This window comes from Vicia villosa, linkage group LG6 (assembly GCF_029867415.1).
Source record: "Vicia villosa cultivar HV-30 ecotype Madison, WI linkage group LG6, Vvil1.0, whole genome shotgun sequence".
Taxonomy (NCBI): Eukaryota; Viridiplantae; Streptophyta; class Magnoliopsida; order Fabales; family Fabaceae; genus Vicia; species Vicia villosa.
Genome location: NC_081185.1, coordinates 79,253,087 through 79,325,175, shown reverse-complemented (window position 1 = coordinate 79,325,175; position 72,089 = coordinate 79,253,087). Strand labels below are relative to the sequence as shown.

General features: G+C 34.5%; 3 protein-coding genes and 1 long non-coding RNA gene across 4 annotated transcripts in view; all 4 read left to right on the top strand.

The window, feature by feature from the left end:
- Positions 1–1,423, top strand: part of LOC131611714 (uncharacterized) — a 2,301-nt gene extending 878 nt beyond the window's left edge. Inside the window, exons 2-3 of the long non-coding RNA XR_009287102.1 lie at positions 1,057–1,155; positions 1,286–1,423. This is a non-coding gene — a long non-coding RNA (uncharacterized LOC131611714). The remainder of the gene's footprint in view (positions 1–1,056; positions 1,156–1,285) is intronic.
- Positions 1,424–36,812: 35,389 nt separating this feature from the next.
- LOC131613963 (uncharacterized) lies at positions 36,813–46,038 on the top strand. Its single transcript, XM_058885601.1, has 6 exons — positions 36,813–38,057; positions 40,311–40,460; positions 42,694–42,762; positions 44,908–45,154; positions 45,565–45,616; positions 45,873–46,038. Exons 1-6 carry the CDS (start codon positions 36,813–36,815, stop codon positions 46,036–46,038), a joined length of 1,929 nt encoding a protein of 642 aa, XP_058741584.1.
- Positions 46,039–50,717: 4,679 nt separating this feature from the next.
- On the top strand, positions 50,718–55,090 carry LOC131609268 (F-box/kelch-repeat protein At3g23880-like). Its single transcript, XM_058880949.1, has 2 exons — positions 50,718–52,017; positions 52,872–55,090. The coding sequence occupies exon 1, from the start codon at positions 50,801–50,803 to the stop codon at positions 52,013–52,015; it is 1,215 nt and encodes a 404-aa protein (XP_058736932.1). The 5' UTR covers positions 50,718–50,800; the 3' UTR covers positions 52,016–52,017; positions 52,872–55,090.
- Positions 55,091–60,137: 5,047 nt separating this feature from the next.
- On the top strand, positions 60,138–62,770 carry LOC131609266 (F-box/kelch-repeat protein At3g23880-like). The gene is made up of 2 exons (XM_058880948.1): positions 60,138–61,444; positions 62,254–62,770. Exon 1 carries the CDS (start codon positions 60,147–60,149, stop codon positions 61,440–61,442), a length of 1,296 nt encoding a protein of 431 aa, XP_058736931.1. The 5' UTR covers positions 60,138–60,146; the 3' UTR covers positions 61,443–61,444; positions 62,254–62,770.
- Positions 62,771–72,089: the final 9,319 nt, after the last annotated feature.

Sequence of the window (72,089 nt, the reverse complement as noted above, 5' to 3'; positions counted from 1 at the left end):
AAGCTGTTAGGATGTTAACTGTAATGAGGGGTTTATGTGATTGATTAAGAAAATATCAGGGCTGACTCTGTTAAGTATTGGAGAAGGTTGGTAAGAGGTATTTACAAACTGTTATAAGTTAGTTTTAGATTGGTTAGGACAGTTGAAAGATATTGGTTAGAAAACTGTTAGAAAGGTTGGAAAGAGGTTAGTTATGTGTTATGTGCTGAGCTGGAAATTAGGGTGATTGAAGGTTAGAAGTGTGGTTAGTAACAGAAAGTTAGTTACAAACTGGTTTTTTAGAAGTTGTTAGTTAGTAACTGAAAGTTAGTTATAGACTGTTTTGTATGGAGAACAGGTTAGGGGTTGGTTGATAACTGTCAGTAGTTTTGAAATTAAAAAGTGAGGGGGAAAGTTAGTTATGAGGTTAGAGGGTAGTTATAACTGTCATAGGAGTTAGTTGTATGGGTATGGATTTAGTTAGTTATAGGGGAATTAGTGATAGGTTTAGGATTGTTAGGGATAGTTTGAAATTGGAAGGTGGGGGAAAGTTAATGATTGGCTACTGTTAGCGGGACTTGACTGAATTTGGGATTTGGAGTGTGGTTGTATATATACCCGAACTGTCCTCATCTGAGTTGAACTGGTAATGAGGTTTAGTCGGTACGAAACTGTGATCGAGCCATTAAATCATGTAGAATTCAGCCGACTGTTTTTTGTAGTGAACTGGTTTGAAATGTATGATTATGTGTGATGTTTGTATGGTTCTTTGTGCAACTGTTTGGTTATGAATGAAAATGCATATGGCTGAAGCATGGTTTGGCTTTTGAATGTTTGGACATTGGGGGCAGTGCTGGTTGTATGTGCAGCAGGGAATACGAACTGGATATGCTTGAGCTGTCCTCATCAAAGTTGAATTAACCATTTGCATCATGTTGGCATATCACTCTGATTGTGGAATTTTAGTTTTTTTTGGTGCAGATTAGTGGCATGATATTAATCTGTTTCTTTTTCTATTGAAGCTTCGATCATGGCTTGAATAACCCCTTAATCTTTCTGTTTTCGCATACATCGCAGGTCTAATGTCAGCTGAGTGTTTGGCATAACGTGAAACTGTAGTGTTGAATCAAAGCGGATTTTCGTGTAATGAAAGCTGTGACAGATCGGGAGTGATCAGTGAGTGAAGATTTCTTTTTGCATATAATTCAATGTGCTGAATTTCTTTTGTAACCTCCTTTGCTTTGAAATTCTGAAAAGCTTTGCCGTTCATGATCGTATGTATGTTTTTTCTTTCGGAATTATGCAGGTGATGGTGTGGGTGAAGTCACTTGGTTCATGAAGATGACTTGGTGAAGTTTTAAACAGAGCTGGACTTGAAGAATACATGAAGAAGCACTTAGGATTTTAGGAAACTCATGACTTTGTATAGACCTTTTTTTGTATGAATTTTTGTACTTCCATTTCCTTTTGCTACTCTCTTGTAATTGACTTCCCTTTTAGTTGGAATGGAACTTTAGTTTGACTTTTGATGATTCACCACGAACATAAATGGGCTTTTGAGCTTTTGTAATGAACATTTTTTGTATCAAATAGAGACATGGGCTTTTGAATGGAATTGTGAATTTAGAGAAGTTGTTATGTAATTTGAATTTGGATTTTTGTAGTTGCAAATGAAACGGACATTTGAAGCTTGAACTTGAATTGGTGAATATATGAAAGATGACATTTGATGATTTGAAAAATGGTGGGAAATTGCTTGAGAATTTGAATGGGTTTGAAGCTTTTGAATGCATTTTTATTCTTGTATAAACTCTTGGATAATTTCAAGTTCAAGCTAATCATGGCCAAAGAAATTGGTTCTTAAACACCTTGATCATGTCCATTTTTCAGACTATCTCATTCGTATTTTCTATCTGTATTCCAACATGCTTCCAACACGCATCCCTTGACGATTTCTGTTTCTTGATGATAAAAGCCTAAATCCCTTATACTATAGCACTTGTATTTCAGACCACCTCAACGATAATGTATTGAAGGAATTAGGGAAATAAACCCTAACTGTTTGATCTTGGTGAAGATAGTCTTGTGGATAGCCTTGTAGCTTAATGACAGAAGAGTCCACAATAACCATGGATCCAAACCCCGCTTTCACAGTCCAACGCTCTAAGGAGAACTAGATGAATCAGAGTTATTTGATATGTACACCTCAAACCTTTATGAAACCCTAGCATTTCGAAATCATTGATCCCATGCCAGATTTATTGATTAATGATGCATGAGTTATGTTAATGCCCTAGTGAAAAGATAATGCATATGAAATGAGAAGCCTAAGCCAGTTAGAAGTAAAGGGGTAGGACACATTTGGGGTATGACAATTAGGAAGTCCCTTAAATCATAGAAGAATTTTGAATTTCTTTGTAAGCCTCAAAACCCTGGTTTGCTCAATTTCTTCTTGATTAGTCTCTTGTCTTGGGACACAAGCAACAAACAATAGTTTTTTTGTATTTTGGGTTAGCAAATGATAAATGCATGATGATTATAATGACAATGATGATCCTAATATTTAAAATATGGTGGGATATCAGTGGTAAAAAATTGGGGTGCAACACAAACCAACTGCTAAGTTCACTTGTACTACTCCTAAGGTATGTCCAATCTTTCCTTCGTAGTTGGAGAGGACAATATTGTGGGGTTTTACATCTATGTCGAACATTCCAATTCTTTTCAGCATGAATTGTGGAATCAGGTTCATAGCTTCCCCTCCATCCACTAGGACTTTGTTTATGCATACATGCTTTACTCTTGCTCTGATGTATAATGGTCTCAAGTCTCCTTTCATTCCTTGACCAGGCCTCTCGAGGAAAGCACTTTGCTCTTCGACCACTCCGTTATTTAGTACATAGTCACATACTGGCTTATGCTTAGCCATCTCTACTTCGTATGCCTCCTTATGATCCTCTACTTCACTCTCCTGGTTGTACTCATGGGGAAGGATTGACACTACATTACAGTTTATGTTTAATGACGAACCTCTGTCTGACTCAAAATCATTCTTTCATATCTTCTTCATTCACTTAATTGTCCTGGACTTTCTCGCCAACAACTTTCTTTTTTGGGGAAATCAACTTTTGCCTCACTGGAAGTTTCTCTGAATTCACAGTACTTAAAGGGAACTGGTTTCTACTGGATTCACCCGCCTCCTTCCATGCCAGTTCTCTTTCAGTCTTCTTTACTCTCTGATGCCTTCTTCATTGTGATCTAGACATTGGTTTCTTTTCCTTATAGTTTTCTAACCTATATGCTTCCCTTTTCGACGCCTGAAGCTGATTCATGTAAGCCATCGAAGTCCTGTCCCCCAGGTCAAAACTTCTCCATTTTCCCTTTCCTTTTATTGCACCTACCCGAGTCCATTTGTCAGGGGGTGTGTCAGTAGGGAGTTTGAAATTAACTCTCCTTCCTTTGGGGTGAGGTCTGTCTTACCTCCTTGGAACTCCCCTCTTGTCGAAGGTGAAGGTGGTGGGATTACCACTTCGCTGGCTCCATCCATGGGCAAATGGGATCCTTTGGAACATCTCATATATTTTTCAATCATATACAACGTTACATCTTGGGCACATCAAGCATTCTGATTTCGTCTTGTAGCAACGCACTAGGAAACTCAACAAACTTTCTCCTGGGTTTTGGTAAACCTCCAGCAATTAATTTTCCAGCCTCCAATTGCCCCCATTTCGAATGCGCTGGAATTTATCATAAGCATCATCAATTTTTCTATCACAAGTGATACTACACCCAGGACACAACAACATTCTTGCATTCTTTATATGACACCTAAAGAGATAATCAAGCAAGCTTGCGTCAGCCTTTAGATAGCCACCTCTTGCTCTTTCATTTTCCATCTCCAAACACTTTTCAACCTCTTCCATCTATGGACAAGGTTGGTTTAGGTCCACCATATTTACTCCAAGGCCTTCAGCCAAAGGTCCTCAGTAGCCTCAGTTATCTCAATAATTGGGCTTTCAGGGGTATCTTCGACATCCACGCCAAAAATAATTGGGTCCTCAGTTTCCTTCAAATCCTTGGTACCTGCAAGCATAGTTTCGACATGGTTAGTGAGGCCCTTAGTAGCCTCTTTGGTTTCGCCCATCACAACAAAATCTTTTTCCTTCCTAATAGCATCTTCCTCGTCGAAGCTGGAAATTTCCACCATGTTGATTTCGACAGGTTCGGCATAGTTTTCCTCCATCACCGGGAGAGGATCTATGTCTATCTTCATCTGATTCTTGTCCTTCTTGCCAAACTTCATCTGTCCTTCTTTTATAGCATTCTGAATAACATCCCTGAAAAGAAAACATTGTGAAGTTTTATGGCCTAGAAAATTATGATATTTACAGAAACCTCTTTTCTTCTGTTGTTCTAACGGAGGAATTTTAGTATTTGGAGGCACTATCATTTGACCATATTTGACAAGCAAATAAAAAATCTCATCACATTTGGTCACATCAAATGTGTAAGCTTTCTTAGGGAATTTGTCATTCTTTTCAGTTTCGACAGGATTTCTGTCATTTGATGGTGTAAGCATTTTGCAAGAATATGGATGGAGCTTGCTTTAGTTCAGCTAAATCTACTTCAAATTCCTCGAAACCATATGGATCATTAAAGATCTCTGGTTCCTCCTCTTTGGCTTCGACATAGGTTACCCTTTCTTTCTTTTAATTCTTACTTGCTCTTGTTTTTTCAACTTTTAGTCGTTCGACCGGTCAAACTCTATCTGCTAGTAGGACTATATCTCTTAGATATTGGGTATCAAATTTATTTCGAATAGAATAATCTAGCCCCCCCTCCAACGACTATTTCGACCAGTTCGTGTTCAGGTACTACTGTAAAGAATCTAGATTTCAATAGACGTAACCTGTTAAAATAGTCATCTATTGGTTCATTGAATTTTCTCTTGATGCTGGCTAACTCTTTAAGACTTATTTTGGTTTGTCCCATGTAGAATTGATCATGGAACAACCTCTCCAATTGAGGCCATGCATCTATAGAATTTAGTGGCAATGTATTAAACAATGTAAATGCATTCTATGTCCGGTGGGTGGAAGAGGACATCTGTATTTCTGTTCTTATCATTCTATGCTTGAGTTCTAGAACTATGCTAGATGAAGGCTGGAATGATGTAGAAGAGTGAGACACAATAACCTAAGTTCCTTGCTAGTTATGGTTCATATGACCCTAAGAGAGGCCATAGAACTAAGCTTGACATTGGGCGTTCAGGTGAATAAAAACTAGCATCTATTTGGAGCATCATCGGGATGAAGGAAATTGTTTGAGTTGTATAGAACCATAGTATTCCTATTCGAATTGGGTTATCCTTGGAATCTCTTATGCATGCGCTGCACGAGTGAGTATGCGCATGGCATAACAATCCGAGTTGGAATCTTAACTCTTCGTGTTTGGCTTGTTGCCTTCCGAGTAAGTAAACCTTGAATGTGTATCACTCTTAGGTTTTAACATCTATAGGAGTGTGATTGGAGGGATTTGACGAATAATGACCCTAATGTAGACCTGTTCAGACACCTGTCGGTTGTGACTATAGGATATGCGTGGGGATCGTTATGCGCCGCTGAGGTAGGTTACTTGGATACATGGCCTCGGAGTTGGACCACCGTGTAAGTACTACCGAGCAGGTATAACGCCATAATATCTCTATTGTACACAAGATGTGTGAGTCATCCTTTTCTGACACGTGTGGGACAGAGGTGATCTGAAGCTCTAGGTAGGATTCTGACGTGGTACTCGTGAGACGCGGATCCAAACTCTCATAAGGTAGATGTGATAAGGATCCATATGTTGTGCTCGATAGTAGAGGGCTAACTAGACAGGCGATGGTTAAATGGATCAAGTCCCGATACTATGCTTATGGAGAATCTGAATGATTGTGAATCGCATGAGTTATTGTCAGATTATACCTTGTGGACGTTCTTGTTTCTTGAATTGTTAAGTTTGAAATTGGGCACGTGTGTCTAAAGTGGGAAGTATGTGTGATCATGAGATCCCGGTCAGCATATTGAGTGGATATCCTTTAACATTGGTGAACAGTGATATAATAGGTGAAGTGTATCTTGGATTAGCTCGATGTGTGACGTATTTAGAAAAGTGTTTGTCGATACTCTGAGTGAAGGAATGTCAATCTTGGTAAAGCAGAGACACTTTGGTTTTGAGAAGTGTTGAGAAGTCTGTAAGAGAGGAACATTCAAGGTGCTAAGTGCGAATTCTCGCATTATAGCTACATTTTAACCGTAAAAAATCGTGCATTGGGGAATGCAGCCGAGGAAGTCAGTTTAGTGTCAGATTCAGAAGCGAAAGGGCATTAGATGACTGTGTGAATAGAGTGTGACTGTGGGAGGATTGTTATATCAGTTAAGTCACATGAATTATTAGAGGTGTTGTCGCATTAAGAGGGTGAAGTTGTATGGTTGGGGAGAAGATACGTAAAATTAATAGAGTTACCATAAGCTTCAGTGCGATTGTGAAGGGTTCGTTATACCAATCGGGCAACATGAGTTATTGGAAAATCTGACATAGTAGTCATATGCTGTGGAAGTCGGTAAGCAAAGACGAACTTCTAAGTCAGTAAGTATTCGACTTTTGACGTCATGGAACCAATGCGTGTGACTAAGTTGTGTTAGATGGATCTAACCCCAAATGAAAAGAATAATTAGTGGCTTGATTCTAGGAAGTTCTCAACCTCTAGGAGTATCAATCTCATGACTTCTTAGTGCACTGATGAGTTCTTCAAGGGATACTTCATCAAGAATCTTTTCAACTTTGAATGTTGTAACCATTGGCCCCCATCTTCTTGGTAGACTTCTGATAATTTTCTTTACATGATCACCTTTGGTGTATCCTTTGTTTAGAACTCTTAGACCAGTTGTTAAGGTTTGAAATCTTGAGAACATGGCTTCAATAGTCTCGTCCTCTTCCATCTTGAAGGCTTCATACTTCTGGATCAAGGCTAGAGCTTTTGTTTTTTGACTTGAGCATTGCCTTCATGAGTCATCTTGAGTGACTTAAATATATCATGTGTTGTATCCCTGTTTGTGATTTTTTTCATATTCTGCCTGAGATATAGCACTTAGCAAGATAGTTCTGGCTTTATGATGATTCTTGAATTCCTTCTTCTGTTTATCATCCATGTTCTTCCTTACTATCTTTTCTCCTGTTGTATCTTCCGGATGATTGTAACCATCTACGACAGTATCCCATAGATCAGGATCTTGTCCTAGAAAGAAACTTTCTATCCTATCTTTCCAATATTCAAAATTTTCTCCGTCGAACACAGGAGGTTTTGTGTAGCTGTTATTGTTGTTTGAATCATTTTCCATAGTGTTTTCCTTCTAGATATTTTTCTGACACGGTTAAGTGCTTGCACCCAAAACCAGGCGCTGTGATGCCAATTGAAGGTTGAGAAAAAACTTAGAAGGGGGGTGAATAAGTGGGTTTTAAAAATTGTATGACAAAAAGATAATCAACACACAATTATTTTTATCCTGGTTTACGATCTCAATAAGGCTACCTCCAGTCCACCCTCAACAAGGTGATTTGCCTCTCTCAACCGAGGTCGTAATCCACTATAATCAGAAACTGATTACACTTGCACGACCACTGCCGTGACTCACAATACAATGCACAAGCCAAATTGATGGTGACTAACAATCCTGCACGAGCCAACCGCTTGTGACTAACCAATCTTCTAAGACTCAACTAGCCTTAGACTTCTTGAGACTTCTGACCCACTGGTCTCTCAAGGACTAAGTTACCACGTAACTTCTGTTGATAGTGTATAGTTTTGCTTCTAGAAAGCTGTAATCACCACTGTAATATTTCACTAAGATTGAGTACAGAACAATAAACTCATAATATGAATAAGAGAATTTAGCTTCCGATATTTTTTCTTCACACTTGATGATTTATCAGAGTTGCATCGTTCTTGTGTGATCTTTCTTGTTTCTTTCTATTTTTCTCGCTATCTTGTTTTTCTTCAAACGATTATGAAAATTTATAGCTTTAGAATTTTTTGACCGTTATCTCCAAAGCATGCATTCAACATTAAATGGTTTGCGTGTTTGTCTTTGCTTTTGCTTTCTCCAAGAATTTGCGTGTGGATAGCATTTGCTTTTGCTTTTGCTTTTGCTTTTGACCGTTATCTACAACTTTTGTTCTTGAACTTCTATTTTTAGTATGTCTTCAGCGTGCAGTATCAGAAGTTGCTTTTCAGCTATGTTAAATTATATCATTCCTTCGAATATTCTGATCAGCCTTGTTCTTCAACTTCTATCGTAGATATGTTTGCATTGTGCGATATCAGACGTTTCTCTAGCTTTTCGTTCCGATTCTTCAAGTTCTGATTGATGGTACTAGTACATTTTTTGAAATTAGAAATATATGATTAGAGTACCATGTTTGCTTTATACAAAATTTGTTTACTTTTTATCATCAAAACACTAAGATATAATTAGAACCAAATTGTGTTCTAACAGATGGCACAAAATTTCGAGAAGGAACTGTTGTTATCAAAGGACTGAGTAAAGCTTAGTAAAGTAGTGGAACTAAGTGGATTATTGTTGTAGCATGACTCAGAGGATTTCAAGAAGTATGTGATTGATCGAGATCAGAGTAGCGCAAAGGATAAAGGAAGAACTAGATAAGTCTGGGGTAGGAATGGATGGACTACTTTGGGGATTTTGTGTTAGGATGGAAGTGTCTGTTAGGAGTGAATTAATGGTAATTTCATGTGTTAAAGTAACTACCTTTGGAGCCAAAAATGAATAGATCTTGTGAATTTTACGGATTTTATAGTTAGAATTGAACTTTCGAGTTTCGATGCTAATCTTAGAACAACTTGCATCACTTTGGGTGTTATTTGTGCAGATATTGAAGCTAAGAGGCAAAGACTAAGAAACACGCAGGCGTGGAGCTCTAGAGAGGAAGAATCACAAAGAAGAAAGAAGAATTAAAGGGCGAGCCGCGGCAATAAATGGGCGAGACGCGCCAAACTCTCTGCCTTGAGTTCGCGCCGCGCCATTGCGTGCCGAGGCGCGGTGGCTGCGTTACAAAGTTAAATTATTATAAATAGAAGCCCTAGTCCTCATAAGAAGGGATCCTTGGTGAACGAAATTAAGAGAGCAATCCTAATCCAGAACAGCAAACAACATCCGACGGAGAATTCAACATCAATTGAAGACATTCCCTTGATGAAGATGAATCTATCCATGAAAACTTGCTTGTTCTTCATGTCTATGGAGAGCTAAACCATTCTTGTTGAGTCTAAGGTAGTAGTTAACCTATGAATATACATTACCATTGATTAATTCCTGTGAACAATTGTTTGAATTTATTATCAATAAGAAACCTTGCTTTTAATTTACATCATTGTTGAATCTTCGATCGAAAGAGAGGATTTTTACTTTTGCCCTAGGTTACTATATTGATTCAATTATAATTTGCAGAGATGGAATTGTGATTGGGTTTTCATAATTATCGTTCTTAATTACTATTATTGATATTGATATTTGGAGAGATCGAATCTCATATCGGTAAAAGTTTATCTAATTTGATTTACAGACATGGAATCTTATTTGAGGATAAGTGAAGATAATGATTCAAAGGATTGTTCTATTGTGAATTAATTGATAATTGTATAGGATTAGGTTGATGAACCCTAAAGGCTCAACATATTTCTTTATTTGTTAACACAAAGTCCTTTACTTGCTTTTATTTTATTATTTGCTTTTGATATTATTAGAAGTATAAAACAAACCAAACCAAATTTCCTAACTCAAAATAAACAACTATAGAACGGCAGTGATATTAACCAATCCCTGTGGATACGATATATTACAGAAAATATTTACCCACAAATACTTTCAACAAATTGGCGCCGTTGCCGGGGATTGGTGTCAATATTGCACGCATTGCAATAGTCGTATTATTTTGAGTTATTTAGTTAATTTTAGATTTTTTTGTTTATTTACTTAATTTTAGATTTTTTTGTTTATTTACTTAATTTTAGATTTTTTTTTATTTACTTAATTTTAGATTTTTTGGTTTAGTTACTTAATTTTAGATTTTTAGTTTAGTTCCTTTATTTTAGAATTTTAGTTTAATTCCTTTATTTTAGATTTTTAGTTTAGTTCCTTTATTTTAGAATTTTAGTTAGTTACTTTATTTTAGATTTTGTTATTGCAATAGTCTTTTAAATTTGATTTTTTTTTATTATTATTTTTTTTATTTTTTTTTTGTTATTTCACTTGTTTGCTAGTTTTGTAGATTTTTGTTTGTCGGAATGTTTGACCCAAACATAAATGCCGGGATTCATGCTCATAACGAGATCCTATTCCAACAAATGGAGTACCTCCTTCAAAGTGTGTCACAGTTCACACCTCAAGTTAATGAGTTTTATGATAGCGGATGGGGCACACCGGAAGATGCGATGGAGTATCATATGGCTAACCATGAGTATCAACAACAAGCCTTTCAACCTTACACTCAACCGTCGCCACAACAACAAGGAGGACAATCTAAGTTGGAAGAGACCATGAATCAGTTCATACAAATGTCAATGAAAAATAAACAAGGGCTTTCACATTATAATCAAGGTTATCAAAGAGGACCCACTGAGTTAGAGGAAACCATGAATCAATTCATGCAATTATCTTTAACCATTCAACAAAACCGGGAAACGCGAGATGCTCAACTTACCCAATTCTTAACCGAGCAAAACGTAAGTCAAATCCCAACTTTTCAAAACCCTACGACTTATGTAGAAACTTGCAATACTACTTCTATAAGGAGTGTAAAAGTGATTGGTGAGGATGTTGGAAAGAAGAGAGTGGAGGAGGAAGTTGATGACAAGGAAGATGTTGTTGAAAAGGATAATATAGAGCATATAAACATCAAGAAAAATATAGAAGTTGAGTATGAGCCCTCAATGAAGCTACCTTATCCAAGACCTCCTAAAAAAAGTAGATGATGTGTTAGTCGAAGGAACAAAAAAGGAGGATATAATTAAAGAAGTCGGGAATGAGTTAGAAACTTCAAAAGTTGAAACTTTTTCAAAAGAGAATATGATGAACTTAGAGTTGAAGAAGAGTAGTAATGCAAAGGAGCATAAACTCTCATTGGAATTACTTCCTCTACGAGTTTCTAATAAAGAAGGGAATGAGAATCATTACTTTCGGCCAATGGAAATGTTTATCCGTTTGCAAATCACCATCCCATTTTTAGAAGGTTTAGAGTTAAAGCCAAAATGTGTCAAATTCATCAAGGAGAGGTTCTCAAAGAAGAAGAAATTAACGGATAAGGAGGTTATATATCTTGAGGAGAGGACAAAACAAATGAAGGAAGAGAGATCGCGAGTTGAAGTGGTAAGAATTAAGGATGAAGAAACCAAACAAGCAAACATGAAATACTTTTGGGGCTTCACATTGGTAAGAAAAGTGCCAAGAAAACGAGACAATGGTTGATGATTCAACCATGAACCGTCGAGCCATGCGACGTTAAACGAAGCGCTTCGTGGGAGGCAAACCACGCTTCTAATGTTTTATTTTGTTTTGTTTATTTTTATTTCAGGAAATAATAAGGGAACCTTTCTGGTGAAAGCTAGGAAGAGGCAATTGATATTGCAATACCCTCTGTGAGTCAACCCTCTCGGGCTTGTTACGAAACATTGAGGTCAATGTTCAGTTCAAGTTTGGGGGTGGATTTACTCTTTTGCATTTTTCAATTTTATGTTTATTATTTGTTTATTTTGTTCCCAATTTAGAGTGAGTAGTCCTGAAAACGCAAAGAAAATCTCAAGCAAAGTACCAACAATGGAGCAACATGTATGAAAGTGGTAGTGAGTGAATGTTCAAAAATTTCAGTTTTCACTTTATTTTTCAATAAGTAACAAGTCAGGTATGAATTTTCAAACTCAAACTTCTACTGTGTGCATGAAACGTAAGTTATTAGTAAATACTTTGCAAAAGTTCTTTATGGTACACTATTCTGTTGGATCGGCTTAGCCTTAACCATTGTGAGGAAAGCTTTCCATTGTTTACTATATGCAGGAGACCATCAATTATTTTGACTTGTTTGTATCATGCTAAACCGTTTGTCGCATCGCTTGTGGAAATCTGTGAAAGTGATTTAGGCATTTGTTTGAATCTGAGAGTTTTTCTGAGCCGATTCCATCTTAAAAAAAAATTATTTTCTTCTGTGAGAGTGTGATCCTTTGCTAACCATTCTTTGAGCCTGAGATCAAGGTAAATTTCATCATATGCACCAAGGAAAAACCTGGTGAATTTTGATCTCAATAAAAAGTTTTGTTTTGGACCATCAACCATAAAATTTGGTGATGTGTTTTCTCTTTGACCTTCATAGAAGTAGGGGAGCATTCATATAATCTAAATACAGGTTGATCTCCAAGTTGGGGAGAGTCATAATCAAAAGAAAAGTAAGTCTATAGGTGGTAATTTGCAAAGAACGAAAAAAATTCGTAGCTCGAAAAAAAAAAGAGAAAATAATTGTTGAAAATAAAAAGAGAAATATCGAGCTACGAATAAAAAAGAAGAAGGGGTGAAAAAGTTGAAGGTATGAAGGAAAAGGAAAGGAGTTATGACTCGGATGCTTCCCTAAAATAGGAACAACCCTCGTTTGTCTTCTTTTCTTTGAATCTTAAACCACATTACAACCCTGGAAAGACCTTCTGATTCTCAGATTCCACAGGACTTGATGCAAACAACATGGTGAACGTATGATATGGATTTTTGTTGATTTAATTGTTTGGATGAGTGTTTAACCCCTCTATTATTCATCATACTTTTTGATGTGAGTGATTAGTGCTGATTCAATTGCAATTGTGTAGTGTTTTGAACTTCTGGAGGTAATTTTCTTTCAAAATTTGTTTCATGTATATGTTCTAAGTTTGCAGGGAGACGAGGAGTATCCGATTTGGTTGCTGAATTGAACCACTTGAAAAACCTTTTTGAAAAACTTGTGCATGATTGTTGGTATGTTTTGTTGAGGTAAGTAATTTTGTTTAGGGACAAACAAAACTCTAAGTTGGGGAGAGTTTGTTAGGAGTGAATTAATGGTAATTTCATGTGTTAAAGTAACTACCTTTGGAGCCAAAAATGAATAGATCTTGTGAATTTTACGGATTTTATAGTTAGAATTGAACTTTCGAGTTTCGATGCTAATCTTAGAACAACTTGCATCACTTTGGGTGTTATTTGTGCAGATATTGAAGCTAAGAGGCAAAGACTAAGAAACACGCAGGCGTGGAGCTCTAGAGAGGAAGATGAAGGATAGAAAAACACTTAGAAGGGGGGGGTTTGAATAAGTGTAGCTTTAAAAAAACTTGACAGATAAAAATAAATTGCACAGTTATTTTTATCCTGGTTCGTTGTTAACTAAACTACTCCAGTCCACCCCCGCAGAGATGATTTACCTCAACTGAGGATTTAATCCACTAATCGCACGGATTACAATGGTTCTCCACTTAGTCAGTAACTAAGTCTTCCAGAGTCTTCTGATCACACATTGATCACTCCAGGAACAACTGCTTAGATACCCTCTAAGACTTTCTAGAGTATTCTGATCCACACGATCACTCTAGTTACAACCTGCTTAGATAACTTCTAAGACTTCCTAGAGTATTCTGATCCACACGATCACTCTAGTTCCTTACAACTTAATGTAATCAATTCTAAGAGTATTACAATTGCTTCTTAAAAGCTATAATCACAAACTGTGATATTTCTCTTAACGTTTAAGCTTAATCTCACTAATATATTACAACAGCAATGTAGTGAGCTTTGATGAAGATGAAGATTCTGAGCTTTGAATAGAACAGAGTTTCAGCAAGTTAATATGAGTTGTTTTGTGCAGAATCGTTAATCTTGCTTCTCATCAGAACTTCATATTTATAGGCGTTGGAGAAGATGACCGTTGAGTGCATTTAATGCTTTGCGTGTTCCGTACAGCATCGCATTTAATGTTATACGCTTTTGTCAACTACCTCGAGCCTTGTTCACGCTGTGTCTACTGACGTTGCCTTTAGTAGCTTTTAACGTTCCTTTTGTCAGTCAGCGTAGCTTGCCACGTGTACTTCCTTCTGATCTGATGTTTGTGAATACAACATTTGAATATCATCAGAGTCAAACAGCTTGGTGCAAAGCATCTTCTGATCTTCTGACCTTGAAGTGCTTCTGAGCGTGATACCATCAGAACTTCAGTGCTTCTGATCTCATGTTCTTCTGATGCTTCCATAGACCCATGTTCTGATTCTGCTTCGACCATCTTCTGATGTCTTTCCAGACCATGTTCTGATGTTGCATGCTGAACCCTTTGAGACAAAGCTTCTGAGCGCTGAATTATGCATACTCTTTATATATTTCCTGAAAAGGAAAATTCATTGGATTAGAGTACCATATTATTTTAAGCAAAATTCATATTATTGTTATCATCAAAACTAAGATAATTGATCAGAACAAATCTTGTTCTAACAATCTCCCCCTTTTTGATGATGACAAAAACATATATAAATGATATGAATTTGCGATCAGAAAGAGCAGACGGCAAAAGTCAAATTACACAGCTATAGCATAAGCATGTGAATATGTCTCCCCCTGAGATTAACAATCTCCCCCTGAGATAAATAATCTCCCCCTGAAATAAATACTCGAAGAACTTTAATAAAAGACTACCCTGATTATTTCGGTAGAGACGATCACATAAGCTTCTGTCTTTAGAGAATTCATAGCTTCTGACTTCTGCTTCCATTGGACAGCTTCAGAACTAGAATTTCTTTAGATCCCTAGAACACTCACAGCTTCTGATTCCTGCTTCCATCTAGGACAGCTTCAGAACTAGAATTTCTTTGATCTTCAGAACATTCACAGCTTCTGATTTCTGCTTCCATCGGATAGCTTCAGAGCTTGAATTTCTACCAACCTCACTTCATGCTAGATTTGTATCAGAACATTGTTGAATGTACCAGAGCATCATCAGAGCATCTCTACATCCTGAAATGTTACAGAACAAAAACTAAACGACAAAAGTCAGCATGAACGAGTCAGAACATAAAATGTATATTAGAACACATGATATGTATCAGAGCCATATAGGCTAAAATAATGTTATCAGAGCAAATAGAATTTTGTCAGAGCAAATAGACAAATATGGATCAAATTCTATTATCAGTGCTTCTGATTCATTCTTCTTTCTTGCTTCTGATTTCTGAAGCTTGACAGCACTCAGCTTGCTTCAGTTTCCATGAGCTTATTCTTTTTACAGAATAACACTTCTTATGGTTTTGCTTCTTGTGTTTGCTTTGAAGATTCTCTTCACTTCTTTATACCTGCAAAACACTTAAACCATATAGAACTTGCAGTTCTTGTTAGTAAATGCAACTGATTAAATCAAATCATTTATCACTTATCTTCTCCCCCTTTTTGTCATATCATCAAAAACAGAAAAGATTCAGAGACAAACAGAACGAAGCACACGGAGGAAGAAGATGATTTCATTGAAGTACAGACAGCAGGTACAGAAGTACATGAAGATAAGTAAGATCAGATGCACAAAACAAAACAGATGCAACGAAAAGAAAGAAACAACACAGACTCAATCTAAGATGGCCCTAGCCTTGACAAGATCTTGGCCAGCATCTCTTGAACCTCATTGTTGTGTCCATCTTGCCTCACCATGAAAGCTCTATACTCAGCATTGAGTGAACTTTGCTCATCCTGTCTCTTCTGAATTTCTTCCAGAGTCCTTGCAAGACGAGAAGATTCATCAGAAGAAGCTTCACCGCTTTCAACCACAGGAATAGCAACTTGATCTGTAGCTTCCATGGATAGATCATTTGCAGGGATTTCCTCAACAGGATCTGATTCAGCAACATGATCTTCAGCATCTGCTTCTTGCATAGAAGCATCTCCATATTCTGCAGCAGGAATTTCCGAGTCTCCATTCTCAAGTGCCTGAAGAATGGCAGCTAGATTCCTGGGAGCAGAAGGACCTTCAACTTCTAGTGGGTCAACAACTTCTGGAATGACCAAGCTTGGGTCTTTCTCAGAAGGGTTTTCACTCAGATAGTCAAAGAGAGTCTTGAAGTCTCCGAGCAGAACAGGATAATAAGGAATAAAGATAACGATATCCCTGCATGGATTTGCTTCCATTTCAGCAGCCAGTCTTAATTGTTCCATCTCATCCAAGAAGGGCTTCTCTTCCAGCAGATGTCTTCCTTTGAGACTAGCAAACCAGAGGTCTTCATAATTCCTCAGAATTCCACGAGGCCGTGGGGCAGCAGCTACACAGGCTTCCTGAAGTTCTAAAAACAGAGCATCTGATTCTCTGCGAAGGATCCTCCAGAGGTTCCGCATAGCAACATCATTCAATCCAGAACTTTCAGCAATTCTGAGAGTATCAAAGATACTTCTGAGATTCCTCTTTATGTTTTCAAAAACTACACCAATAGGGTATACAGGGCGGAATTTTATTTGGGTTTTTGAAAAGGCAGGGTTGGAAGTGAAGTACGGATGAGGTTCTCTATCCAACCTATAAGAAGATTCTGCTTCAGTATCAGAATCTAACACTACTACTTCAGCTTCAGGACGAGGCTTGGGAGTGTAGTTGCAATCACGGAGCAGCTGCTCATGTGATGCAGAGGATGGAAGAGGAGAATCACAAAGATTGTTTTGGGAGGTGGAGGGAGTATGTTCAAAGGTGGCATTGGGAGAAGGTTGAGATGGAAAGAGAGTTTGAAGGGGTGGTATATCCAGAACAGGATTTATGGTAGGTGGAGAGGAAGGAATGGTTATAGGAGAAGATGGAGGTGTAAGAACATGTACAAAGACAGGTGATTCTGATGTGGCTTTTATTGGTTCAAGTGTAGGGACAACCTCTATTGGTGCAACTTCTGAACGAACAGCAGGAACAGAATCAGGTTCAGAAATGCATATACCTTTGGAACCTCTCAGAAAAGCTTTGGCCACATCCTCAGTCTTCTTCTGCTTCTTACTCTTCGGCTCTTCAATAATCTTTGCTTTGCCCCTAGAGATTTCTTTCCTTCTGACATATGCCAGAACTTCTGGTTGATTCTCAGCCTCTTGAGAGACATTTTCTTCATCAGAGCTTTGAATAATCATCTTCCTTTTTCTGGTTATCTTCTTCTTAACAACTTCATCAATCTCATCATTGTTATTCGACTTCTTCTTCTTTTTCTTCTTCTCAGCTTCCTTCTTATTCTTCTCAAAATCAGCAGATACGGCCTTAACAACTTTTGCAATTACTTCTTCTGGGACTACCTCATTCTTAGTGGTAGCAGCAACTTTCTTAACAACCTTCACCTGATTGAAGGAGGGATGATCAAACTTTCTTTTGGTTCTTTCTTCCTTCTTGCGATTCACTTTAATAGGAGCACCTTTGTCTTGATCTTTAAGACTCTTATCCTCTTTTTGTGACTTCAGATACTTAGTTCTGACTTCAGGTACCTCACTATTGAAGAAGGTTTCAAAGTCAGCTAGAACTGGTTTTCTTCTGATTCTTGTTCCAGCTAGAGGTTGAGGAACTTTGAGGATAGTGTCAATTATTTTCATCTTCTTTAAAGAAAAAACATTCAGACAGGCTCCAGAGGTGACAGCAAGGTCTTTGATAATACCTTCAGACTCCAGACTCTCAACAATCTTGGAATGCACCAGAAGGTTTGTAATAATTCTACCAAAAGGAATGATTGTTCCACCATTTTCTTTTCTGAAAGCGTTTCTGGAATCCTTTACTGCTTTCCACAAATGATTGAAGATGATGTAGATCGCATCAACCTTCTTCTTAGTGGCAATGCAATAAAGAATATACCTTTGCTCATTATTGATGAAATCCGCGGCATATGTTCCTTTCCTATGGTAGAAGCACCCAAGAAGAATCTTTGTCCAGATTTTGTAGACATCTCTCAAATCCTTGACGCTTTTTGTTTTCTTGACATTTGGATAGAGAGTGGATAGAACATCTCCCAAATCTGCCCTTTGATCAAACTCAAAAACCCCTTCAGGGTTTTTCAGATCAAACATCACTCTTAGGATGTTTTCAGTAATAACAACAAACTTTCCATGGACGAAAGAAAGTATAGATTTTGGAGCAACCACAGCATGTGCCCAGAACTCCTTGACAAGATCCGGATAAACTGGGCCAACGAACTCAGCAAACAACGAGGTCCATCCTTGAAAGATGATGTCTTCTTTAAGATGAAATTCATTTTCTTCAAGGTTGTCAAAATCAACCATGAGTTCACAAAGAACTTCCAATTCATTCTTAGGGATGGAGCATGCAACGACTGGAGTGAGTTCCTGGTTTGCTTCATTATGCATATGGAGAGGAGTAGATGAACCAACATTTTGAGATGAAGAAGCAGCCATTGAAACAGAATGATCAAAAGAGAAGAACAAATTCTGGGTTTTCGGTTAGGGTTTTAGAAACGACTAAGAAGCTTTCAAAAAGAAGGTATGCAAGAAGAAAGAGAGACAAGGGAGCGAAAAAGATATATGATATGATTTGAAATGAATATAAAGAGAATAAATAAACAAAATGAAAAGTTTCAGAATCAAAAGAAATCATTTTCATTAAATGACGAGTGACGTGAGGAGAGAGATCGTGGTAAAAGAAATGATTTAGAGCAGTTACCTAGGTCGACGTCTTTTCAACTGCACGCTTCGTACTGACCGTAGAGACACGTGTTCATCATCAGATAATGGATGACAGGTGTGAAATATTCAATAGGCTTTACGCCTTCTGATTCCGATCACTGCTTCTGAATTGATCAAGTTTCTCTTCTGGAGACACTCCTTCTGAAGTGTGCTGATATAAATCTGAATGATCTTCTGATCCATTACTTCTGATATACACAGCTTCTGGAGATTCACTTCTTTGCTCTGCAGCTACTGATAAGACAAAATTGTATCTGCAGAAATTCTTAAGCTGCTTTGTTTCATCAGAAACAAGTTTATCATCAAACCAGATATTTATTGATTCGTTCACAATCAATGTTTCAATATTGTATATTCTGTAGCATTTAGAGCATTCAGAATAATCAAGAACGAAACATCAATGCTTTAGAAACAAACAAAACAGATGGTTCCAAGACTAATAAACTTTCTTTTCTGATCTCCTACGAATATAGATTCTTCCACAGATTTAAGTACCAGAACTTGGAAGACAGTCCTTCTTCCCTTCAAGTGTTGAGACCAACTTGAGTCCAGGTGACATGTCATGTTGACTTTTATCTTCTTTGTCGCCAAGAGAATCTGCAAAAGAAATAGTCTTTTTCTTTGGTACCCACATCTTCTTGGGTCCTTTCTTGTTAGATTTTCTCAAGTTCTGATTTAACTTGGGTTTAACATTGTAAGCAATAGGAGGAACAGCATGATAATTTTTAATGTGAGTTTCATGATATTTCCTAGGTTGTGTCACATGCTTTTTGGTGTGTGTTATGTGAAAACTTTGAGCATGTGAAGTGTGCCTAATATCATGGGAGTGGCCATACTTGAACTGATCATACAATGGCTTGTATGTGAATTTCATTTCATTAACAGGTTCAAGTTTGTATGGGGTTTCACCCTCAAAACCAATGCCAACTCTTTTGTTTCCAGACACAGCATATATCATAGAAGCTAGCTGACTTCTGCCAATACTTCTAGATAAGAACTTCCTGAAACTTAAATCATATTCTTTCAGAATATGGTTTAGACTAGGAGTGGATTTTTCTGAATCAGAAGGAGATCCAACGTTATTGGATAATTTTAAAAGTTTTTCTTTTAATTCAGAATTCTCCAACTCAAGCTTCTTTGTTTCAAATTCAAATAGCTTTTTCAGCTTTTTGTATTTGAGACTAATCTGAGACTTGAATTCCAGAAGTTCAGTTAGTCCGGAAACTAACTCATCTCTAGTAAGTTCAGAAAATACCTCTTCAGAATCTGATTCTGATGTAGATTCTGATCCGTCATCTTCTGTCGCCATCAGCGCACAGTTAGCCTGCTCATCTTCAGAGTCTGAATCATCTTCTGACTCATCCCAGGTTGCCATAAGACCTTTCTTCTTATGAAACTTCTTCTTGGGAATTTCCTTCTGAAGTTTTGGACATTCATTCTTGAAGTGTCCAGGCTCATTGCATTCATAGCACATGACCTTCTTCTTGTCAAATCTTCTGTCATCAGAAGATTCTCCACGTTCAAATTTCTTTGAACTTCTGACGCCTCTGAACTTCCTTTGCTTGTTCTTCCAGAGTTGATTTAGCCTTCTGGAGATCAAGGACAGTTCATCTTCTTCTTCAGATTCTGATTCTTCAGGATCTTCTTCTCTAGCCTGAAAAGCGTTAGTGCATTTCTTGATATTGGATTTTAATGCAATGGACTTACCTTTCTTTTGAGGCTCATTTGCGTCCAGCTCTATTTCATGGCTTCTCAAGGCACTGATAAGCTCTTCCAGAGAAACTTCATTCAGATTCTTTGCAATCTTGAATGCAGTCACCATAGGACCCCATCTTCTGGGTAAGCTTCTGATGATCTTCTTTACATGATCAGCCTTGGTGTATCCCTTGTCAAGAACTCTCAATCCAGCAGTAAGAGTTTGAAATCTTGAAAACATCTTTTCAATGTCTTCATCATCCTCCATCTTGAAGGCTTCATACTTCTGGATTAAAGCGAGAGCTTTAGTCTCCTTGACTTGAGCATTTCCTTCATGAGTCATTTTCAAGGACTCATATATGTCATAGGTCGTTTCCCTGTTAGATATCTTCTCATACTCAGCATGAGAGATAGCATTCAGCAAAACAGTTCTGCATTTATGATGATTCCTGAAAAGCTTCTTCTGATCATCACTCATTTCTTGCCTTGTCAGCTTTACGCCACTGGCCTTTACTGGATGTTTGTAACCATCCATCAGAAGATCCCATAGATCACCATCTAGACCAAGAAAGTAACTTTCCAGTTTATCTTTCCAGTATTCAAAGTTTTCACCATCAAATACCGGCGGTCTAGTATAACCATTGTTACCGTTGTGTTGCTCAGCAGAGCCAAATGTAGATGCAGGTGTAGACTTTGCAGTTTCATCAGCCATCTTTTACTGAAGCGTTTTTCTCTTCCTGAATCTTTTCTAAACACGGTTAAGTGCTTGCACCTTAGAACCGGCGCTCTGATGCCAATTGAAGGATAGAAAAACACTTAGAAAGGGGGGGTTTGAATAAGTGTAGCTTTAAAAAAACTTGACAGATAAAAATAAATTGCACAGTTATTTTTATCCTGGTTCGTTGTTAACTAAACTACTCCAGTCCACCCCCGCAGAGATGATTTACCTCAACTGAGGATTTAATCCACTAATCGCACGGATTACAATGGTTCTCCACTTAGTCAGCAACTAAGTCTTCCAGAGTCTTCTGATCACACACTGATCACTCCAGGAACAACTGCTTAGATACCCTCTAAGACTTTCTAGAGTATTCTGATCCACACGATCACTCTAGTTACAACCTGCTTAGATAACTTCTAAGACTTCCTAGAGTATTCTGATCCACACGATCACTCTAGTTCCTTACAACTTAATGTAATCAATTCTAAGAGTATTACAATTGCTTCTTAAAAGCTATAATCACAAACTGTGATATTTCTCTTAACGTTTAAGCTTAATCTCACTAATATATTACAACAGCAATGTAGTGAGCTTTGATGAAGATGAAGATTCTGAGCTTTGAATAGAACAGAGTTTCAGCAAGTTAATATGAGTTGTTTTGTGCAGAATCGTTAATCTTGCTTCTCATCAGAACTTCATATTTATAGGCGTTGGAGAAGATGACCGTTGAGTGCATTTAATGCTTTGCGTGTTCCGTACAGCATCGCATTTAATGTTATACGCTTTTGTCAACTACCTCGAGCCTTGTTCACGCTGTGTCTACTGACGTTGCCTTTAGTAGCTTTTAACGTTCCTTTTGTCAGTCAGCGTAGCTTGCCACGTGTACTTCCTTCTGATCTGATGTTTGTGAATACAACATTTGAATATCATCAGAGTCAAACAGCTTGGTGCAAAGCATCTTCTGATCTTCTGACCTTGAAGTGCTTCTGAGCGTGATACCATCAGAACTTCAGTGCTTCTGATCTCATGTTCTTCTGATGCTTCCATAGACCCATGTTCTGATTCTGCTTCGACCATCTTCTGATGTCTTGCCAGACCATGTTCTGATGTTGCATGCTGAACCCTTTGAGACAAAGCTTCTGAGCGCTGAATTATGCATACTCTTTATATATTTCCTGAAAAGGAAATTTCATTGGATTAGAGTACCATATTATTTTAAGCAAAATTCATATTATTGTTATCATCAAAACTAAGATAATTGATCAGAACAAATCTTGTTCTAACAGAAGAATCACAAAGAAGAAAGAAGAATTAAAGGGCGAGCCGCGGCAATAAATGGGCGAGACGCGCCAAACTCTCTGCCTTGAGTTCGCGCCGCGCCATTGCGTGCCGAGGCGCGGTGGCTGCGTTACAAAGTTAAATTATTATAAATAGAAGCCCTAGTCCTCATAAGAAGGGATCCTTGGTGAACGAAATTAAGAGAGCAATCCTAATCCAGAACAGCAAACAACATCCGACGGAGAATTCAACATCAATTGAAGACATTCCCTTGATGAAGATGAATCTATCCATGAAAACTTGCTTGTTTTTCATGTCTATGGAGAGCTAAACCATTCTTGTTGAGTCTAAGGTAGTAGTTAACCTATGAATATACATTACCATTGATTAATTCCTGTGAACAATTGTTTGAATTTATTATCAATAAGAAACCTTGCTTTTAATTTACATCATTGTTGAATCTTCGATCGAAAGAGAGGATTTTTACTTTTGCCCTAGGTTACTATATTGATTCAATTATAATTTGCAGAGATGGAATTGTGATTGGGTTTTCATAATTATCGTTCTTAATTACTATTATTGATATTGATATTTGGAGAGATCGAATCTCATATCGGTAAAAGTTTATCTAATTTAATTTACAGACATGGAATCTTATTTGAGGATAAGTGAAGATAATGATTCAAAGGATTGTTCTATTGTGAATTAATTGATAATTGTATAGGATTAGGTTGATGAACCCTAAAGGCTCAACATATTTCTTTATTTGTTAACACAAAGTCCTTTACTTGCTTTTATTTTATTATTTGCTTTTGATATTATTAGAAGTATAAAACAAACCAAACCAAATTTCCTAACTCAAAATAAACAACTATAGAACGGCAATGATATTAACCAATCCCTGTGGATACGATATATTACAGAAAATATTTACCTACAAATACTTTCAACAGTGTCCTTCTAAGAGAAACTCGTGGAAGCAATGTTTTGTTCGTCTCAGACTCTCTAAGATCCATCATATTTCAGAGAGGCGTTGAGGATGGAACGACTTAAGGGAAACTTTGTGGTTGACGTGTGATCAGATATTCTTAGACCATTAGTTGGACTTGTAAGTATCAAGGGTTAGACAGAGTATCGTGATAGCTAGAATGCTAAAGACAAGTGAAGGATTTCAATTGGCGCAGGTTCTTCGTGGTCATGTCTTGTGCACTTATGAGCGTGCATGAAGATTGGATCATGGTTGTAGGTTAACCGTTAGAGTTCACCCTTTGTAGGAGGAACCTTGTACGAAGTTGTTGAATATCGAGGCTATAGTTGTAGAACTTTACACCTTTGTGGCTTGCGGTGACAATTATTATGTCTAAAACTCGAGTGAGAATTGAAGTAAGAAGACTCAATTACATAAGTAAAGGTAAACTTGGAAAAAGCCGTCGTAAATATCAGGGAGTTAGAAGTTAAGACCAATGAATTTGGAGATCATCTAAACGACATTCTATGGACTCGTGTTAAGAGTAATCTGAAGTTTCATCGTAGGGAGAAATGTTGTAGCGGAAATTCTTGAATGGGAAGTAATTCAAGAAGTTGAGGAGATCAGTAATGTATGTAGAGCAAGGATAGACTCAACGAAGGATATTTTTTCGAGAAGAGAGGATTGCTAGGGTTTCTGAAGTTATGGAGATCCAATGCAGAGTAATGGAGGTCAAGGATCTTGGAAGGATCTTTTCCCAAGTATGTCAAGACGAAGTATCTGAATCGATGTGTTGCCTGAGGACAAAGGTTTCCGACCAGTAACAGTGGAACACAAGTGTTTGGTGGATTATGTTTCCTCAGATGGAACGATACTCAGGCAGTGTCATAAGGTTATCTAAGGGAGGAATGTAAGGGCATTTCATCCCCTCGTTGAAGGAAGGCACCATAAGTTATGTTCAGGGTAATGGTAGGGAATTTGAGGACGAATTCTATTTAAGGGGGGAGAATGTAATACCCGATATTATTCCTATCCAAAAGTTGTTACTAATTTCAATTAGTATAAGTATTGGATAATTATGATACGCATTACACTAATAGGCTTGTTATGGAATATAAGCTAATTAGTGGTAATGAGGGGCATTGTAGACTTTTTACCACTTAAATAGTATTAGGCCTCATTTGATGTACCTCATTCTCTACTTTTCCTTGACTAAAAACCAGAACAAGAAGAAAGAAAGAGGAAGTGGAAGAAGCGTGGAAAGGAGAAGGGAAAGGAAGGGAATCCATTCCAACTTTCAACATTGCATGCACCCGAGATCAACTCTAAGCATATAATATCGTCCCTCTAGCTTCTGTTCTAATTTCTTCATCTCAATCCAAGGTGAGTCCTTAGATAGAAACTTGGGGTTTTGTATGTTGGGCACCGTTGGGGTTTAGGGATTTTGTGAGATAATCCATGATTCTTGATGCTAATATGTATATGTTGCTAATTAATGGCTGTTGGGGATATATACTATGTGTATATGCTTTAAATTGATGCATGTAGGTGGATAGAAAGGGGATATATGTTTGGGACTGATATAACGCAGGAAAAATAGGTATATTTCAGTCTGAGTTGCAGGAAACCAGTTACCCCTGTTATGGAAATCGGTTTCGAGCAAGAAAATTGGGTTTCTTGGTATTCTGCGTGCAGGAAACCGGTTTCCTATATTAAGGAAACCGATTTCCTAAGACTGTATTGAAAATAGCGTAACTTGAGTTCCGCAACTCGGAATTAGGTGCCATCGGAACCGTTGGAAAGGTCTTGTAATAATCTTTATTAATATGCTTATAGATCATGATTTTAGTTCAGTCAAGATAAATGGAAATTGGATGTTTGATTGCATAAGGTTGAATATGCATAAATGGCTTGGAGAAATGTTCCTAAAAATGTTGCTTTGTGTAAATTCCAGGTTATGTAGTTAAACTTTGGTTATATATGTTGTTAAATGATTATGAACATATTGTACCTTGTGTTTAATTTTATGCCATAGATGATTGTTGGCTTGATTTTTCCGTTTGTTCGGGTTGAACATTCGGAGATGCTTTGCCTGTGTGGCTTGTTTGTGTGTGAGAGGTACTAATAGGGAAAACCTGGTATGACACCCAATATAGGCGAATCTTGTGTACTAGTGAGAATACTAACAGGGAAAACCTGGCATGGTCACCAGTTTAGGCGAATCGTGTGTACTTCATTGTATGCTTGAATTGGGGTAGGCCTAGGCTATTAGGGGTAAACTGCATAGAACACTTGATACCGTTGCGATGTGCTTGTGAGGGCCTACGGGGTGTATCGCACTTGACATTAACACATTGGCATTCTCGGTATGTTTTACACACCCGAGCTACCATTGCGATATGCTTGTGAGGGCCTGCAGGGCAAATCCCACTCGAAGTTAACATATCGGTGTGCTTAGTATGGTGGAGAAGTAATGCTATGTAGGCAATATTACTTTCGATTCTTCTCTAGTGATGCCACGTAGGCAAGATTACTAGGCTTTCGCCCGATGGGCTCTTATTGTCAAGATGGTTTGTTTACACTTGTCGTTAACACATCGACATATAAACAAGTGAAGTGATGGGGTCGGACTCCACTTAGGCAATGTCACGACTGTAACTCATCTCGGATGGAATCCATTTAGGAAAAGAGTTTGATTGCTCTTGCGATGTGCTTGTGCAAGTCTCTTGATGCAATGTACGGGTGTAACTCACCGAGGGTGTGGATTGCGTAGCCTAATTGGCGGGCTATAACTTACTCCTAGATTCCTCGTACACGGGTACGGTTCTACATACTTGTGTGTTGTTTGTGAATTTGTTGCTATCTCATTGGCTAGTTATGGGACTACCAATGGTGATATTGCCCTTGTTGTGTACTTGTACCTGACTGTGAGGTAACCCAGATTCTCGGTGAATCTGTTTGATTGCATGTTCCCTGTAGAACCTGTCGCGGGGAAAAATCGTTGTCTTTTTTTCTGGATGAAACACCTGATGCCTTCTTTGGGCTCGAGTGCTCAAAAAATGATTTTTCTTTTGTTTCGACCAAACTTTTTATTATTTCCAAAGGAGGAAAAGGAAAAAAGCTGCAATAACCTAAAAGTGGGGGAGAGATTCCGGGTAAGAGGGTTGGTTATACGAAGGGAAGGTATTAGCACCCAACGTATCTATAGTACTCTATAGGTTTCTTTGTTTTGTTTATTCCATTCTTGTTGTGGTGGCGGTTTTTGTGAGAAAGAGGTGGGACCTAAGGTGTTTGTTTGATTATGCTCGCAAAGATCATCGCGATCCTCTGCATACATATCCCTTAGAGGGAATCAGAGCATCTGTAGCTCGGGGTCTACGGGTGCTAAGGTTTGAATGGTTTGAGAGAGAAGTTTTGTTTTGCTCGCCAAGGATCGACCTTGTGCCTACGTATTCTCAAAGGGATGTTGAGAAAGTCAGAGCAATCGTAGTTCCCACTTATGCTAGTGGAAGCAAAGGAAAATAGACAAATGTCGTCTAAATGCTAGATGTATCTAATCTATATCATCACATACATCTGTTTGATTTTGAAAATCTTTTCATTATAAGCCCGAGGCCATGCCACTTAGGGTGCTTAGAATGATAAAGATGTTTTTGTTGTTTAACCAGCCTTGTGGCAAAAGTTTCAATGAAGTCAGCCTTGTGACAAAAACTTTGATTAATCAGCCAGCCTTGTGGCAAAAGTTTCAATGAAGTCAGCCTTGTGACAAAAACTTTGATTAATCATCCAGTACGGTGGTAAAACAGTTTGATTGATTAGCCAGCCTTGTGGCAAAAAAGTTTGATTTTGATTGATTGATTGTTTGTGATGATATAGAAGAGATACTCCTAGCATAGAGATGAAAAATGTCTAATCTCCTAGGGTATTTGTTTTGGATATTGGGGATGCTTATAAGAAGCCCGTGGGTCCTTGTACGAAGCCCAAGAGGAGGCTATCCGAGGGTCCTTGCATTGTAAGCCCAAGAGGAGGCTATGGGAGGGACAATCCAGGGTCCTTGCATTGTAAGCCCAAGAGGAGGCTATGGGAGGGTCACTCGTTTGTACAAAGCCCAAGGGGAGGCATGGTATAGTTGGTTTGAGCTCTTAGAGCGATTTCACCGGGAAACCATACTCTATGTCCTAACCTAAACTAGGGAGATTCTTTGCACGAAGCCCAATAGGAGGCTATGGGGAACCTAGTGTTGTACTAAGTTGAATAAGCATATAACACAATCACAAGTATGAACAAGTACGAACAAACATGAACAAGTACATGAACAAATATGAACAGTTATACATATATGACAAAGTGTGTGTATATAATGGAGTTTATGAAGGAAATATACCTGTAAGCATGATCCATTTGTATACACAGGGCTCGGGACTCACACTCGGGGAGAGGCCCACTTGAGTTTATTCAAAGCTATGTAAACAGGTATTTACAAGGGCTCGGGACTTATACCTATGTGGAGGCCCATGGTATTTTTGGGAAGATTTAAAGAAAAACCTTCATTTTTGGTTTGTTATTCAAAGTAAAAAAACGCATTGATTGAGATATGTACAAAAGGCGTACAATGAAATACCTAATTTCATGTACTGGAATGGGTATGTACAAAAGGGCTTGGGACTTATACCTACGTGGAGGCCCCTGGTATATTTTCAAAAATATGGTTGATTGCTTATTTACAGACGCGTCGTTTGAAAAACTGTTTGAAACTTATTGTTTTTGAAAGAGTTTTCTGTACAAAAGAAAAACTGTAAAAAGAAAGAGGAAAGGGACTTATACTCTCTAATATTCGAGAGGCCCCACTTCGTTTTGAAAAACAATGGATGATTTGAAAGTGAATTGATTACTGTTGTGAAAACAGTTGATTGAGTTTTAGGCTTACCTCGAAGAATGAGAAAATTGGATTTCTGAGTTTGAGGTGTTACCGTGATCCTCAAGTGATATGCTTGGAGTAAATTAGGATCTCAACAGATATTAAGCATCCACACCAGTAGAATAGAACGTCAGAATAAGCTTACCGCTTATAGTATTCCAAGATCATCCAGTAATTGTTTATGGAGTTCTACAGCAAATAGAAGACCAAACAAACAGACAAAATAGAGAACAACAGAGAAATAATCTCGAAGTCTCGGATGAAGTTAGAAAATTCAAGTAATGAGTGCAAGATAACCAAAGATAAATTAGATGATTAATTACACGAAAATTCTATGAGAATGTCAAAAGAAAATTAATTCTAAAAGAAGATATTTTTTGTGGTTTTTTTCATGAAAAGATAAAATAATTAGAAACACAAACTTAAATATGCATCTAATATATTTTTGTTGTTTTTAATAAGAATTAAAAAACACACTTATAAACATATGAAAATATTAAAAGAAAACTTTTAATCTTAAAAAACATATTTTTTGTCATTTTTAATAAGAATTGGAAAATAAAACTAAATAAAATACTAAGTCTTTTATGAAAAAAACTCTTTTAAAGAAAATTAAAGAGATGGTTAAAAAAAACTAGTAATGGGCCAAGGAGGTGCTGAAATCAGATTGGGGGTGCATGGTCCATTAAAGCTTAACTGAAAATAAAAATTAAAGCTGGGTCGGACCGGGTCGGGTCAGTGTGACCCGGATCCGCCCAACTCTTGTAAACAAGGGAGCTGGGTTTTGAAAACCCTAAAACATCAAAAGAGAGGCAGCGCCTCACTCGTTTTTACGAGTTTTTTCTTTCTCCTGCAAAACACAAAAAAAACTGCAAGATGAAACTTCCTCTTCTCGGAGTCTCTCGCTCTCACTCTCACGGCGGCTCACGATTCTCTCTCTCGCGGGTTCTCTCCTCCTCTCGGTGAGTTCTCTTGATTTCGTTCATCAACAAGACCGAAGACGACAACCTCAGCGTTGCCATTGATTCTCTCTCGGCCTCTCCTCACTCGCGGTAACAACAACAGTAGTAACTTCTCGGCGATTCGACCGAGTTTGACCAGGATTAAGGTATGATTCTGAGCAATTTCTATTTCTATTTATATTTCTGGGTTTGCAGCTTAAATAACCACCAACTTTTGATTTTATTTTCAATAATTTCAAATTAAAATGATAATCAAAAAATGAAATTTATGCAAATCATGGTAGGAATTCGACTCTGTGCATCAAGCTAGCATCAAAATTTATAGAAGAAAGTGAAGAAACATACCTGGCCGGAGCAAATCCGGCGAACTAATTCCGGCGTCAACTCTTCGATAGGTACGAATTTGACCCTGGCTCTGTGCTTTTTTGATTTCGCTACTTCTGGAAATTTGTTGCTGAGTTGTGTTGTTCTGAAACTTTGAATCGTTGTTGCAACTGTTATGATTGCTTCGAACAGTGTTGTTGCTATGCTGAATTTTTGTTGAAATTTGTTGCATAAAGTTTGTTGATGTGAATTTGATTTAATGATGAACAAACTTTGAATTATTGTTTACTAACAACCTCTCTTTTTTTTGAAATTGTTGTAGGCTCTTTGATGAAGGTGATGCCTCAACACCTCTTTGGATTCGTGGGAACTTTGGATATTAAGGAGACTTGAAGATGATCTTCAAGTGGAAACCTTCCACCAAGGTATGAACTATTTCTTCACCCTTTTTCAAACTATGGAACTTTGAAAATTATGAAAAGAGAGAAGTGAGAAAGCTAGTAGTATAGTAGCTTTGGTGTGATTTGCAATGAAGTGAGGCCTTCTATTTATAGGAAAAGTTAAGGAAGTGTTTGGCATTTGGTAATAAACTTGATATCCAAATTGTAATCATTGCAAAAATCTCATAAGAATAAGAATATTCTTTATGACATTATTTCTTATGCAAGTGGGAAAAAATATCTTTGATTCCTTTTTGTCTTGAATTATTTCTTTGCTAAATACACCCCTTTTTGTCTTGATTTGGGCTTTTGAATATTTTGTTGAGCTTTTTGCTAATCTCACCCTTCTTGTTTCTTTTTCCATGTGACATGAGCATTCTTGATGAAAGCATGAAGAAATTCAATTTTGAAGAATGAAGACTTTGAAGATTGAAGAATTCAAGAAAGTCTTTGAAGCTTTACTTTTCTTTTTCTTGTAATTCCAATTTATTCCAACTTTAAATTGTATGAACTTTGCATTCTTGAAAATGAATGGAATTTTGTAATTCTTGAACTTTAGATAAAGTTCCTTTGTAATTCATTTGTTCCATGTAAATGCTTGAACTTCTTTTAGAACTTGAATGAAATTATTATTCAATCATGAAATTCCAATATTCTTGAGTGAAATTGTTATTCAAGCATGAAGCTTTGAATATTCTTGAATGGTCTTTGAATTTAAAAATTCAATTCCCTTTGATATAGAAAATGATGGGAAATCCTTGGAGTAGCATGAAACTTTAAGTCTTGAAACACATTCTTGCCATCATGAATTGTTTCAAATTTGTACCAACTTTCAAATAATCAATTCTTCACCATGATGAATCCATAAGCCAAGAGTCGCGGAATAAATTCCAAACAAATCTCTTGAATCACACAAACGGCAATGGCGTATAAAAAGTGGAAAAACGCCATGAACACGAAATTATCTTGCAAAGAATGAGTGAATGAATGAAGAATCCTAATTTGGTCGATTCAAAGCTTTTGAGCTTGTTGAAGTGAATCTTTGAGGACCAAATGGTGACTGTGGATCTTGAATTGAGATACAATTTCCATTGGATGTTGTCATAGGGATTATTTGAGGATGATTGAAACCTTTGATTGACTTCCTGGGGATTTTTAGGGTTTCCCAAATGTGATCCCTGATTTTCAGTCCCTGATAGTTCAAAACCCTAATCTGATGATTTGAAAGCCTTTGATCCTGTTGAAATGAATTTCTGAGGACCAAATGTTGATTGTTGATGAAGATGATTCATTTGAAATGAAGGGAGAACAAAACCCTAATTGATTGTTACTTGTACTGATGAGTAATTTCCTGATTAAATCCTGCTGAGTCACAAGTAGCAAACACAAGCTATGCAATTTGTTAGAGATGCAAATGATGTATATGCAATGATATGAGGTGGTATCTTAGGTCAAAAATTGGGGTATGACAGAACCGAGTGAGCTCGTAAGATAGAAGGACTCACTGAGATTTAGTAATCTCACTCCAATCATCTTATCTTTTTCAGGTGCAATTTAGTAGCGTTTGATTGGTAGCTGGTTTAAATTGAAGACTTAGAAGTGGTGATGACTCAGAGACCTCGTCAGATCTTATGTTCCACTGTGTAGATCTATGAAGACACATGTTTTATAATTCTTAATAGAATTTCATGTTGTATTATTGATATGAATCTTCTTGTATTTTTGGCTTGTATGTACTCAATATCAATTTTAATGTTTCATGCATAATATACTAGTCAGTTATGTATGGAGTGTTACATAATTAAATATTAAATTATTCTTTTTAAATTAATTCAAAATATCATATCAATAATAAATTTTAAATTTTGAGTTTTTAATTGAGCTTAAGACACTATTTTTATAGATAAATTCTTAAGTACTCATCTGAGTTAGATAAAGGTATTTTCAGGTAAAATGCATTGAAATTTTTGATTTTAAAATAAATAAGTTATTATCTTTTCGTCTTATTTATATAAAAAAATATTTTTTTAATTTATTGAATAAATATTCTTAAAATAATATATTAAAATAAGTGATGACTGCTGCTACACAACCATCCATAGCAGGGCTACTACTACGACAGCTGGTTTTATTTTCACAGCCAAGAGACTGAACTGTAAAGCCTTATTTACAGGTGTTACATGTACCTTTTGAAATTTCCTTTTCCTTGTAAGTCGTGTACAGTGCTGTTACTTTTCTGCTGCAGCTTTTTATTTTTTATAATGCTCATCTAATACTTTTTAAATTGACATTCACAAGCTTTTGTAAAGTACAACAACTAGATCACCTCAACAAGTAATGATTATGAATGTAAGTAACATATATCTTGCTATAGATATTTTCAATTTCATGTAAGTAACATATATCTTGCTATAGATATTTTCAATTTCATGTCCTGACACTCAACAATAACTTTATACCAATTTGGTTGTTCCATCTCAATATGTTTTATGTTTGTTCAATTCGTTTGTAATTGGAGTCCCAACTATATACAACATTATATATGACATAATTTTAATATACTATTATTATAAAATCATATTTCTAAACCACATATTTAAAGTAATTCCTTTGACTTTTTACCATTTTCCTATAAAAAAAGTCAATGAACCTCTATCAAAACCAGGAGGAATGAACAACCATCTTGCCTGCCAATAGAAGCAATCTTATATTTTTACTTCAACCAATATTCAATTGTAAGACTTTATTTCTGATTCTATATGCAACAAATACTTACACAATATGCTAGCTGCTTTATTTTATTCATCTCAATTTACTGTGGAATTGTTTTTGCAAATTAGGGAAACACAAAAACATATTAGTATTTTGTTACATTACATTATTGTGTATGTATAGTCTGTGCCTAATATAGTTCTCATGTTGTTGGCCCACATATTTCGGGTTCTTTTCATAAATTTTGAGAAATGGATGACAATACTTCCCGTAACAATCTTTTCAGGTTAAACTTTTATACTATCAACTACATCAAAAATCATTGTTTCATGCCAAAATATTCACCTTGGTAGAGGATATTTTGGTGTCATCTGAAACAGTTTGGTATTATTTAAATTGGTTTTGCAGTCAACAAATTTTTTCTTCTCTTTAAATTCCTGCAAAATGTTTCATTTATATGCATGTACTAATGCCTCTTGAAGATTATGAGTCCACTTATACTTGTGTTTCTTCTTGCTTCAGGCAATAAAGGTGGTTAAACAAGTATATTGTATTCTCTTTGACAATGACTAAATAATACCTAGGGTTGTTCATGATACATAATAAAACTGAACCGAACCATTATATAAGGTCACCCGAAATGAATCGAATAGGTTTAATTTTTTTAAAACCGAACTGAACCAAAAGTTTTGATTTGGTATAACGGTTCTGAATTCTGAACCATACCTAACCATTATAAGACAAATTTTTTCAAACTAAACCATTTCTTAAAGAACCAAACCGTTATATTTGGTTTTGAATTGTTTTTAATAAAAAAATTAATAAATTTGTTTCTCATAAATTTTTTATTTTTTGATATTTTTTATTTTTGAAAAATATTAATATATTTTTTTTAAAATTGACTTTTTTTTATATTTGCCAAAATTTGATAATTTTTCGGAAAAATCGATTTTTTTTATTTTTGAAAAAAATTGACTTAGATTATTTTTGAAAAAAATAGACATTTCACATTTTTGAAATAAATTGAATTTTTTTTTTTGAAAAAACCGAATTTTCTTATTTTAGGGAAAATCGACTTTTTTATTTTTGAAAAAAAATTAACTTTTCTAATTGACGGAAAAATCTATTTTTTTATTTTCCAAAAAAATCAATTTCCCAAATTTACGGGAAAAATCGACTTTCTTATTTTCGAAAAAATTGAATTTTCAAATTACGAAAAAATAATCGACTTTTTTATATTTTGAAAAAAATTGAATTTTTTTATTTTATAAAAAAAACGACTTTCTTATTTTGGGGGGAAATGGATTTTTTTATTTTCGACAAAAATCATCTTTTCTAATTTATGGAAAAATTCTATTTTTATTTTCAAAAAAAATCGAGTTTTCTAATTTACGAAAAAAATCGACTTTTCTAATTTACGGGAAAAATTACATCTTATCCACTACTTAGGTAGAATAACTTACTTAGTTGTATGAGTTTATATTTCGTACTACCAAAAATACAACCAAATAAAACACAGAGGGATACAATATAAAAAATTAAGACACCAACCAAATAAAATCTTTTTTTTGTTATTTTAAAAAAATTGGTAAAGAGGAAGATTTATATTGGGAAAAAATTCATGAGGTTAAAGAATGTTCAACTGCGTAGCAATCAAAGTGGGTCATTTACTGATAGTTCGTGATATAATTTTGTAATGCATTTCAATTATAGTTGGTAAAGAGAACAATCAATCAAATGAGTGATATTAGTTTTCTGCTTAGAGGCATCTGATGTAAAAAGATTGCAAACTGAGTGTTCATGTAATGATTGAAATAGCTCGAAATTAACTTCACTAAGTTACTAAATATCTTATAATGTAATTAGATATAGTCCGCCTTGTTGGCATAGGAAGAAGCTAATGATGAGTTACAAAAGTTATGAAACAAAAAACATAAGATGCCAAGTGACTTGGATAAGTTTTAAGCAAGGGGGAAAAGTATCAGAAACTGAAATCAAATGAACAACTTTAATGATATCGCTCAACACTAAACTACTATTAAACTGCAATCTAAAACGGACTTCCGAAAGATAACATAACTAGAACCTATACGAATAACTCATATATGCTTCGAACACACCCGATACTTCAGCAGACAAGAGGACCCCAAATGATATCGCTCAACACTGATAAGAGCAGCTTGTTGAACCTGCTAAGCCACTCCAGAAAGGCTACTGCTACAATATCCACCAACACAAAGAATTCAAAAGAGAAGTATCTCCATATTAATTGGTCAAAGAAACTTTAGCAGAGCAATCGCTAAACGAAATTAATGGTGCGCATGTAACTCTGGAAACGCCTCCCAGATTGATACCCTCCAATGGAAACCAGCAAGCACTAAACCAATAACTTGATTGGGTCGAAACCCGACTGCAGACAGGATTACCAAATCGGCCCTGCAAGAAACAACTACAACAAAGACGAAGGCAATCCTGTACCAAGCATAATTAGTAAAAATATAACAATTAAAATCATTTAAATCTCATCATTCTAATATAGATGCCATTAATTATTTTCCTCCATTAAAGTACATTAAGTTCAATTACTAACAAAGTTTTGAAGAAAATGAATTACTAACATTCAAAATATATATGGTTACCAAATGGAAGGAAATGAAGAGACAACATGTAATGAATTTGTATTTGCTAAACATGAGGTAAATTTATACACACTGTTTTCTCCAAAATTGACCCATTTTCTTGACTTGTGAATAAGACATGAGTTGAATTAGTAAATATAGATCACAGTAAGATCACTAGAAAAACATGGTTAATTCACCTGTGCTTCGGGGCAAATATGACCCACCACAAACCTATGTGAACCTGCTGAAAATCCTCTGTCAGCTAATAAAGCAACATCTTGTAGTATTGAAAAACAATATCCTTAAGTTTCACTTCATTGGGGTTCTCAAAGCTTGAAAAAAATGCATTCCTGTTACTATTGAAATAACTAATGATTGGTGAACACCTTTGAACACATGTGGATAAAAAAAATATAGAACGAAAGGTTCATGTTTATCAAATCGAAACAATGGGACGCTTGAACCTGTGTACAGGAAACCAGACCACGACATCATAATAAACTTGGACATATGTGAGACATAAAACAGTAGCATTGAGCTATACCTGATATTAGTGTAGATATTATATCACTATGTGATCCACAAGTTACAAAAAATGATCCGTAATATTTCTAAGCAATTAAAACATACTCGTTTGACGTGTCCTAAATTCATTACACTTAAGCGCCATTTCATATGACGTGTACACATAAGCCATACACGTTTAGCGCCAAGTGAGGTGGCGTGTACATTTATTTTCAAATCCAAAGTTGGTTAGTTGAATAAATTTTTAGAAAAAATGGTAATTTAGGTAATTAGTTTAAAAAATTATTGTTATTTCAAAAAAAAAAATTCTATTATTCAATGTATTTAAATTTTTTTATTAATAAATAAGATAAGAGTAGATATGTACGATGAGTCAATCTGACTCAAGATTAATATAGTATTCATTGTTTATATATCCTAAATTTTTAGAAAATATGGTTATTTAGGTAATTAGTTTTAAAATTATTGTTATTTAAATATTTTTTCCAATTATTCAATGTATTTAATTTTTTTTTATTTGTAAATAGGATAAGATAGATATGTACATGAGTCAATCTGACTCAAGATTAACAAAATATTAACTATTTATATATCCTACATTTTTAGAAAAAATGGTTATTTAGGTAATTAGCTTAAAAATAATTATTATTTAAATATTTTTTCCTATTATTCCATGTATTTAAATTTTTTTATTTATAAATAGGATAAGATAGATATGTGCGATGAGTCAATCTGACTCAAAATTAACATAGTATTCAATATTTATATATCCTACATTTTTTCATTTTAGTATATAACAACATACTTTACTTAAAAAAAACAAAATAAAAGCAAAGGTGGTCAAAGGCACAAAATAAAAGCAAAGGTGGTCACACGCACAACTATTCAGCTTTCAATCCATCGAGTCTCCATCTCCGTCACGTGGAAATGGATCTCCCTCCCTCTGAAACTCGTCGGCCACCTAGCTCGCCGTCGTCACCGCCTATCCTCCCAGACGAAATCATGGCGGAAGTCCTGTCCTTACTTCCCGTAAAATCTCTCGTTCAAATGAAATGCGTGAGTAAGTTCTTCAACTCTCTCATTTCTGATCCCACCTTTATCAAAATGCATCTCCGTCGATCAGCTCGAAACCCTCAACTCACACTTGTCTCTGGAAAGTGCGTAGCAGATTTCTGTTTCGCCACTCTTCCTATAAAAAAAATTCTCGACAATCCTCTTATCACCGTTCCGGAGAAGCCTTTCTATCCATTGTTGGATACAGTTCATTATTGGTTGGTTGGTTCTTGTAATGGATTGCTCTGTTTTGCTCATTATTCTAGTTTCACTGATAGTTATAGAGATTGTTGGCTCAATTTCTATAATCCAGCTACAAATACTTTATCTAACAAATTAGGCCATTTTAAAGATTATTGCAAGCATCGTTTTTTCTTCTCTAGATATGCATTTGGTTATGATTGTTTAACTGATAATTATAAAGTAGTCGCATTACGATTGATTGCTGATGACAGTGAAATTGGTGGTGAAAATGGAGACAGTGAAACTCAATTGAGAAAAAGGATGAGAACAGAGGTGAGAGTTTTTAGTGTCGGTGAAAATGTTTGGAGAGATATTCAAGATTTTTCGGTTGGCCCTCTCCGGTTAACTCTTCCTAGTGAGAATCATGGTGTTTATTTGAATGGTAGTCTTAATTGGTTGGCGCTTCGAAATTGCTACTCTGCGGATATGTTTTATCATAGCAATGATATTACTCTTGATCAATTTGTGATCATTTCAATTGAACTGGGTGCTGAGAGACACGTGGAGTTAATGCCTCCGCGGGGTTTGGAGGAAGTGCCGCTGATTGAGCCGACTATTTCTGTGTTGCTGGAGTCTCTTTGTTTTTGTCATGATTTCAAACAAACTTGTTTGGTTATATGGCAGATGAAGGAGTTTGGGGTTGGAGAGTCTTGGACTCAACTTTATAGAATTAATTATCAAAATCTTCAACACATTGGATGTTGGTTGCCGTGCTGGTTGTCGTTGCACATTTCGCAGGATAAGAATACTTTGGTATTGGCAAACAAGCGTGATCTGCTAGCTATTATCTATGATTGGGCAAATAATAGAGTAGATATAGTTACCAATAAACCGCGGTGGGCCTTTTGCAAGGATTATGTTGAAAGTTTGGTTTCAGTTTGAAAGTAAGTTTCCGTTTGAAGATTTACCTGATTAAATGTATATCAGAATGTGTATGCTGTATAATATACTGTGTGATTGTTTTCTTATAATGAATTTGATTTGATTGTTGAATGGTTACTGATTGAATTAATATTTTTTTTTTTGTTTTTATGTTTATGATAGGCTAGAAGGTGCATTTTCTTTAGAGTTGCGTAGCTAGAAGATGAATCTCCTACGAAGATATTCATCCTCTATTGTATATTCTTTATTGGGTTGGTCATGAAAACATTTTCAACAAATCTTAAGCATGAAATAATCCTCATTTTGGAAAGTAATACATTTATTTAAGTTTGAAAAGAACTTGAATGTAACACAATGAAAGGTTGAAGTTAGAAACACATTTACGAGATGTACATCAGCAAACTTTAATAGATTCGTTATGTATATTGGTAGATAATTAGAGTTAAGTTTTAACTTTGATTAAATTGCATTTACTTCAACATTTTGTACAAGTGGTATGCTGAATTTTTTTTTTGAAAATGCTAAAATGAATGTATTACTTAAAGTAGACTAAAGCATAAGTTATGCTTAGTCTAAATATAACAATGTTGGGCCTTTGGCCCTCCTTTTTCACAAAAAAAATAAAAAGATAACAATGTCCAGCCATATTAAAACAAGACATCAGTTGTAACACCCCTTTCTAATACTTCAAATATTTAACATATAATCAGAGTAAATAAGTATGCATATAAACAAATAGTGTCACATCGACGTTTTCAAAAACTAAAAACTTTCAAAAACCAACATCATTCATCATCAAATATACAATTACACCTGGTCATCAATGTAACACCTTTCACTTGTCATAATTCATCAAAAATATACATTCACAGCGGAAATTATAAATACTCATGCATTTCATAAATGATCATGTCTCATACCGTAATCATATCACAATAATCATTCACAAGCATGAAATAAGCCTCATTTTGAAAAGTAATACATTATTTAACACTACTACAATTTTGACCTACAATAGCACCACTTTAATAGCGTTTTTTTTCACTAAAGTGGTATTAAAATTTTCACAAAACACTTAAAATAGCGCTTTTTGTCGGACGCTATCATAAGGTAACACATAATAGCTCTTTTCTTTAAAAAGCTATTAGAGAAGGAAAACTAATTTTGAAATAATAATTTATAAAAGTTTAATAGCGCTTTATGAATAAGCGGCATTATAGGGGGTATACTTTCTATATATAGCACTTATAAGTTTGAAAAGAACTTGAATGTAACGTAATGAAAGGTTGAAGTGGGAATACGACATGCACGTCAGCAAACTTGAATAGATTCGTTATATATATATATATATATATATATATATATATATATATATATATATATATATATATATATATATATATATATATATATATATATATATATATATATATATATATATATATAAAGAAATTTTATTTTTAAAATATCAGATTAAATAAAAATATCAATTATTCTAAAAGAAATACATATTTATTTTAATTATTAACTTGTGTTATTACATAAAAAAATATGTACTTTTAAAAGAAATTATGTGGAAAAGGGAGGTAAATTGTTGCCTCCGACTGGATTTAAGAGCGGAGGTAGGACATGTTCAGAGAGGTAGGGGCAATTTTGATAACGCTTAAACATGTTTTTTCCCCGTTTTACCATACTTAGCTTTATTTCACAAATAATTAGGGATTAATAAATAGCTTTTTTTTATTGTTTTCGAAGTTCATGCGGGTTAAACACTCTCTCAATCTTTGAAAAAAAAGACAAATATATTTAATCTCATTATAAATATTTTATGAAAAATGTTTTTTGTAATTATTATTTTTAATTCTAACTTGTGTTCTTAGGATGTTAATTAAAAAATTAAAAAAATATTATCTTAAGTTAATTCAAAATATTATTTCAATAATAAATTTTAAATTTTGAGTTTTTAAATTGAGCTTAAGACTCTATTTATTATAGATAAAATTTTAAGTACTCGTGTGTTTTAGTTAGATAAAGGTATTTTTAGGTAAAATGCATTGAAATTTTCAATTTTAAAATAAATAAGTTATTATCTTTTCGTATTATTTATGTAAAAAAATTATTATTTTTTATATTTATTGAATAATTATTTTTAAAACAATAGATTAAATAAAAATTGTCAAGTGCTATAATTATTTTTAGAAGAACTAAATATTCAATTAATTAGCCATCCATGAATTCTTTGAGCAGGGTGTTTTGCATAGTCAATTCAATAAGACTGTGGTGACACTCATTCCTAAGAGTTCTACTGCCATTAGCATAAAGGATTTCAGACCTATAGCAGGATGCACTACATTTTACAAGATTATTGCTAGGATCCTCTCTGATAGATTAGGCAAGGTGTTAAAGAATGTGATCAATCAAAGTCAAGTTGCCTTTGTCCGTATCCAACACATACATAACCACATAATTCTAGCCTATGAGTTCACTAAGGATATGGTAGAAATCATGGGACTCCTAGATGTATGATGCAGTTGGACCTCCAAAAAGTCTATGATATGGTAGATTGGAAGGCCCTTCAGCTTATCATGATGGAGATAGGGATACATATGCTTTTAATGTTAATGGTGACTTGACTCATACCATGTCTGCTTGTAGAGGTATAAGGCAAGGGGATCCTATATCCCCCTTGCTTTTTGTCTTGATGATGGAGTACTTATCCAGATTATTGGCTAAAATGCAGCTGGACCGAAACTTCAACTTCCATGCCAAGTGTGAGAAACTGGGGATATCCAATCTCACATTTGCTGATGATGTTCTATTGTTTTGTAGGGGTGTGTCATACCCCAAAATTTGCCCATACTATTTCTCTTATTCAAACTCAAGTCAAGGCACATGGCTCAAAGACACCCCTCCTAAACAAGGTTCAAGTGACTAGGGTTTTTGTTGTTTCGAGGAAAATCAATGGATCAAAAGCTCCAAGGAATCTCATATGGTCTGTGATATTCCAAACTACCTCCATGACAAAATTTAGGGCTCAATTCAAAAGATTGACCACTCAATTGCTCAGAAAGTCAACAGTCGATTTGATTTGACCTAAAAGTCAACTGTGGTCGAAGTACAGTCAAAACTCCTGATTTTTTGTCCACATCCTTATATTGAAGTATCATTCACCATTTGATCAAGAATTGATCATGGTTCATCAAGGAAAGATCAGAAATCAACAATTCCAAAAGTTTCTAAACTAGGGTTTTCATAGGAGAAAGTCAACTGAACTTTGACCAGCTATAACTCCTACATGGAACATCAGAAATTTTCCATCCAAAGCTCATTTTGAAGGAAATTGGATTCTCTACAAATTTGTCTCTCACAAGCCAGGGCCAGAAATGCACCATTTGGGAGATATAAGCCAAAACATTACAGGTCCTCCAAAAGGTCAACAAAAAGTCATCTTTTTCAAAAGCTCATAACTTGAATGTGGAAGATTCAATTGAGATGAAACCAAAAGCATAATTTAGAGGACACTCTAAGCTTTCTAAAAATCTCAAGAACACTTTCATACAATAAAAAATGAAAGAGCTATGATTGGTGCGAGTTGGGCTAAATTTGAGAAAATCATATAGTCCTAACTGATGAAATTGAAACTTTTAAGTGATGGGCCTTAATGCTTGAACCCTCCACGTGGTTTAGAGCCCATAGGAGGTCCATAAACTCATTTATCTTTATTGTATGGTTTTTATTCATTTTATTTTAAATTTATTCATTTAAATTCAAATAAAATCAACTAAAATCACAATTAAATGATAGAAGTTTTATGTGAATCTTTTATAATCCTTACTTAATCAATTTAACCATGGGGGCCCATAAAATAATTCCATACAATCTTATGATTTTTATTTTTGAGTTTATTTATTTAAATTCAAAATTAAATCAAGAAAAATAATGATTTAATTTTCAAGGATTGCATGGTTGATTTTTGAAGATCAATTCAAATCCCAAGAGCATGAAACACGTGAGAATAGATGCACAAATTTGGAATTCAAAACAAGAAAGATTTTATACAATATTGAGTAAAAATCTTCTTCAATATTTTCTTATCAAGCAAGCCTTATGCTAACCCTAAAAAGGATCCTCTATATATATCAAACATTATCAGACAAAAACACTAGGGTTTAAAGTTGAAAGTTACAAAGAAAAGTGCACCATAGAACTTGCGATTTCAGCCGTATTCAAGTGATTCTAAACATCTGAACAAGCTCCTGAGGTCTTCAAGAATAAGTGCAGATCACGATCCAGATCCAATCACGCCCAGAACACGCATCTCACGAACTCAGTTTGCATGCATATTCATGAATGTCGAATTTTAATTTTTATGGCGTTTCGATTTGAAATAATTATACTAATGTGTTCCTGAGAGTATTTGAGACAGGATTGACCCTTAACATGTAAGCTTTCACGCGTGAATCAGAATCCACCATGACTAGGGCAAGAAACCTTAAACGTTTCGGTTTCGTGTTTTCCGTCGTTTTCAGGCCAAGAGGAGCCCACATCCTCGATCAGGGAGTAATTCTAAGTCTATCTTGATCTTTGGTTTTATTTGATTCGGTTGCTTTCACGAGTTCCATGGTTGCAGAGTGCTTCCTACGAAAATATTGCTGTTTCGCAGGTAATTTCGCATGAAAAATCCCAACAGAATCTGCAGGTAAATTGTTGAAGATGATGAATAGTGTACTGGGAACGTTGGACCACGAGCATGAGATGCCATTCGCCAGTCAAAGTCAGCGTCCATCCCTGCCGGCTTTTGATTGGACGCGTGCAGTTAGTTGCGGGGCCCAGTTTGACTGTTTTTATTGACTCAATCAGTACACGCTTTACTATTTTAATGATTTGTTTGGTTATATTTGCAACAATTGCATCGCAGCACAGTTGGTCACCTTCACACCTAAAGGTAGGGGGTTCGAACCCCAATTCTTGCATTATTTTTTCTCAAATAGTTTTGTCATCTTTGAGCCACAGGTACGGTATGCCCAGCTAACGAGCGTCCACGGTGGTCCTTCATGTCACCACCATTAGATCTCTACGCATCAAGATCCAACGCCTACAAGACTGCGGGCATACGGTGCACCTCCAAGATCCTGCCATACCAGATTATTGCACCAGGTTTTTTTTAATGTTTTATTTTTTCCTTTTAATTGATTTTAATTACTTTTTATCTTTATTTTCTCTTTAACTAAAATTTGTTTTTAAGTAATTTTTTTCCTTTCCTTTAATTCTTTAAAAATAACAAAACCTTTTTTTTCTTTTTATTATTATTATTAAAATTAAGTTTTTAGATTAAATAATTTTTTTTTAAGGTTAACTAATTTAATTAATTAATTAAATGGATGATTAGATTTAATTTTTAGGTTAAAATTAATTAGAAAATTAGGATTATTTTTCTAAAATTAGGGTTTAGTTTAATAATAAATTTAATTTTTAGGTTTTTTATTTATTTAACACCATGTGACTATCAGTAATGTAAGGGTTGTCTAACCACTATAGGTCAAGGTTCCTTTTTAACCATGTCTTTTCTAAACTTATCCTTTTATGCGCGAATGCTCTTCTCATCTCAAAATCCATTGAATGTCGCATATATGATTTATTTAATTATTTAATTATGCTATTTAATTATTTAATTTCCGTCATTATTTAAATTATGCCTTTATTTAATTCTTGCTTTCTACCTTAATTTCTGCCTTTATTTTTGCCTTTTTATATTTTCGCGGCCAACTCTTCCTCTATTGTAATTGCCCCCAAATGGCTTATTATATTCCTTCTATATTTTGCCTCTAATTTCCTGCAGGTGTTTATTATAATAATTTAGATTTACATTTCCGCCTTTATTTTCTGCCCACAGGTGTTTATTGTAATAGCGTAGGAACTTTTAATTTATGCCTTTAATGTTGTTTATATTATGTTGTTTATATTAAACTGCGTGGTTAGTAATCCTAGGGAGTGCAAGCCTCTAATTAATCTAGATCACTAATTTACAAGATAAATGTCATCGAAGTTAACCACGTGATTGTGCCACACACACACCTTTAGGGTAACTCCTCTTACTGTTGCCTGTTGCCTTATCACTTGCTGCCTTGGTGCCTTAATTTTGTTGCATAAAAATAGTCAAGTCCCTCGATTCCGAGGATACCTAAAGCAATGTTCCCTTCAAAGTTATTGAAACTCCCTCGAGGTTGCCTTGTAAAGAATGATTGTCCCTATTGCTAAGGTATCCTCGCATGATGCCTAAAAAGATAAAATGACTATTATATCCTTCCCTTAGACTACCTGCCCTCTCTATGGTAGGGCCAGTCTTATGGCGAACGATTATTCACGATGACCCTTAAACATCCAATTGAAAAACATCCAATTGAAAGACTTCCTGCCTTCTCATGGTACGGATAGACCCTTTCACCCTGAAAAGCTAAAAGAACGTTTTTCAAAATTAGGGTAGTTGCAACTAATTGCTTGCTCTAAATTCAATATCTTTTTCCCACTCTTTTCAAAATCAAATTAAAAAAAGACTACGCTTATTTACAAGCTAAAGTTCTTCTTCGAAACCTTTTCCTATTCACACACGACACTTCAAACATTTCAAACATTTTCAAAGTGAGCTAAGCAATTAAGAGCCCATGGATAACCATGGATACAAAGGGTGCCTTACACCTTCCCTTTGTATAACTTACCCCCGAACTCAAAATCTTTAAAAGGTCTTTCTCTGTTCTTTTAGCCTTTCTTATTGGATAAAATAAAAGTCAGTGGCGACTCTTGCTTACTGCGACATTTCAAATAAAGTCAGTTCACCGTATTACAGGGTGATACTACTTCAGTTGAAATGCTTCTATCTACTGTGAAGCTCTTTTCATTGTCTACAGGCTTGGTGATGAATCCTCAAAAATGCAAGATGTTTTGTGGTGGAGTGGATGATACAAATAAAGAAGCTATCAAAGAGCTGAATGGGTTTGAAGAAGGGCAATTTCCTATTAGATATCTTGGTGTTCCTCTGGCTGCTAAAAGACTAAACATCACTCATTATCTCCCTCTCATTGAGAAGATTGTTGGTAGGATTAGGCATTGAACATCTAAGTTACTCAGTTATGCAGGTAGGATTCAGCTCATACAGAGTGTTGCTTTTGCTATTATTCAGTATTGGCTCCAATGTTTTCCCTTGCCAAAGTATGTTTTTGCAAAAATTAATGCAATTTGTAGAAGCTTTTTGTGGACTGGGAAGCATAAGAATAGCATGAAAAGTCTAGTTTCTTGGAATTCTGTTTGTACTCCTAGGTATAATGGTGCTCTTAATATCATTAACCGTACTATTTAGAATCAGGTTACCATGTTGAAATGTCTCTGGAACATTGTTAGGAAGGCTGATAACTTGTTATGGGTTATGTGGATCCACACATACTATCTGAAGGGAGGTCATATCATGGATATTATGGCTAACAATTCGTGGTCTTGAATGTTCCAGGAAATTATGAAATAGAGAGAAGACTTATCAAAGATTCAGCAGATTTGGGCCAGTATGTTGGGTAGGCAGAAATTTGCTATGAAGAAGGTTTATGATACTTTGGTGGAAGATTTACCTAAAGTATCTTGGAAAAATCTGATGCATCATAATCCTGCTAGACCGTGTGCCTTAATTACCATTTGGTTGTTGTGTCATGGTATACTTCCAACAAAGGACATACTCATTAGGTTTGGTTTGATACATGATTCGGTTTGTAGCCTTTGTGACCATGAGCCTGAGACTTTGCGCTATATCTTCTTTCATTGCAGGATCACTCGAGAAATTTGGTATCACATTCCGAGTTGGATTGAGATCAACCATGTTCCTCAAGACTGGGTGATTGAACAAGGTTGGATTATTGAGAATACGAAAAAGAAGGGTTGGAAGGCCAGGATGTTGAAGCTTGCCTTCACTGAGGCGTTTTATGGCATATGACACCTTCGAAATGCTACTATTTTTGAAACTCAGGATAAATTTAATACTGTTAATAGGATTATTGTAAGTATTATATATAGAGGGTGGAAAGATAAATACCTTAGAGAGCATATTGCTAGGCTTATGGCTTAATTTTTGGTCTAGTTTTTCTTTGTCTTGTTGGGGCTGCTGGACCCATGGGGGACACTTGTATTCTCTGCTTTTGAATTAATAAAGTTCATTTTAATTCAAAAAAGATATTTAATTAATTTTTTTTTATTATTTAAAAAAAATTATGCAGAAAAGGGAGGTCAATTGTTGCCTTCGACTGAATTTGAAGGCGAAAGTGAGAATCGCACGAGAAGACATGGGCGATGTTGATAATGCTTAAACTCACCATGCCTTGTTGGCATGCCTAATTTCATTTGAAATATAGCTTGTTTAGTCATAAAATCGCATAACTTAATTTCAGATTTCAATTTGGTGCTTTAAGTAAAAAACGTTACACTTCAATCCCTTAATAATGCTTCCGTTAAAATAGTTGATCCATTCTGTCAAGTTGGCGAAAACATTAACTGGATTGATGTGGAATGACAACAAGCTATACTATTCATTTGCGACACATCATGGCATTATATTAATGTTTTAAAAAATTTCGGAGTCAACATATATATTAAAAAATTTGATATTTTATTTAAACTATGGAAGTTTTGTTTTTGAAGGTTAAAAACTCCCGCAAATTGTTAACAAGGAGTAAAAATGTATAATAATTCTTCTTCTTTTGTAAGCTTCTATAAAAAAAATGGCCAATGAAACTTTTGTAAATTTTGCAAGTGCTCTAGAGCCAAGAACAAATTCAACTCTATTCCATGTATCTCTTAGTTTGATATTTGTTTATGGTACAATTGTACTAAAATTAATTCGGTAACGTGAATTAATTGTACTCAAATCAATACCAATTAACATCAATACAAAATTCTTCTACAATTTCATAAAAGTTACAAAATCTAAGTCGTGATAACTTCACTTCATGAGTTAACTAATATGCTTTATAAGCATGCATGTTTTCTTACTTTTGAAGAATTTCGATAAATGCTCTCTTGCTAGTTAGATCCAACATTGTCAGCGATAACAATAAGGATTAGGGTGAATGCATTGAAACAACAAATCATCCAACATTGAATCCTTGACCGAGTCGAATCTTGACATAAATAACAAACAAAAATGACATATCTAAGAGTAATTTCAAAGGTCTATCTGAAGGTCTTTGTAGTAGCTGCAAAAACAAATTCAACCAACACTTTTCAAGTTGTAGCGAGAGGGAGAATAGATAAAGAGATAAGGGAAAAGAAAAAAATGAAAAGAGAGAAAGTTTGGATCTTCACAGAGAGAAAAAGATAAAAGATAGGAAGTTTGCTGATGGAAGAGTTTGTGGGAAGGAGAAGATAAGAGGTTTCCACGAGAATAGAGAAAGAGAGGTACAACGGCTAGGATTTTTTTAGAAAAGAGAAAAAAGTTGTTTCATATATTATAATAAATTAATTCATGTCAATTAAAAATAATTCCACTTCAACCAAATTATTATCAATTGGAGTGCCACGTCGTCCAAACTTTACCGATTTTGACAAAATTTAACGGAAAAGACCAATATAACTAACAAAACTTGATTTAAATGACTTTAAAACGAACATTTATTAAATAAGGAATGAAAGTGAAATCTAAAATTAAATTAAAATATCAAACGAGGTATTAAGCGATATATATATATATATATATATATATATATATATATATATATATATATATATATATATATATATATATATATATATATATATATATATATATATATATATATATATATATATTCAAATTCCGTAGGAGTTAAACATTCTCCCAATCTTTGAATAAAAAAAATTCTTTCAATCTCATTTTAAATATTTTATTATAAATGTTTTTATAATTGCTTTTCAATTTAAATATATAAATATTATTTTTAAAATAAGTAAAAGTATGAGATTTAATAATAAATTTTAAATTATGGATTTTTAAACTTGGGCCTAAGACTATTTTTATAGATAAATTCGTAATTATTCATAAGTTCTAGTTGGATACGAATCCATTTAGCAAAATGTTTAAAAAAATTTAATTGTAAAATAAATAAATTTTTACTCCCTTTAATTTTATTTATAAAAAATATTTAATTTTTAAATATATTAAATAATCAATATATTTAATCTATAAGATATATTAATTATTTAATATATTTAAAAAATAATTTTTTATAAATAAAATCAGATGGATATATATGTGTTACTCATAGTTACTATAGTGTTCTATATTTTATATATGTCAAATATTTTCGTTTTAGAATATTAAAACATAATTGGCTTAATAAAAAATATTTACCATACAAATTTAGTGAGTAATCAATGTATTTAATTTATTGGATATATTAATTATTTAATATATTTAAAAAATAATTTATTTTTATAAATAGGATCAAATGTATTGCGATGGATAGGTATTTGACTCATAGTTACTATAGTGTTCAATATTTTTATATTTCAAATTATTTTCATTTTAGAATATTAAAACATGATTTACTTAATAAAAAATATTTACTTTTCAAATATATGGAATATTTAATGTAGTTGGTAAATATTGAATTTTTAAAATCACGCCTAAGAGCTTATTTTTATATGTAAACTCTTAGGTATTCAGGATTTTAGTTGGATATCGATACTTTCATGTAAAACATAATAAAAATTTAAATTTAAATTAAATAAATTATTTTCCTCCTTATTTAATTCTCAAAATATTATTTTTTTAATTTTATTAACTAATTAATGTATCTAATTTATATATGGTCTAAGTATAATAATTATTCGATATATTTAAAATGTAAATAGAAAATAGGAGAAGAGAGAATAAAAAAATGATATGATATTTCATGAATTGAGGATGGATAAGTATCCAACTAGATTCAATGTTAATAGAGTGTTCAATATTTTTATATCATAAGTTATTTTTTATTTTAGAATATTAAAACATAATTTACTTCAAAATTGATCTTTTCAAATGTTATTTTAGAATATTAAAACATAATTTACTTTAAATTTTATCTTTTCAAATGTTATTTTAGAATATTAAAACATATTTACTTCAAATATTAAAACATATAGAGGGACTATATTTAATAAATAACTTCATCTTTTATTTCTTTCAAAGTTTATGCAGAGTTAAATATTCTCTCAATCTTTGACAAAAACAAAAAATAATATAATCTTTTAATCTCATTATAAATACTTTATCATAAATTTGTTTAGATATTTTATTTTAATTTCAACTTTTGTTGTTAGAATATTAATCCATTAATTAAATATAAAATATTCATTTTAAATTAAGTCAAAATATTATATGGAACAATAAGTCTTAAATATTGAGTTTTTAAACTTGTACCTAAGACTCCATTTTTATAGTTATATTTTAGGTATTGGTGAGTTTTAGTTGTGTGGCATGTGTTTGTGTTTTGAGAGTGTACTCCTTTCAAAATTTTAGATTCGAATTTGGATAAACATAAATTATTTATTAATATTAATATATATATATATATATATATATATATATATATATATATATATATATATATATATATATTTAAATTTTTAAGAATGAATAACAGATAAATAAAATAAATATAAATAAATTATTATAGAAAGTGAAATAATATCTTGAAATGAGGATTATTCAATGAATTTTAGTATAATAAACCACGAGATAATGGATAAGTATATTGAAATAATATTTTATGAATTTTTGTTTAATAAAGTAAATATGAATAAACTATTATTAAAAGTGAAATAATATCTTGAAAATATGGATTATTTTATGAATTTTAGTATAATAAAACATGTAATAATAGGTAAGTATATTGAGGTAATATTGTATGAATTTTAGTCTAATAAAGTAAATCTAAATAAAATATTGTAAAAGGTGAAATTATATCTTGAAAATGAGGATTATTCAATTAATTTTAGTATAATAAAGCACAAAATAATATATAAGTATCTTGAGATAATATTAAATGAATTTTAGTTAAATAAAGTAAAATAAATAAATAAATTATTATAAAAGGGAAATAATATCTTAAAAATGAGACCTATTCAATGAATTTTAGTATAATAAAGCATGAAATAACGGATAAGTATATTAGATAATATTCTATGAATTTTTGTTAAATAAAGTAAATATAATTAAATTATTATAAAAAGTAAAATAATATCTTGAAAATGAGGATTATTCAATGAATTTTAGTATAATAAAGCATGAAATAATGGATAAGTATATGAAGATAACTACTATATGAATTTTAGTTAAATAAAGTAAACATAAAATAAATATTATAAAAGTGAAATAATATCTTGAAAATTAGAATTATTCAATAAATTTTGTTATAATAAAGAATGAAATAATGAATAAGTATATTGATTTGAGATAAATATTCTATGAATTTTAGTTAAATAAAGTAAATATAAATAAATTATTATAAAAAGTGAGATTATGTTGTATGAATAATGGATAAGTATCCACCTAATTTCAATGTCATTAGAGTGTTCACTCTTTTTATATTTAATTATTTTTCATTCTAGAATAAAAATTGTTTACTATAAATAAAAAAAAAGAAGACAAATGTTGTCACAACCACTGGCATAGCATTCAGTACAGCAATTCATTTTTCAATTCAACGAGTCTCCAACTCCGTCAGTTCCGTCACGAGAAAATGGATCTCCCTCTCTCTCAAACCCGTCGGCCGCCCAGCTCGCCGTCGTCACCGCCAATCCTCCCCGACGAAATCATGGCGGAAGTCCTCTCCTTCCTTCCTGTCAAATCTCTCATTCAAATGAAATGTGTTAGTAAGTTCTTCAACTCCCTCATTTCCGATCCCACCTTTATCAAAATTCATCTCCGTCGATCCGCTCGAAACCCTCAACTCACACTCGTCTCTGGAAATTCCGTAGCAGATTTCCGTTTCGTCACTCTCCCTATAAACAGTTTTCTCGACAATCCTCTGATCACCATTCCGGAGAAGCCTTTCCATCAGTTGTTGGATACTGTCCATTACTGGTTGGTTGGTTCTTGTAACGGATTGCTCTGTTTTGCTCATTATGATAGTTTCACTAATAGTTATAGAGATTGCTGGCTCAATTTCTATAATCCAGCTACAAATGCTTTATCTAAGAAATTAGGCCATTTTAAGGATTATTGCAAGCATCGTTATTTCTTCTCTAGATATGCATTTGGTTATGATAATTTAACTGATAATTATAAAGTAGTCGCTTTACGAGTGGTTGGTGGTGACGAAGAAATTGGTGACACTGAAACTCAATTGAGAACACAGGTGAGAGTTTTTAGTGTGGCTGATAATGTTTGGAGAGATATTCAAGATTTTCCGGTTGGTCCTCTCCGGTTAACTCTTCCAAGTGAGAACCATGGTGTTTATTTAAATGGTAGTCTTAATTGGCTGGCGCTGCGTAATTGTTACTCTGCGGATAGGTTTTATCATAGTTATGATATTACTCTTGATCAATTTGTGATCATTTCACTTGATTTGGGTGCTGAGAGACATGTGCAGTTAATGCCGCCTCGCGGTTTGGATGAAGTGCCGCTTATTGAGCCGACTATTTCTATGTTAATGGAGTCTCTTTGTTTTTGTTATGATTTCAAACAAACTTGTTTGGTTATATGGCAGATGAAGGAATTTGGGGTTGGAGAGTCTTGGACTCAACTCTATAGAATTAAATATCAAAATCTTCAACACACTGGATGCTGGTTGCCTTTGCACATTTATGAGAATAAGAATACTTTGGTATTGGCAAACAAGCGAGGCCTGCTAGCTATATATGATTGGGAAAATAATAGAGTAGAGATAGTTACCAATAAACCGAGATGGGCCTTTTGCAAGGATTATGTTGAAAGTTTGGTTTCAGTTCGATGAAAGTAAGTTTCTATTTGAAGATTTACTTGATTGAATTTATGTTAGTATGTGTATGTTGTATAACATATTGTGATTATTTTCTTATGATGACTTTGATTTGATTGTTGAATGCTTACTGATTGAATGAATTTGGTTTGGTTTAATGTTTATCATAAGATAGAAGATGCATTTTCTTTAGATTGGAGTAGCTAGAACATGTATCTCCCAAGAAGACATTCATCCTCTTTTGGATATTCTTTATTGGGTTGGTCTTGAAAACATTTTAAACACAGATTAAGCATGAAATAATCCTCATTTTGGAATGTAATCCATTATTTAAGTTTGAAAAGAACTTGAATGAACGTAATGAAAGGTCAAAGTGGGAAACAAATTTACGAGATGCACATCAGCAAACTTGAATGGATTCATTATATTTGTAGATATATTGGTAGATAAGAAGAGTTAAGTTTCAACTTTGACTAAATTACATTTTGTACAAGTGGTATGCTGATTTATTTGAGTGATCTTATATCCCTGCTTAGAACTCTCGTATCTATGTATATTTTAATTATAAATATATGTTTTGAAATTAGATATTCTTCTTGTTCCAATTCGACATCCATGCTAATGCCACCAGATGTATTATTATTTTATTTCTTTACTTGATAATGATATTTGTATAGAATCTAATTTTTTGTATTATAACCTCGTGTCACCCGTATCATCTTGATTGAAGCTAATATTTTGTTTTTCAACAAAGATAAATAGCTTTACTTTTGTGATCTATCCATTCATTTATTTTACTTTTTACTTTTGTTCTATTTTCCTGTTTTTATTTTTCACTCTCTTGTTTAACTGTAGTCGTTTTGAATTATAGATCAACAACCCCAAATTCAAGCACATCTGGTGCTATAGTATTGATAGAACATGGTGGAGTGCTTGGAAGAAAAAGGATGATGCTTAATGGAACAATGGATAATTTCATCAGGGACATCAGCAATAACTAGAGTGGTAATTGGAAGGCTTTGGGGGCTACAACTTATCACTTGCTTTGGTATTGGAGGAGCCAAAGAATGTATGTGGATGATTGTGTCATGCCGCATAACTTAGCAAAAGATATTGAGGATAAGGTGCAGTATTACTTTAGGAGCTTAGAGCTGAACAACAAGATTGCAGCAAGGAAGAAAGAGGTGAAGCAAGTTCATTGGAGTCCTGTTAGTGGTGACTGGACAACTCTCAACTCGGATGGGTCAGTAAATCATGCTGGCTTGGCAAGCTGTGGAGGCTTAATGAGGAGCAGTGATGACACTTGGATTCAGGGATTCACTAAGACACTTGGGAGCAGGTACGAATTTACTTCAGCTTATCATAAGGGAGCTTCAAAAAGTGTTGGAGTTTTGCATTTTTCATGTGTATCGAGAGGCGAATTGCAGTGCCAACTCTTCCTAAAATGGGAAGTAGTAATAGAATAGGTTCAGCTTATTTTGATAATTGCCCTCAAGATGTTGTGGTGCATTATGTAGCGGATAAAATTGGGAGTTCCTCTATGAGGACTGTGTAACTCTCTTCTTTTTCGGGCTCCGGCCCTCATCAATCACAAATAAAAAACGTTGCAATATACTAAACTTACTGTTTAGATGATTATTGGTAATTATGTGAAAAGGCTTGTTTTGTTTTTACATTGCTTATAGAGTCTTCTTTTTCATTTGTTTGCATGGGAGGCTCTGATTAACTTGGCTCCAATTAAACTTGCTTCATTTCATAACCGCTCCCTTGAGTGTCGGGCTAAGAATTTTTAGTTGTTTGGATACTGTGTGGAAGAATTTGCTGTTTAGAAGATTTAGGACTTGGTCACGTCCATATTTTTTTCTGCATTATTTAATTGTCTGATAAAAGTGTTCTTTGTTAGTAATATGTTAAAAATTTATAGGACACGACCTTTCAGTATTTGCTTTTGCTTACGGGTGCTTTAATTATTGAATGGGGAATGCAGTAACTTGATGATTTTCTGGAGCCCTATGAATGAGTGGTATTGATGTAACTATGAATTAGGAAGTGCCGAGAGAAAGAGGAATTCATATTATGTAAAAGTGAAAGAATGATTTCATTGATTGAAACTGATTACACTGTAGAGAGACGTGTTTGTTTATAATGCTTATGATTCTTTTAATATTATATATAGATGATGAACAACTTCTTTTAATATTATGTGAGTTTAGTGTTGAGTTATTCCGTTACAGTTACTAGATGAGAATTGCATGTTCTGATCTCTACTAGATTTCGCGGTCTAGGCAACCTTGTTAAAGATGTTCTAAGTTTCAATGTATTAAACTCATTGGTTGGATGATCATATGTAAGTATGCAATAAGAGTTGTTTTGTTTTTACCTTGTTATAGAATCTCATTACTTTGTCTGTGCTCGCAGGAGAGCCTCTGGTTAGCTTAATTCCAATTAAACTTACTCAATTTCATAACCATGCTTGTGAGTAGTGTAATAGTATATAATACATACAGTAGAGTTTTGAAGTTAAACTTTGAAGTTAAACTTAAAAAGTGATATACTTTCTTTTATAAGAATAGTTGCATCATGAATAACTTGTTCAACTTTTGTTTGAGGTATTCAAGTATCTGACATTTTCCAAATTGTGGAAGGAGATTGTGAAGTGCTTGGGAATAGAATTGTGCTTTTAAATATTTGACTAGTTCAATATTGTGCAAAAGAATGATGTACAGAAAAATGGTAAAACAAATTGGGTGGGGGTGGGGGTCAAACTTGCTTTTATTGATAATCTTACTGAAACTTGTAAATAAAAATTAAATGCAATCTCATGAATGAAACAAATAGTTCTGCGGAATGAAATAACGCATAAATAAAAATAGAAAAGTTTTAAATATCATATAAAAAATTACATTGTTTTATTTAAATAATCTACTAACTTTTAATATTCTGAAACACTTTTTGTAAAGAGAAAAAGGAATATGCACTGACAGTGTAAAATATATTTACACTGTCAACCAATCACAACCATGTATCCAATTAAAACATAATTTTAATTCAAAAAAACTAATATGACATGACAAGTGTAAGGATTTTGATTGGATGTATGTGTAAAGTTAGTTTACACTGTCAGTGCACTACCATTAAACTCTTTTGTAAACTACATTTTGAGTTACATTTGAATCTTCACCTACATCGTCAGTTATTAATATCTTTGAGTCTATTCTTGAAGTAACTCTAGATAGTGTAACATATAGTTATCCATGAAAGAAAATTGATTAGATCAGATACACTCCAACATGTTTAAGTGACTAATCTTTACTCTTTTTGATAGTCATAGTATAGTTATCCATGAAAGAAAATTGATTAGATCAGATACACTCCAACATGTTTAAGTGACTAACCTTTACTCTTTTTGATAGTCATAGTGAATGAAACAATCAATGGAAATTGCTGATGCTGAAATTTGAAAGGAAGTCTTTTATTTGAAGGAATCACTGATAATTGTGGAATACAAATTTTCTCACCAATATTTCTATTAGATATAATTTTTTCTTCAAGCACATGCATTACCATTTTTGTAATTATCAACCGGATGCCATTACACAATCCTAAAGATATGTCTATATTTCTCAGTAGTAAGACCGGAACTCCAACTTTAGATCTTAATTTGTGATTTGAAAGTTCAAAAGAAACAATGCTGACAATTCAATCAAACATCAATGGTCATCCTCGTTGTTTGCATCAAATCATCTTATAAAGAAACTATTGTTGGACCACTCATTTGAATAATAAGTTGAGTGAGTTCAACTTAACTTCAGTCTCATTCATCCTATAAATTTAGTAAATATAAGCTAATAAGTTTAAACTTGGTGAACATATTTTTTCTTCCCAAATTATAATATGTTCAACTTATTGATCAACTTACTTGAATCTATACTCAACAATATCTAACACATCATCATTCAACATTAATTTAATTCCACAAAAAGTGTTAGATACTCTCATAACCCCTTATTATAAAAATAGTATCATTAGTTAATACTAAAACAACTCTATTAAATTTAATTACACAAATTTAATACTAACTATAATATAAGATCATAAAAAATTATTACTAACCAAAATCATTACTAACCAAAATCATTACTAACCAAAGTATATTTTCAACTTGCAAAGTTGAAGTATCATGACAACTAACTTGGATGATTGGCGGCTCTCCATAAATTGATGCATAGTCAAAATCACCCCACAAAATACAATGAATCATTGTTCCTAAATTTTAAATATAAAGTCATGTGAATAGACATAAAACAACATTCTTTTAAACAACATGTTCAATGATATCTAAATTAAATCAAATATATATTCAATAAGATAACAGTGCAGAAAATATAAAGTAATAAATAAATTAAGATACAAAATATAAATTAAATAATAGACTTATATTAATCAAGTAAAGTTTCTTCTTTAGTAGCACTCAAAATTTATACTTAACCTTTAATTACAGATTTTTGAGAATTGACTTCTTCGGAACTCTTGATTTTGAGGTCTCATGTGTAGATTTATTCAACTCTTTTAAATCAGCAATGTTAGATTTTGATTGGGTTAGATTTTTACCTTTACCAAAAGCAGACACAAAATAAATTTTTAGCGTTGTTTGAGCATTGCTTGAAGAAGAAGGATATGAGGATTTCTTTAGAAGTTGAACATTGAAGCATTCTTCATTATAACCCATATTCTCCTTTGCTCTTATATATTCCATAGATCATGGAAGCAAGTTTAGTTATCTCAAGACCTGTTGTGATAAAACTTTGAAGAGCCGCTTCATGCTCATATATTGTTTTATCAGAAGCTTTATCTAAGAGAGCCTTATGATCTTTTTCAAGAGATTCAAATTTGTCTTGAGACATTTTTAACTCTTCTTTCAAAAGATCATGATCTCTTTATAAGATTTTCATGTGTCTTGCTTTGTCTTTGCAACGATTCATGAGGTCTTGAATGAAGGAAATAAGATCAGAACGAGATAAGTTAGAAAATACCTCAATTTCTTCGTCTAATTTTGAACTAGAGTAGGATTTAGATTCTACATCAGATGATGTGAGAGCCATTAACACTAGATTTACTTATCCTTCATCTTTGTCAGAACTTCCTTCATTTTCAAGTTCATCCCATGTTGCAATTAGACTTTTCTTGAATTTGTTTATGAAATTGTCATTCTAAAAGCTTCCTTTCTTTGACTTGTCCTTCTATAGATCAGAACAATTAAATTTGAAGACCAGGTTTGTTGCAGTTGTAGCATATCTTTTGGTCATCATTTTTGTCTCTTGAACTAGATTCTATGAAGCCATTACTACTACCATAGAATCTCTTTTTCCTTTTGGCTAGATGTTGAAATCTCTTAATGATAATGCCATTTCCTCATCATCTGGGTTATCATCAGAAACTCCTTCATCATAATCTTTTTCTGATTTATTGACTCTTGGGATCTAGAAGCTTTACCACTAGATTTCTTAGCAGCATATTTTAAAGCCAGTGATTTGGATATCTTCACAGGCTCGTCTCTATTCAGTTCCATTTCATGGCTCTGAAGGTTGCTAATAAGACTTTCAAGACTTAAAGTATTCAGGTCTTTAACTTCCTGAATAGCTGTACCTTTAGGTCTGAATCTCACAGGAAGACTCCTTAGAATCATCTTGACATGATCTGCAGAAGTATAACTCTTGTTCAAAACCTGAAGGCGTGATACAAGAATTTGAAACCTTAAGATCATGGTTTCAATATCTTCATCATCCTTAATTTTGAAGAATTCATACTGTTGAACTAGAATATTGGCCTTAGATTCTTTCACCTGCTGATTAGTTTCACAGGTAGCACATAATGATTTCAAAGATAATCTTGGAAGTTGATTTATCTAAGATCTTTATGTATTAAGAGTGAGGTACAACAATAATATCTCTTACTATGTGGTGTTTTTTGTACACTTTCTTTTGAGCTGGTGCGAGAAGTTTTATGTCAGCAAACATTCTCACACCATTTACTTGAATATATATGTCATCCTCAAGGATATCCCAAAGATCATCATCAAACCCAATAATGTGTGTTTATTTTTCTCTCCTACCATTCAAAGTGAGTTGAATCAACACTGAATGAAGGCGGTTTAGCAGAATATTGACTCTTTTCAGAAGCACTATAATCATGTGGAATACTAGTGCCAGTAACATGGCTATCATCAATATTCCCCATATAGTACACTTTTCTCTTTAGGATCTTTTTTTTTTACCACTGTTAAGTATTAAGCACATACGATGCTATGATACCAAAAAAGGTGAGAAAAATACACAAGAATGAGGGGCTGAATTGTGCATTTGATAACTTTTGCCTTTTTCAAAACAACAACTTCTAAATCTGACCAAGTTCAAATTCTAAGCTAGAGAAGCAACAACGAAATAAATTAAAGTGCTGAAGCAATAAGTAAATCTTACACAAGAATTATTCTGGTTCCTCTATAAAGAGAGTAGTTCAATCCCCTTGTCACACAAGAGCTTTTCACTATAATTAGAACCTTATTACAACTTGCTTAGACACACCAGTCTAAGACTTTATGCTTAATCATTCTGAAAGAGACTTGCTTTCCTAAACACGCCCGTTCAGGACATCCTTGCTCAATAACAACTAAAAGAGACTTTCTTTCCTAAACTCACAGTTCAGGACTTTCTTGCTCAATCACATTTAAAAGAGACTTCCTTGCTCAAACACTCAGTTTGAGTTTTCCTTGCTCAAACACACCGTTTGAAACTTTTACAAATTCTAAAAAAATTGTTTAGGATTACAACAAGATGTACCTCATATACAATTAGAGGTACAAATTATACAACACAAGCAAAGATCTTGTTACTTGGGATTTCTTTGATATACATGTGTAATAAACTCTCATATCTATGTACAGTACAACAATTATGTATGAAACTTAGAGCGCGAAACATTTCATGTTCTTTGTTGTATGTATTCTTGTTGTTGTCTTCTTTTGAGTCTTTTGCTCCTTATATAGAGAGAACTCAGAGAACAAAAGAGACGTTGGAAGCTTTCTTGTACAAGTTTCTTTGCTGAAGAAGCGGTTTCGAAGAGAGAGAGACGTTGGAATGGTACGATTAGGACTTTCATCTTCTGAGTAAACTCTTTATCCATTATGTCTTTCTCAAGTGTGGCGTCCCTAGGCATGCTAGAGTAGACAAAAGAAAACGTTTCATACAACCTTGAGCCTTGTTCTAAAACTTCTAATTGACTTTCTCCATAATTCTGGTAGTTTGACAAGATGGAGCTAATTTTACACAGAGTACAGACCAAAAGGTGTTGTATTGCATCTCTAGCTTATCAGAGTCTAAGTCAATTTTGGTGCCGAGGTTCCATTTGAAAACCAAATTCTGATCAATTAGAATCTGAATTATTTTGCTTCTTTAAGTTAAATACCAGCTTAATGATCATGCACACTTAAGCAAATGATATTAGACGGTATTGTTCTTTAAGTACTTTATTATCATCAAAATTCAAAAAATATGAACAGATTTCGTTCCAACAATTGATAATGCTTAAATTCGCTCCATCCCTTCCTATTGCAATGCCTAATTTCTTTTGACAAATAAATAGGGATTTCTATCATTAAATAAGTTCATTGTTATAGTGCTTAAAGTTCATGTTGAGATAAATATTCTCTCAATCTTTGATAAAAAAGAAAAAAATTCTTTCAATCTCATTATAAATATTCTTTAATAAACGTTTTTTATAACTATTTTTTTGTTGTTGTTAATTTTAACTCTTACACTTAAAATATTAGTTAAATAATTAAATATAAAAATATTCTTTTAAAATTAAGTCAAAATATTATTTTCAATAATAAATTATACATTTTTAAGTTTTTAAACTTAGTGCTTAAGATTCTACTTTCATAGGTAAATTTTTAAATACTCATGAATTTTAACAAAATTTTAGGTAAAAGGTATTAATGTTTATAATTTTAAAATAATTAAATAATTGTTTTGTTTGATCTTATCTATAACATTTTTAGATTCATTCTATAATTGCATAATTAATATATATTTTTAAATTATTTTTATTCTAGAACATTAAAACAACTTTCTATAAAAAAAAAGGACAAATGTGGTACAGGCACAGCACACAGTACAGCTATCCAACTTTCAATCCATCGAGTCTCCATCTCCGCCACTTTCCTCACGCGAAAATGGATCTCCGTCCCTCTCAATCTCGCCGTCCGCCCAGCTCTCCGTCGTCACCACCTATCCTCCCCGACGAAATCATGGCAGAAGTCCTCTCCTTCCTTCCCGTCAAATCTCTCATGCAAATGAAAAGCGTCAGTAAGTTCTTCAACTCCCTCATTTCCGATCCCACCTTTATCAAAATGCATCTCCGTCGATCCGAGCAAAACCCTCAACTCACACTCGTCTCAGGAAAATCCGTAGCAGATTTCCGTTTCGTCACTCTCCCTATCAACAGTTTTCTCGATAATCCTCTTATCACCGTTCCGGAGAAGCCTTTCCATCCTTTGTTAGACACTGTCCATTACTGGTTGGTTGGTTCTTGTAACGGGTTGCTCTGTTTTGCTCATTATTCTAGTTTCACCGGTAGCTACAGAGATTGCTGGCTCAATTTCTATAATCCAGCTACAAGTACTTTATCTAGGAAATTAGGGTATTTTAAGGATTATTGCAAGCATCGTTATTTTTTCTCTAGATATGCATTTGGTTATGATAGTTTAACTGATAATTATAAAGTAGCCGCGTTACGAGTGATTGGTGGTGAAAATGGTGACAACGAAACTCAATTGAGAACAGAGGTGAGAGTTTTTAGTTTGAAGGATAATGTTTGGGGAGATATTCAAGGTTTTCCGGTTGGACCTCTCCGGTTAACTCTTCCAAGTGAGAATCATGGTGTTTATTTGAATGGGAGTCTTAATTGGCTGGCGCTACAAAATTGTTACTCTGCGGATAGGTTTTATCATAGTAGTGATATTATTCTTGATCAATTTGTGATCATTTCGCTTGATTTGGGTGCTGAGAGACACGTGGAGTTAATGCCTCCGCAGGGTTTGGAGGAAGTGCCGTTGATTGAGCCGACTATTTCTGTGTTGCTGGAGTCTCTTTGTTTTTGTCATGATTTCAAACAGACTTGTTTGGTTATATGGCAGATGAAGGAGTTTGGGGTTGGAGAGTCTTGGACTCAACTCTATAGAATTAAATATCAAAATCTTCAACACATTGGATGCTGGTTGCCGTTGCACATTTCTCAGGATATGAATACTTTGGTATTGGCAAACAAGCGAGACCTGCTAGCTATTATCTATGATTGGACAAATAATAGAGTAGAGATAGTTACCAATAAACCGCGATGGGCCTTTTGCAAGGATTATGTTGAAAGTTTGGTTTCTATTCGTTGAAAGTAAGTTTCTATTTGAAAAATTACTTGATTGAATTTATGTTAATATGTGTATGTCGTATAATATGTCGTGTGATTGTTTTCTTACGATGATTTTGATTTGATTGTTGAATGATTACTTATGAAATGAATTTGTTTTGTTTTTATGTTTAATATAATCCAGAAGATGCATTTTCTTTAGAGTTGAGTAGCTAGATGATGTATCTCCCATGAAGACATTCATCCTCTCTTGGATATTCTTTATTGGGTTGTCTTAAGCTTAAGCATGAAATAATCCTCATTTTGCAAAGTAGTACATTATTTATGTTCGAAAAGAATTTGAATGTAACATAATGAATGGTGGAAGTGGGAAACAAATCTATGAGACGCGCATCAACAAACTTGAATAGATTCATTATAGATGTAGATAATCAACTTTGATTAAATTAGATTTACTTCAACATTTTGTACAGGTGGTATGCTGAATTAATTGAGTGATCTTATTGGCCTGCTTAGAACCCTCGTATCTATATATATTGCAATTAGATATTCTTCTTGTTCCAATTCCATGCTAATGCCAGACAGCCTGAGGTGGTATTATTTTATTTCTTTACTTGATAATGATATTTTTATAGAATATGATATTTAGTATTATATCCTCATGTCACCTGGGGCATCATGATTGAAGTTAATATTTTTGTTTTTCAACAAAGATAAATAACTGTACTACTTTTGAGATCTATCCATTCATTTATTTTCCTTTGTATTTTTGTTCTATTTTCATGTTTTTCTTTTTCACTCTCCTGTTTAATTGAAGTCATTTTGAATTGTAGATCGACAACCCCAACTTCAAGTACATCAGGTGCCATTGATGGAACTCGGTAGAATGTTGTAAGAAAAAGGATGGGGCTTATTGGAATAACGAATAATTTCTCTATTGATGGAACTTGGTGGAATGCTTGGAAGAAAAAGGATGGGGCTTACTGGAACAACGAATAATTTCGCTATTGATGGAACTTGGTGGAATGCTTGGAAGAAAAAGGATGAGGCTGATTGGAACAATGAATAATTTCATCAGTAACAAGTTACAGCACTCATTTTGTTTAGCACATTATGACCCTCTTGATGTTGCTCTTTAGGTTTCTTTGAAAACATGTGTAGTGTAGCAACTTTCTGTGTTATAGTTTGCTGGTTTTTGTGTAAAGGCAGGTGAAAGTCTTCAACTTTATAAGTAATTTAAGTACACTTTTTGTAGAACAGGTACAGTTCACATTACAATTCAAATCTTGTTGTAGTTTTACAAGATTCAATTAATGATATACTGAAAATCTATATCCGGATATTCTTTTCTTTTTGTTCCTTTTTTCCTTTTTTCCTCTTGATTTATTTGTTATACTCTTAAGTTGACTAGATCCCATGGTCTAAGCAACCATGTTGTAGGTGTTCTAAGTAGCAATATACTAAACTTACTGTTTAGATGATTATGAATAATGAATAAGTTCTCAATATTGTCAGATTGGTGTTTTGTTATTCTGTTATTAGTTACAAGATCAGAATTGTGTGTTCTGATTTCTACTGGATCCCGCCGTCCTTACAACCTTGTTAAACTCATTGTTTGGATGATCATATGTAAGTATGCAATAAGAGTTGTTTTGGTTTTACATTGTCATAGAATCTCATGAATTTGTCCGAGCTTGCAGGAGAGGCTCTGCGTAGCTTGATTCCAATTTAACTTACTCAGTTTCATAACCATACTTGTGAGTAGTGTGCTAAGAATTTTTATTTTTTGTGTGATGCATGGAAGAATTGAAGTTGTTTAGAAGGTTAAGACTTAGCCTCATTCCTTTATTTTTTTTCCCACTTGTTTATTTGTATGATGGAAGTGCTCTTTTCAACAATGTGTTGTTAGATACACAGGAAATTTCAGTATTCTTTTTTCTCGGTGACGTGTTAATTTATTTTGATTCTAAACTGAAGTAATGTAGCCTTGGGTCGTTTTTGGAGGTTTTTTGCGTATCAGTCGTAGTAGCCGTTCTGCATCAATGTCGGCGCTCTTTTACATAGTTTGTGTGGCAGCATAATGCAGGACAGTCTCGTTCGTGTGACTGTGGCAGCATTTTATCTGCTTGGAGTCAATAGTTTGTGTGGTCGGATGTTTATTGGATGGAGCTTCTGGTTGTTGGCCACATTATGTTGGTTGTACTTTGCGGCGATTTGGTGTTGGCAGCGGCGTGCGGGCAGTGTACCAGATTTTTTGATCTTCCAGCAATTTTTGAGTTGGATAGTTTAATGGAGCAAGTTTGTTATTGTGTTAATCTAATTTAGGTGTGTATCTTCAATTTTTGAATTGTAATTGCTGTGATCTAATTCTGTGCTGTGAAGTAATTTTGGTTGAGGTTTCTGTCTTGGGCTGCTGGTCTGTGGCTGTGTTTTATGCTTGATAACCTCACTACTATGCTGTATGGAATATTGACATGTCTCATGCCCTTGGGTTTTGGTAATATATTTTTGCTGTTTCAAAAAAAAAAAGAAAAGTAAATAATATACATTAGAGTTTTGGAACTCTGTTAGATACGCTTGAATGACAGTTTCCATTGAACATTCTTAAAGTGTTTGGGTTCAGTGATAGTTTCTATGTAAATGGAAAGGTGATAGCTTTTTTCTATTGCAAAAGCTGCGTGAGATAAGGGAATCCTTTACCTCCTCTATTATTCGGTATAGTGGCGGATGTCCTTATCATGGCCAATCCTCATCCCTTCAAAGAGGAAAATTCAAATCTTTATGAGTCACTATGGAGGCTCTTCTTTCAACTCATGTCTTGTATGCAAATGATATCATGCTTATCCGTCAAGAGAACAAGAGATCACTTCAAATGGTTATGGAAATCTTTAAAGAGTATGGAGAGGTATCAACAAGAGATCACTTCAAATGGTTATGGAAATCTTTAAAGAGTATGGAGAGGTATCAGGGTAAATTATGAATAAGGACAAAAGTTAAGAAAATTTCTTTACTCACCTCCCTATGGGGTCACTCCCAGCGAAAAACCTAAACTACCCATGCTTCGGAGATGAATCTCTGAAGTTATATTTTTTTTTGAATTTTTGTTGACTTCGGAAATGCATCTCCGAAAACACCAATTTTTTGGTGTTTTCGGAGATGCATTTCCGAAGCAAAAAAAAATTCAAAATCCGTGCATATTTTTGGAAGTTCATTTCCGAAACTGTTGCTGCATATACAAATTTCCCTCCTTCACTATTTCATCATTTTTCTCCAAAACTTCTCAAAACCCTCTCTAAAACCCAATCAATCTCCATCAATTTTTCGCCCTAAAATCAAGTTTCAAACCGTTGATCACGTTAAAGGGAGCATAGAAAGCTACAATTTCAGGTAAACATCTCTCATTTCATCCCCTATTTCACTACATTGATTCAACAAATTTATGCTGAAAACTGATATGGTTCGGAAGTTCATTTCCGAAATATATTACCTAAAAAATTTCGGAAATGAACTTCCGAAATATGCCCTGGCAGTTTAATAAAAAAAAACAGTTTTGGCCAATTTTGCTAATTTATTCATTTGTTAGGTATGGTGCATCCGGACAACATTGTGCAAGACGATGGAGTATTAGTTCCGGAAATTGTCAACGTTAATAACGATCCGGTTATTGACGTTACTCCTATGATCAATGCGGTCGATGTTCGGCAACATTTTACAAATGATCGGAGCTTCGGTAGTCGCGAACAATTGATTGATTGGGTTCGGAAGGAAGCTAACAAACATGGATTTGGAATTGTTATTTTAAGGTCGGACAACGGAAATAGTAGGCGGAAAGCTTTCGTTGTTTTGAATTGCGAATGGGGTGGTAGTTATGTACAATCAAACCGGGTGCTAAAACACGAGGACACGAGATCGAGAAAGTGCGGGTGTCCATTTAAGTTGCGTGCCACTCGGAGGGTTGATGATTTGTGGCGGTTAACCGTAATTTGTGGAACGTATAATCATGCCTTGGATGTCAAGTTACACGGGCATCCAATGGCGTGTCGTTTGTCCCGCGAAGAGAGGAATGTGATATCGGACCTAACGATAGTCAAAGTGGCGCCTCGCAACATACTTGCCGATTTGAAGCGTAAGAAACCGGATAGCGTTTCAAATATCAAGCAAATTTACAATGAACGGCACAATCTCAAGGTTTTGAATATGGGCCCTCGGTCGGAAATGCAACAACTTTTGAAACTACTAGGCGATAACAATTATGTTTCAAGCTTCCGAACCTCCGAGGACAAAGTTACGGTGCGTGATATTTTTTGGACTCATCCCGAAAGTATCAAATTATTCAACACATTTCCAACCGTTCTTGTCATGGATTCGACGTACAAGACAAACAAGTATAGGCTTCCTCTTCTAGAGATCGTCGGTGTGACCTCGACGGACATGACTTATTCGGTGGGGTTTGCTTTTTTGGAGTGTGAAAAAGAAGACAACTTTACGTGGGCCTTGGGAATTTGCACGTCTTTGTTAGTTGATCAAGAGGTTATGCCAAACGTCATTGTCACCGATCGGGACAATGCTTTGATGAATGCGGTCGATACCGTCTTCCCGACATCTACCGCTTTACTTTGTCGGTATCACATAACTTGCAACGTGAGAAGCAAGTTGAAACCCGCGGTTGGGACAAAAGATAGGCCGGATGAAAACGGTAAAGTTGTCAAAGCCGGTGTTGTGGTTGATAGGATAATGTCGGCATGGAGGGGAATTTTGGATGCATACTCCGAAGAGGATTATACCAAGAAATTGGTACACTTTAGGTCTTTGTGTGGTTCCATTAAGACTTTTTGTCATTACGTCGAATCCACCATTCTTGACAAAGTTAGAGAAAAAGTCGTGTGCGCTTGGACAAATCGGGTTAGACATCTTGGTAGCACCACGACTAACCGAGTTGAATCCGCACATGCGGTCTTCAAGAGGTGGTTGGGTGATAGCAAGGGAGATTTGTGTCGCGGATGGGACACCGTGAACCAAATGCTTGAAAATCAACACAATGAAATTCAAACATCGTTCGGTCGGAGCAAGACGGTTATGGAACACCGGTATAAGGGCCAAATTTTATTCTCCCAATTGATTTACAACATATCTTGAACGGGTTTGAATTTTTTGTTTCATGAAGCTAAGCGGTCGGAGACCACGGGGACGGATAGTTCATTATGTGGGTGCACCATTAGAACTACATATGGCCTTCCGTGTGCTTGTATACTTGCAAAAAAGAAAAAATTGAATTCACCCATACGCATGGATGAGGTAGCCGACCATTGGAAGAAACTTCGTTTTGATGATTTTGACCCGCCGAAAGAAAATGACTCCAAAATCACCATCTCTGACGAGTTGGAAGTGATAATGGAGAAGTTTGCTAAAGCGGACGACACAACAAAAATGCACATAAAAGAACAATTGCGAAAGATCGCATTTCCGGAGACCACCGATTTGAAACCGCCATCTCAACCGGTTAAAACGAAAGGTGCACCGAAAAAGTCCAAAATTACACAAGATGACACGTCAACAAAACGATCTCCTTCCTATTTTGAACATGTGGATGCATCGTTCCCGGAAATTCATGAGACACCGAAGTCTAAGTGTAGTGGTAACAAAGGAGCCCGTATTTCGAAGCCACCTCGCACACCGCCGATCAAAAAATCACCAATTGTCTACATTGATGAGATGCCACTTTTTATGCACAAATATATCGATAACATCGTTGATGTTGGCGGCGACGGCAATTGTGGATATCGGGCCGTTGCGGGTTTGCTCGGTAAAGGGGAAAATAATCACACTTTAGTCCGACGGGAACTCATTGCGGAGTTGACTTCGTATCGGGACATCTACGGCCGACTATATGAAAATCAAGAAAAGTTTGCAAAAATTCATGATTCACTTGTTCCATCACTTACCGGTATCGCTCCGGTCTCGAAGTGGATGTCATTCCCCGATATGGGTCATCTAATAGCAAGTGCCTATGATATTGTATGCGTCGATTTGACGAGGTTTGGACTAAGTGAGACTTTCTTTCCACTTCATAGTCGACCGCCATTAGACTCGTCGGGCCGGATCATATGCATCGGGTATCTACGATCGCGGCACTTCGTCCAAGTGTTTTTGAAACCGGGGTGTCCTATATCGGCTACTTCTTGTCAATGGACCGCACATGGTTCAAATGAGGCGGAGACTTGGCCGAATCCTTTCGTTTCAAGAATGGCGGAGTTTGAAGAAATGATGAGCCAAGAGCGCGAGCAAAATAGAGAGCGGTCGAAGGACGTGCCTATTTTGGACTTAGGATCCACCGATATGTTCGGTGAATTTTAGTTCGTTCCGGATCGTTTTTGTTTGTAACGATCATTTTTTGTATGTATTGTTGTTTATCATGTAAAATCGGACCGATTCAATACATATATAATATAAGTATGTTTTATGTCATCTTTGTGTAATTTATGCCTATTTTGAATGCTTTTGGTATTTGTAACACAAAACAGAATGCAATGCACAAAATTTGAAATTTGCCTCTGTTTCTGCATAATTCGGAAATGAACTTCCGAAATATACATGTCTGGAGCCTATTTTCGGAAGTTCATTTCCGAAATGTCCCCTGATGCAGGATAAGATTTGTTGGGCCATCAATGCTCCAATAAGTCTATAAATACCACACACTCTTCTTCATCCTCTTCACACCACAAAACACAAATGACACAAACCTACCCCCATCTAGCATTCGTCTACTTTGAAACCGGCTACCCGATGCCGTTCCAATTTCGCTTCTCGCGCGACACGCCGTTTGCGGAGTTGATACCGTCGCTCAACACGCTTTTGCGCTATCCCGAGAATCGAAAGGTTGTCAAGCTCGAGTACCGCTCGCCATCGCTTAACGACGAGGGAGGCATTAAGTTCACACCTTTTGAGATCAAGAACGACGAAGATTTAGCGGTTTTGTGGACAACGTTCGACCGATTTTCTTCGAAAGGCCCGATCGAGTTGGACGCGAAACTTCAAAGATCGGCGGACGACGTAATCAAAATGTTGACTCATCCCCACCTACCCGTGTTCAACAATATGTAACTTTAATTTTCAGTAATATTATCGTTGTAATCTTCACCCGATTAAATAAAGCGAATCGTTTTTGTTTTCCATTTTTCTTCTGTCCAGAAATAAATTGTTCATTTCCGAATTTCTCCAAGGGGGGTGCGTTCGGAGATGAACTTCCGAAACACCACATTTTCTAAAAATGTAACTTTATTTCGGAGATGCATCTCCGAAATCAATATTTTATATTAAAAAAAACACGTTTTCGGAGATACATTTCTGAAAACACCTTTTTTTCAAAAAAAAGTACCTTTTCGGAAATGAACTTCCGAAACAAGGGGTAGTGTTGTAGATTCACCAGGGGTGAGCAAGAAAGTTAGGAGGTGGGTGAAGAAATTTTCAAAGTTAATTCTACGCCTATAAAAAAAAAAAGAAGTTAATTCTACTATCCCGCAATGACCTTATAAAGAGAAGGTAACATTAATATTCAAAGATAAACCAAAGCATATTAAATTCCCGAGTATATCTCACGAAATCACAACCAAACTAGCATCTTAGAAGAATTCTCTTTTATTTATTATGGGGAGAATATAGTTAATAAACTTTCAGATCTGCCAGGGATATTTTCACGGTGATTAGTTGTGGTTTTTCGTCATTGAAATACATAAATACAACTTTTATTTATTATGGGGAGAATATAGTTAATAAACTTTCAGATCTGCCAGGGATATTTTCACGGTGATTAGTTGTGGTTTTTCGTCATTGAAATACATAAATACAAGGTGAAGATATGAGCTTATTTTTCGGTTTTAGCGTGGTGTGCAGTAAATAAGGGTTGAGACACACCATATTTATATAAGTATTAGGTTACTTTTGACTTCAAATTTTTTATCATGTATCAGGTAAAATTTTAGAAATACATATCCGAATAAGTCCACGCATTTTATTAAAAAAAAGGTGAGTTTAAAGATACATATGTAAAAATTTCAATGAGATAAATTCATATATATATATATATATATATATATATATATATATATATATATATATATATATATATATATATATATATATATATATATATATATATATATATATATATATATATATATATAAAAGCTTAACTGCAATGTAAACTTTGTAAGCAAGTACATGTAATGTAAACGAAAAGCAAATCATAAAATTAATATGTATTAAAACAAAAACATTTTCAAATTTCCAGTGATGCGCCCCATTGAAGGTACAATGAGAAATTGTGAAGAAGATTAGGTTTATCAAGCCAGATATTCATGCTATAATGTCCATATAAAGTATCATATCAAGTCCTCAATATGGCCAGGCATCAACCGCTACTACCAAATAGTAATGGAGTTTACTAGATGGATTATCGACATTGGCGAGAGTATTAAACTATTTGAATGATGATTGGTAGGACAACTATTCAGATTATTAATATCCCCCCTTCAAGGAAGGAATAAGTTGCCTACTTTTTTTTCATTTTTTATAAGCAATAAGTTGCCTACCAAAGTGGGAGACCGGAATGACGGAGACACTTGAGTCATTCCCCAATTTGTCACTAATAACATCCATGCTATCGCCTTTACAATAACCCAAATTTAGATTCAAAGGTGGCATATTGTGGTCAAATTAGTTTGAACGTACTCGAGAAATGGTAAGTGATTGCGACAAAGTGGGTATGTCTATAATTTTGACTGCAAGTGCACAGTCTATCGCGTAGCTTTAAAGATTATCGAACCCAAAGGACTAAGAATCGACCTAATGTATTATTGTTACTACGTAAATCTAAGGCTAATATCTGATTAATAAGGATCAGACGGGAAATAGGGAATTAGAATTAAATTAAATCAAGAGGGAATTATGTAATAGTCGGACGTCGGGATCTAGTAAACTATCGACGCGAATCGTAATTTAAAATACTTTTCTGTAGAAATCATTTGCTTAAAAACCTTCCTCTCACACTCTCGTGTTTATTGATTGTGATCTCATTATTAAACCTAAGTGAGCGCATAATTTTTGAAAACAAATGAAGACTAATTAACCTTAAAGCGCTCTCACTGTATTTAAGGTTAATGCATAATTCCTACTCTCCAGTTAAAACCTCAAACTCTCTTTTTTATTGATCCTAACTTCTATCGTTTTTAACTCTCGTTACAAAACGCTTTAATTAAGTTTTAGAAATTATAACCAGATGAATAAATTTTCATTAATAAATTAGGTCGAAAGCATTACTAGATTCTCTCAGTTATATGACCTCACATACCGGTAATATATATTTAGCCGGACATTATTTTAATTGACGGAATAAAACAGATATAACAGGTAAATATTATTCCGGACATAAATTGACAATTTAACATAAACAATAAACAATAATCAATGCTGAAAATAAAACCTGAATTAAATTGCAGAACTGAAACTGTAATTTGGATGTACCAAATATGGAATCCGGAACGTAAACAAATTGCTGAAACAAAATCTATTCCTAAAACTAAAAACGAATTCTGAAGCTTGAAAAAGAAATTAAATTGCAATAGTATTTCCGGTGTGGAAATCTATTGCTGAAAAATGGTTCGGAAGAAGTAAACCGAGTTGGAAATTAAATTGCAGAGAAAGTAATTGACGGCAGTAGGGTAAAAGCTTCGTATTGTTCTTCAATTCTTGTTGAGTATTTATAGAGTAGCATTAGGTTCTTGAATCTTGAATTGTTTCGTCTTAGTGCTTGCTTTACGGAGGAAAAATAGGCGGAGAGAAAACAGGGTTGACGAACGCTCTCTTCTGGGTGTTAGTGTGTGACTCACGTCACACACTAAAATAACCAAGTGTGCCGACCGGAAGGAGGGAGGGGGTGACGGACGGCGTGGCCTAGTGGGTGCCACTCGTCACGTGCATCTCCTTTTTCATCTTGGGCTTTTGGTTCATGGGTCTTAGCTCTTCTTATTTGCGCCCCCCATCAATTAAGCATCTCTTTTAGTCATTTTCTCTTCATTTTGGCTTCTTTCTTTCATTATTTTCTTTGCAAGCCTTGATTTATTAAATACCTAAAACAAATACGAAATACCGGCATAATACGAAATAAAGTAATAAAATAGGAAAATAATACATGTAAATTAAGCTAAATATACGATACTTTTTCGTGTTATCAAACTCCCCTACACTTGAACTTTGCCTGCCCCTCAAGCAAACAATCAGAAAAAAAGGTTTTACATATGCATGACAATCATCTCTATCCGTACGCGGTTGCAGTGAAACTTTGCTAGAGATATAGAAGCTTAATATGAACACTAAAGATACAATGGTGACACTAGACAACTCCAACTTATGAAAACCAATTTGAATCATGCTATTATAGCTCATATAGATCCTTTCGCTAAATTTTACCTGTTTTTGTTCGAGCGCAATCACAGTAAGCCCTTTATCTTCACACGCACATAGTAAAGTAACCGGTTAGTGACTCTGATCCTTATTAACAGACTGGAGGTTCTTTGAACAGACTGGAATAATATGGAGTGAGAATGCAACTAATGTGTTTCTGCATTTATAGGAAAGTGACGAACGTCACTTAAATGAGTGGGATGGTCGGCAT

Excerpts from the sequence above, each read along its gene's own strand:
- LOC131609268 (XM_058880949.1), top strand. The coding sequence starts at position 50,801 with ATGGATCTCCCTCTCTCTCAAACCCGTCGGCCGCCCAGCTCGCCGTCG.
- LOC131613963 (XM_058885601.1), top strand. The coding sequence starts at position 36,813 with ATGGATCTCCCTCCCTCTGAAACTCGTCGGCCACCTAGCTCGCCGTCG. Across the intron at positions 42,763-44,907 it reads AATCCCAACAGAATCTGCAG|GGTGATACTACTTCAGTTGA; the intron begins GTAAATTGTTGA and ends ACCGTATTACAG. Across the intron at positions 45,617-45,872 it reads GATTCAGCAGATTTGGGCCA|GATCACTCGAGAAATTTGGT; the intron begins GTATGTTGGGTA and ends CTTTCATTGCAG.
- LOC131609266 (XM_058880948.1), top strand. The coding sequence starts at position 60,147 with ATGTGGTACAGGCACAGCACACAGTACAGCTATCCAACTTTCAATCCA.